At 41.5% G+C, this 72,089-nt stretch overlaps 1 protein-coding gene and 1 long non-coding RNA gene across 2 annotated transcripts; one reads left to right on the forward strand and one right to left on the reverse strand.

The window, feature by feature from the left end:
* Positions 1–1,662: 1,662 nt before the first annotated feature.
* On the reverse strand, positions 1,663–16,325 carry LOC122230977. Its single transcript, XR_006208041.1, has 4 exons — positions 16,240–16,325; positions 10,022–10,090; positions 9,738–9,917; positions 1,663–1,869 (listed from the first exon to the last, which is right to left on the reverse strand). It is a non-coding gene; the product is annotated as an uncharacterized LOC122230977 (long non-coding RNA).
* A 206-nt stretch (positions 16,326–16,531) lies between these two features.
* On the forward strand, positions 16,532–52,490 carry FDX1 (ferredoxin 1). The gene is made up of 4 exons (XM_042957541.1): positions 16,532–16,849; positions 21,066–21,190; positions 47,367–47,496; positions 52,346–52,490. The coding sequence occupies exons 1-4, from the start codon at positions 16,641–16,643 to the stop codon at positions 52,458–52,460; spliced, it is 579 nt and encodes a 192-aa protein (XP_042813475.1). The 5' UTR covers positions 16,532–16,640; the 3' UTR covers positions 52,461–52,490.
* The last annotated feature ends 19,599 nt before the right edge of the window (positions 52,491–72,089 follow it).

Here is a 72,089-nt window from a genome sequence, read left to right on the forward strand (position 1 = left end):
TTGTTCAACGATATGGTGACCTTCTTTGTACGTGTATCAAAATACCTAGATTGAGGGGTGCCTGGATGTCTCAGTTGGTAGAACATGTGATTACTGATCTTGGGGTTGTGAGTTCCAGCCCCATGTTAGGTGAAGAGATTATTTAAAAACATATATTTACAATCCCAGAAAGGAAATTGTTGAGGCTTTTGATTTCTTATCCAACTCTAACTTTCCCCGCTTCACTCCCTGCCTTTTGCCAACACAGTGATATCAAAATCTCTAGTTTAGTCAAAAGTCAGTGTTTATATAAAACTCAAATATTATTCATGCTGAACCAAGCAGTATATATACTTGTATCTTCTTCTTGCATAACTTCCCGCTTCCTGTCATTAGTAATTGCGAACCCCCATAGCCCTGGCCAAACTGCTTCCTTTTCTACAGATTATCACCCTTCTTCCCCACAAACGATCCAACAGACTTAGAAAACTCTCAGTAATAATATCCCCCTACATTCTCAACACCTGAAATAACCTGTCAGTTCTAAATTCCTCTCCTTAGATGTCTCCCTTTGGCACTTAACACAGGCCCCTGTTCTCCGGAGGTGTGATAAATACCCATCATCCTAGGATTTCCCCTCTGCCACTCTCCTGGGTACATCCTCTAGTTTTTCTGGATCCCATGTTGCCTCTCTTGTTCACTCCACATTACGATGGAACTGTACCCTTTGGGAGCTTCCACCTAGATGATACATGGTTGGCAAATAATTTGAGACTTTGCATGTCTGAAAATACCCTTATTTTCCCCTTACACTTGTTAGAAGTTTGGTTGGATACAAACTTTTTCAGTGATATTTTATCTCAGAGTTTTGAGGTGTTGCTCTATCATCTTCCAGTATTTTGAACTATTGTTGAAAAGTCTGATGCCAGTCAGATTGCTGATCCTTAGCATCTTATGTGGCCTGGTTTTTCATTCTGGAAGCCCTGGTCTTCTCTTTATTCCCAGTTTACCGAAATTTTACAATGATGTGCCTTGGAGAGTGTGGTAGTCACCAGAAAGCTTGTCTTCTTTCCACGGGGAAGAGCGGACAAGGAGAAGACCGTGCCCAGCCCTGCACAGCCATCTCCTACCCCCTCGCATCCAGGAAGCAACAGTTCTCTCCAACACAAGGAACGGGAACAGAACATCCGCGTCAGCTTATGTGATGGTGGATCAAGGGACTGGACTGGGGTGAGGGAGGTGAGAAACAGGGATATACCTGGCTCCTGGCAACCAGTATCAGAGAAGGGAGTGGGGCAAGGGAACCAAGGCTCGTGTTCCTACTTCCACTGTCTCTAATGTCCTGCTCCTCACCCCTGTGCCTGCTTGGTGCTTGCAGACCCTGAGTCTGACCTCTCTGGGAGAAGTGTCTTCTGCCTTGATCACATCTTCCTTTCCAGGGGGTTCAGCCTGCATTGTTCCCAACTCTGACAGTCTCTCTCAATCATTCATTGATTCACTCGTTCACTCGTTCATTCTTTTCCATCTTCCAAACACTTACTGAAGTCCTTTTCTGCCATTCTCCTTATCTTTATGAGCTGTATCATTTTCTCACCTGTAGCTTATTCTAGTGGAGTTTGGATGGATCTAGAAGTATGCTAATTTCCTGGGGCTGCTATGACAAATTACCACAAACTTGGTGGCTTAAAACCAAAGAAATTTATTCTCTCACATTTCCGGAGGCCAGAAATCTGCAATCACTTTCCCTGGGCTGAAATGAAGACATCGGCAGGGCCATACTCCCGTAGAGACATAGGCTCTACGAGAAAATCTTTTCCTGGCCTCCTCCAGCTTCCTTGTCTTGTGGCCACGTCCCTCCAATCTCTGCCTCTGTGATCACATCTCTTCCCTCTGTTTCTCCAAAAAGATACTAGTTGTTACTTTTAGGGCCCCCTCAGATAATCCAGGATAATGTCCATATTTCAAGGGGCTTAACTTAATCACATCTGCAAAGTCTCTGTCCAATCAGGTAACATTCATAGGTTCTGGGGATTACGATGTGGACAGACCCTGGGAGCCATTATGTTGCCCACCACAAGGAGAGAAGATAAAGGCATATGGTCAATGTACCATGTTTCATGGGAGTCCTTTCTATGTTTTCTTCTAGTACCTTTAGATTTCCTTTTACACATTTAAATCTTTGATCCAGTTGGAATTTTTAGTAATGGAGCTTCCCCATTCTCTGAAACACTAGTTGTTACATATCTGTATTTCCCCCATACAGAAGAAACAAAGGTGACTTCCTCTTAAGAGAAAAAAAATTAGAACACGTTTTATTGTCCTGTGGCAAATACAAAACTATTTTTAAAAAGAAGTAAATAGGGGCGCCTGGGTGGCTCAGTCTGTTGGGCGGCCGACTTTGGCTCAGGTCATGATCTCATGGTCTGTGAGTTCAAGCCCCATGTCGGGCTCTGTGCTGACAGCTCAGAGCCTGGAGCCTGTTTCAGATTCTGTGTCTCCCTCTCTCTCTCTGCCCCTCCCCCGCTCATTCTCAGTCTCTCCCTCTCTCTCTCTCAAAACAGGAATAACCTTTAAAAAATTTTCTTAAAAAAGATTTGCTTCTGGGGCACCTGGTGGCTCAGTCGGTTAAACGGCCGACTTCAGCTCAGGTCATGATCTTGCGGTCCGTGGGTTCAAGCCCCGCGTCGGGCTCTGTGCTGACAGCTCAGAGCCTGGAGCCTGTTTCAGATTCTGTGTCTCCCTCTCTCTGACCCTCCCCCGTTCATGCTCTGTCTCTCTCTGTCTCAAAAATAAATAAACGTTAACATTTTTTTTTTTTTTAAAGAAATAGATTTAATCTCAAAGAAACCACCTTTGCTCACTTTGGATTCTGGAGAGTATGCATGGAGAACAGAAAGGCCCTTCCCTAGAATCACTTCTCGTCTGATGAGAACACCCCAGCCTCGGGCAGCGGGATGGAATTGTCTAGGCACTGGCATTACCTGACAGACACGTAGCAGTGGGACAGGTGCGTGTAAGGAAGGACACCCTCACCTTCCCTCTCACCTCCCAGCCTGCAGGGAACAACACACTTTGGGGCCTGCGAACCTGTCCCTGCAGTGCGTGCGGTGAGGAGTAGAAGACCAAGCAGGCTAGGTCTCCGGTCATACTTCCCAGGGGCCGCAGGTCTGGCTGGTCCTCAACCTGAACATGAACAAGTACAAGATGTCCACATTTATACCCCATTTCTGATACGCCCTGAGGCAGTTTGCCAATGGCCTTCCTGGGGCTTCGGTGCAGGCTGTGAATAGAATTTTCCGTCGCAACCTTCTTTTCACTTAATGAAAATTTAGAGTACGCCAGGGAGATTGTTTCAGGTGAAAGCATTGCAATTTAGCTCCTTTCTGGACCTTGTGGGTTTGAGTCATGTTTTGCAGGAGCGCTAGGGGATGTAGAGAGGATATTTTTTCTGAAAACTTGGGATTTCAAGCTGGGTCTTTTATTTGTATTCCCTCGTTTCTTTTAGTCTTAATTGTGACATTTCTATTATGAAAAGAGAATGACAGAATTTGAGTCACATTTCCCTCCAAGCACTAATCTAATGTAATGTGCTGCTTCTCGATTTCACACGTGGGTCCTGATTGCTTGGTCTTGCTCCCTTCCACTCCTGAATGCCCTGTCTCCCATTCACATACACGTTCATGTCTGGATCCTAGATCTGTCTTTACGGGCCCTCTCGATGCTTGTGTGTTCTCTTTTGTTACCTTTCAAACCTTCTAAGCGTCCCTCTTTGTCTCAGTAGGATTGTCTTACACTTGCCCGGCACCAGATCTGCCTTCTTGCAGTGACACAGTAACACGGTCTAATGTTTTGCCTTTGAGTGTGCCCAGAGAGTGACAGTCGGAAGGACGCATGAGCGGTGGACAAAGGAAGAGGAGGAGGTGTGAAGAGATCTTGGGTCTTCTCCTTTGAAATCTGAATCCAGGACCAGAAAGCATATTTAATTTTGAACTATACAGAATGGCTGGCACAGGAGCAAATGTTGGGAGCAGTGACAAAACTGAGTGCCACAGCCAATTTTCTGGCATCTCCTACTTTTTCCCCTTGGCTTTCTTGTGAAAACTTTACCCTAATACACTACCACTTGCTTGTTTATGAAAGTTCTGTGAGCTGACAGCAGAGATTTTAGAATCCGAAAGACTTGGTTTTAATTCTCAGCTTTGCTATGTGACCTTGGACAAATTATACAACCTCTTTAAGCTTCAGCTTTTCCACAGTCAATGTTTATCTCATGAGAGATAGAGAAAAATGCATGTAAAAGCCTTGGTATAGTGCCCAGCAATTCAAACAATCCAGAATGCCAATTCATACATTCAACAAATATTTACTGAACATTCGCTGCGCTCCGAACTGAACTGTCTGCTGGGTGCTGAGCATGCTGTGGGCAATGTGCCTTTATGGAGCTTACATTCTGGGGCGGGGGAGGGGGGAGCAGATAATTAACATATACACAAAATGCAATTACAAATGCTGATTAGCCCCTGAGTAACTAAATAGGATGTGGGGCCGGGAAGAGCAGGGAGGATCTCTCTGCTAGCAAAGCGGAGGAAGGCTTCACTGCAGCCTGAGGAAGAGAATGAGCCAAGCGGAGCCAAGAGCAGTTTAAGGCAGAGGCAATTAGATCACCGGCTTAGCGAGAGCCCCCCTCACCCCAACCCCCCACCCGCAACTGACTGGCAACTGGCGAAAGCCCTGGGTGGGTTGGGTAGACGCCTAATGGACTCTTAGGGGCTGGAATCCACAGTGGATTCCCAGTTTTGAATCCCTCTTTGTGCAGTTTCACAATCTGCCAGACTGTTTCTTTTCTACTCTGGCTCCATCTATTGAATGAAAATGACCAGTGCTACCTAAATTTCTCCATAATGGCTTTGTTTGCAATCTTCAAATTAAGTGGAGACTGAATACACTTTCCCTTAACTTTAGACTTAATTTTCACTCTGCCAAGCTCTATGTCTGGATAGAAGGAGTTTAAAGGGATTTTGATCATTCCTTCTGAGCACATTTTCTTTCTTGCAGGAAAGTTTCAGTGTCTCATAATAGTAATTAATTACTTTGGCTACTGTGGGCTTACAGAAGCCAGAGCCTTCCATTTGTTTTGTTTAAATGAAAAACCACCGTCTAAAGTGGAGTCACTCTGGGGCGCCTGGATGGCTCGATTGGTAGAGCATGTGACTCTTGATCTCAGGGTCATGAGTTCAAGCCCCACACTGGGTGTAGAGATTACTTAAAAATAAAATCTTAAAAAATACAGAGTCACTTATGCCAAGAGTTCCATGCGAGTAAGCCAAGACTTATTTTGCCTAACCTGCCTGCACTTTCAACCCCCAGGCGTGTAGCTTGGGACTGGTCAACGTGAATTTCCTGGTTAGTACTAGGAAATTTACCGATAGACCCTCCTGCTCTCCTTAGGAGGGCGACCTTGCCTGAAACAATGCCTTCTTTGGTAATAATTTCCTCTTTTTTGCTCCCTTTCTGATTTAAAAACCTTTCCTTTTCTGCAGCTGAAAGGAGCGCCTTTCAATTTGCTACATGGGCTGCTGCCCCTTTCATGAATAGTTTGATAAAGCCAATTTTATCTTTCAACCTACTAAGTTGAATTTTTGTTGTTTAAGGATTTTCACTGGTCCTCAATTAACTATTTTCAGTTTGCAAAAGTCGCCTTTCTGGAAGACCTTCCACTGATACTGTTACCACTATGAGAGTCCCAGGGGCTGACCTGGTCTAACACAAGGCTTATGCAGCTTTCCGGTCCTTTTGGCCTCTTTATCCTAGAGAAACCTGGCCCACCAGGTTGTCCACATATTTCGAACACTTGGAATTGCTTTTCTGACCGTTTCACTTCATTTCTACTCTCAAGCTCAGGGGTAGTTTCAGTTCATTAACTCTTTAATGTTTAATAAATGCTTACTATGGGGCAAAACATTTATTTATTTTTATTTTATTTTTTTAAAAGACACAGCTGCTCTTAATTTTTTCTAATTTTTTTTTTTTTTGGAGAGAGAGAGAGAGAGAGAGAGAGAGAGAGAGAGAGAGAGAGACTGAGTCAGAGAGAGAGGGAGACACAGAATTCGAAGCAGGCTCCAGCACAGAGCATGATGCGGGGCTCGAACTCGTGAACCTCAAGATCATGACCTGAGTTAAGTCGGACGCTTAACCGACTGAGCCACCCAGGTGCCCCAACACTGATTTATCTAACTAAGAGGATTTACTATACTCTTATCGGGAGTACATTAAAGTTGTTACCCTCCTGAAGAGTGTATGCCAGGAGGTGGGGGAAGGGTGGATATGGAGAGAGACAATAAATAAATAAGTATAAAGTGTGTGAGACGGCTGACAAATGCTGCACAACATAGGAAGCATGGAAGAGGGGGTAGGCAGTTGCTATTTTACGATTTGCAAAGGCCTCACTAAAAAAAGTGACATTTGAAAAGACATGTAAAGAAAGTGAGGGAGTGAGGCACGTAGCTTTCTGGGGGGAAAAGCATTTCAGGCAGAGGGAACGGCAGAGGAAAGATGCTGAGGCACAGGGCCCGTGCAGCCAGCGTAGTAACGGGGTATGACTAATGAACAGAGACATATAGACACAATATAGTCACAAATACAGACACAAACATGGAGATTGTTTATTAGGGGTCCTGGGAATCTCGTCCTGATTTCTCCACAAATAAGCTGAGTGATGGTGGCAAGCCACTTAACATGTGGGGCCTACGTTTTCTCAATGTATACAAAGGTTTCAGTATCATTTAGGTCTTTTTGTGTAGACAGTTATGCTGTTTTGCCATTTTATGCTCTCCTGGATCCAGCTTTCTCTCATATGCTGACTCTAAGTTTTTTTCTCACAGGAGACTGTGCTGCGTTTTCCTCTCTTGTTCTGGCTTCTCAATGCCTTGAGTTCCCGTACAAGATTATCAAAAAGTATAACATGCTCAAAAAAAAAAAAAAAAAACAAACCCAAAAACCTATAAACCGTGGAAAGAGGAATATTGTTTCTTTCCAAAGCTTTGCTTACTTTGTTTTGTTTTGAATAGGTAACGCATCTGCACTGTCCAAAAGTTAAAGCCCTATCACGACGTACACACTGGGGAGCCTCGCTCCCTGCCCTGCACCTGTCTACCCTACCCTACTGTTCTATTTCTTTTTCATTTATCCTTTCAGGGCTTACTACACAAGTTCAAGCCATATGATTATAAATACTTATTTTCTCCTCTTTCTTACACCAAAGATGATACATTATATTCACTTCAATTTTTCACTTAATATATCTTATAAGTCACCATGTGTCGGTACACAAAGAACCTTTTACTTTATTTTTCAGCTGCGCATTATTCCATTGCAGGGTAGTACCAGAGTTCATTTAACCTCCAGATGAAGGACACTTTGAGGGCATTTAAAAGTTTTTTTTTTTTTTTTAATGTTTATTTATTTTTGAGAGGAGACAGAGCACGAGTAGGGAGCAGCAGAGAGAGAGGGAGACACAGAACCCAAATCAGACTCCAGAATCTGAGCTGTCAGCATGAGCCTGACAGGGGGCTCAAACCCACAAACTATGAGATCATGACCTGAGTTGAATCGGGTGCTCAACGGGCCGAGCCACCCAGGCGCCCCTGAAGCACATTATCAATATTTTGCTAATACAGACAGTGATGCAAATAAATAACACCATACACATATCAGTTCATATTATATAGCTGTACACACAGGGCTGGCAGCGTGGAGCCTGCTTGGGAGTCTTTGTCTCCCTCTCCCTCTGCTCCTCCCCTGCTTATGCCTGCGCTCTCTCTCTCTCTCAAAATAAATAAACATTAAAAAAAAAAAGAATCAAAAAGAGTTGGGAAGTTGAAACGCTGGTCAAAATTAAGGTAAGTTTTGATAAAACTGGATTCTTCAAAGCAGACCTCAAATCTGAGGCTATGCAACAGAATAGTATTCAGAAACTCCTGTAAGTAACAACATTAGAACAGAAAAACATTTTTTGTAACCCAAAGCTTGGTGTCAACTAAGTCCAAGGAAATTTGGCAACTGCTCTCTAGTTACTCATTCTTAATCCAAAGAAACCAACTGCCACCCTCCTGGAGACTGGTCTTAAGCTATCGCACAACACCATTAACTCGAGTTTTTTTTTACTGTTGTTTTTCATGCTGGTCTGGCCTGGGTAGGAACCAAGGGCAGCTCACGCCAAAATGTGCCATTCTGACATCCAGATTATCTCAAGCCTTCTTCCCAAAAAGACTCAGGAAGAAACTGTGACCTTCCCTCTTACTGCCTCAAAGAATTTAGACACAGGACCTGCTCCAGGAGGAGAGTCAGCACCAGATACCTACATCACACTAGGAAGTAGGTATAGTAGACGGGGAGAAGCCCAGCAAGGCCTCCTTGATCAAAATCCCACTGTTTCTGAAGGGTGCAGAAAAACATGTTCACCAAATATTTAGTCTTTTTCATCTTCCTGTGAATTGCTTTCGTTACCTTTGAAGTTCTAGACCCCCTACCCTCTTTAGGATGACATATACACCTCATTTTGACTGTCTTTGAAATCTTATGTCTTTGTGGATTTTGATAATGATAGCGCGAATCAAGAGCTATTAATGTATGCTACCGCAGTATGGTCCTGAAAGCAAAATATGCCAACACTGAAATATCAGAATTCTAAAAACATCTCCAGGGGGTAGTTAACATAAACATAAATCCGTTTAGAAAGCTTCAATTTACCTTGTGAAGTACTTAAATTTTAGAACAAAGTAACTAATCCTTATTTTTATTTTCAATTACAAGGTGTTCTCTGTAAAAAATTGTTAAGATTTACTGATACTTTATCACTCAGTACACTGTCAATTTTTATCAGTGTTCCCTCTGTACTTAATTGGAAATTTAGATTATTCAACTAAGTACAGGTTACTACACCTGTCAAATTTACTAGTCTTACTGAATGTTTGATGCATTAATTTCCAAAAGTATGCTAACAATCTCCCAATGTGATTGCATATTTGCCCATTTTCCCATGAAATTGTTTTATATATAATATATAACATACATATATGCTATGTTCTTAGATACTTGTAAGTTTAGAGTTGCTAGATATTCCAAATTAATTTAATGCTTAACACTTTTTTAGTGACCCTGTTTATCCTTTAAAATGCATTTTTTTCCTGGCCCATTTAACTGGATTTAAATAAAGTCCCCTTAATTGGACAGCAATACACCAAGGTACTTACCTTGTATTTTTCTATCCTTTTATACCTTTTACAATTTTGATATACCTCATCTAAATGTGGTAGAGTCAGAATTTTTGCATTTTAAATGGGGCGCCTCGGTGGCTCAGTCGGTTAAGCGTCCGACTTCAGCTCAGGCCAAGATCTTGCAGTTTGTGAGTTCGAGCCCCGCACTGGGCTCTGTGCTGACAGCTCAGAGCCTAGAGTCTACTTCCGATTCTGTGGCTTCCTCTCTCTCTGCCCCTTCCCCACTCGTGTTCTGTCTCTTTTTCTCTCAAAAATAAACAAACGTTAAAAAAAATTTTTAGAAAACAAAGTCTGCCTTTTCATTGGTATATTTAATCCATTTACTTTTGATATATTGGGACTTATTTTCAAGATTTCACTTTATTCTTTTAAAATATGTGCTTTTAAATGTTTTTTTCCCTTCTTTTATTCTTTTGGAGCTTAAATTATATATTTGTCAAGACAGAGGCTAAGCTGTGGTAACAAAGTCTTTAAAATACATACCTTAAGTAGCATAAATGTTAACTTGTTCCTCATGGAACACTGCAGCCGTGGGCTGGGGACACTGCTAGGTGGCTCTGCTACGTGATGTCATACAGGCTCTGACAGTCTGTCATCTTCAATCTTTACCTTCCATTTTTGCATCTCCCGTGACCACCCTGGTTGTTGCCATTTTCTAGGAAACTGGGAAAGGAAAATAGAAAGGAAAACAAATAGCTTCCTTTAAAAAGGGTTATCTGGTTGCACTTGCGTGGCTTTGGCAAGAGCTGTTACAGGGACATGCTCACCTGCAAAAGAAGCTGGGAAATGTGGTCTCTAGCTGGAAAGCCATGTGCTCCGCTAAAGTTCAAGATACTCTGTTACCAAAAAGAAGAAAGGGAGAGGATCTTCTCAATAACACTTTCACCCTGATTACTAATTTCCTGTTTTATATGATATATCGGCTCAGTCATGGAATTCTCTTTTGCTTTTATTTTTATCTTCTCACGAGATCATAGTTGTTATTACTGTTTTACAATCAGTTTTTATTTAGATTTACCCATATGGTTGCTAATATTTTGCTGTATCATTTCTTTTTGCCTCTTACCCCTTCCTTTTGGGTTCAATTTCACTATTCTTGAAGAACATTATATTGGCTATCTATCACTGCCTAACAAATGGTTCCGAAGCATAATGAACTGAAACAACATTTATTATCTGTTTCTCGACGTAGTGTGGCATCACTGGGCCCGCTGCTTCAGGGTCTCTCCTGGGCCACAGTCATGGGTCAGCTGGAGATGTGGTCGTCCTCCCAGGCTCGACTAAGGAAGTCTCTGCTTCCCAGCTCACTGAGATGGTTGTCGACAGGATTGTTACTCGCGAGTGGATAACTGGACTAACGTCTCAGTTCCTTGCTGGCTGTTCTTGGTTCTTTGCGATTCGAGCCTCTCTGACCTGGCAGATTCTTCATCACAGAATGTAAGCCAGGAGGGCAACAGAGGAAGAAAGCCAGCAAGACAGAGTTCGCAGTCTTTTATAACGTAATGCAGAAGTGACACCCCATCGCCCTTTTTCTGTTTTCAATTTTTAGGAACAAATCACTAGGTCCAGCCCGCCCTCAGGAGGAGGAGATTACACTTAGGTGTGAATCCAGCAGGCGGGGATCACTGGGAGCCATGTCAGAAGCTGCCTACTGTAGACACAGTCTTTGTAAGTTCTTTCAGTGAATCTGAGAGCAACAGGTCTATTACTTTTTGTTGGTTTAAAAATGACTTCATTTCAGTCTCATTTTCCTTCCTTCTGCAACTCCAAATAGCAGTATGTTAGACCATGTGATATTGTTCATAGGCCAATGATGCTATGTTCTTACATTTCTCTAGACTTCTTTCACTGTGGATGTCACTCTGGAAACTTTCTATTGCTGTGTTTACAGGTTCACTGACCTTTGCTTCTGCAATGTTACTAACTTCTAACCTTTGAATATTTAAACATTTAAGACACTTCCAAATGGCTCACCATCAGAGGATAAACAGAGTGGAAATCTGATAATATTTAAACTGAACAATACAGGGGCACCTGGATGACTCAGTTGGTTAAGTGTCTGACTCTTGATTTCGGCTCAGGTCATGATCTCACAGTTTGTGGGCTCAAGCTCTGCATCGCTCTGGACTCTCTGCTGATGGCACAGAGCCTGCTTGGGATTCTGTCTCCCACTCTCTCTCTCTCTGCCCCTCCCCTGCTTGCTCTCTGTCTCTCTCAAAAATAAAGAGACATTAAAAATTAACTGAACAATACAGAAAATACCACATTTCAGACTCGTGACACAGCTAAACACACTACTTAGAGGAAATTTAAGTACTTCGAGAAATTAAATACTTATTTTAAAAACGAGACTGAAAACTAATGAACTAAGTATCTACATCAAGAAGTTAGAAAAAGAACAAAGTAATAAATCCCAAGAACCCAGAAAGAAAGAAAGAACTTATAAAGGTAAATGAGTAAGATTAGAAAACAAAGATAAAGCACAGAAGATCACTGTCCAAAGCTGTTATCTGAAAAGACCAATAAAACAAACTTTTGCCAAGGTTATTCAAAGAAAAAAGAAAGGAGATCCAGAAAATAATATGAGAAATATGAAATGCAATATTAGTTATAGATCTAGCAGAGATTTTTTTTTAAAAGATAAGTAAATACTGGGAAAAAACTTATGCCAATAGATTTGGAAAATTTAGGTGAAATGTACTATTTGTTAGAAAATTATAACTTTTCAGAGTAGCTTTTGAATAAAGAGAGAACGTGAATAAAGCTGCAACTGTAGCAGATAAACTATCAAGCATTTATCCTGCCTTTTCCATACCGGTTCTCTTTGGGGAGATCTGAACAGAAGTTGAGGACAAGTCTGACTTTTTTTCTTTTAAATATTTACTTATTTTGAGCGAGAGAGAGAAAGAGAGAAAGAGAGAAAGAGAGAGAGAGAGGGAGAGAGAGGGAGGGAGGGAGGGAGAGAGAGAGAGAGAGAGAGAGAGAGAGAGGGAGAGAGAATCCCAAGCAGGCTCCGCACTATCAGTGCAGAGTCCGACACAGGGCTCAATCCCATGACTGTGAGATCGTGACCTGAGCTGAAATCAAGAGTCGGATGCTTAACTGACTGAGCCCCCCAGACACCCCAAGTCTGCCTTTATAGAAGTAGTCTAGATGATCAATGAAGAAGGAATGATAAAATTAGAACACCCGCATTTTGCAACCCCAAGCAAATCGTTCATCAGGGGTGACTAACACGACAAAAAAAGACAACGAGCTGTTAACATTTGGGGGGCATATTAAAAGTTTAAAAGAACATAAAAAGTAATCTTAACAAGAACTGGGACCTGAAACTGCAAGTTACTTGATCCAAGCTCTCATTTGCATATAACGAGTTAAGTGTCAGCTGTGGCAGAAGGGTTTACCGTGTGCACGGTTCCCAAGTTGCCTGGGTCAAAGTGCGGTTCCCCCAAGGACTGAAAGGAGTGCCGGAGGCCGGCTAGAAGTGAGCCAGCAGCAGGCGGCCAACATACCCTGCAGAGGAGAAAGACACGATGCAGGACTGATGGGCAGGGGAGGGCAGAGCTTGAGGGCTATTGTGCGTCCAGCTGAACGGTTTGTTTTATTCTATTAATAAATGATGATGAAATGTCATTCAAGGATTTTTCCATCACGTATTTTAATAGGATCAGCCTACTGGCAGTATGGAGGATGTCTCAGAGCAATTCTGATAAGACCACAGGCAGGAAGACCAATTAAGACAAAACCATTAATTTAGGGGCGCCTGGCTGGCTCAGTCGGAAGAGTGTGTGACTCTTGATCTCAGGGTTGTGAGTTTGAGCTCCATGTTGAATGCAGAGATTACTCAAATAAATAAACTTAAAAAAAAAAAAAAAGAGACAGAGACGGCAACTTCCTTAAATATCAATTATACCTTAAAATTTAGGAAACACACCAATATTAGCCATATTAATAAATCACCTGGGTGGGGGGGGGGGCACCTGGGAGGCTCAGTAGGTTAAGTGTCTGACTCTGGATCTCAGCTCAGGTCTTGACCTCAGGGTTGTGAGTTCAAGCCCCGTTTTGGGCTCTACACTGGGCGTGAAGCCTAGTTAAAAAAGATTACACTTAAAATTAAAAAATAAATCAGGTCGGGGTGGAGTGAGTAATTTCTTGAGATGAAACATACTTAGGTCTAATTTTGTACTCCTTTTAAAATACTTAATTTCTAAAAACAAACAAACAAAAAACCCAAACAAAATTTAGATAATTTCTGACCTTATCCCTAAATTACACAGGCTGTGTAGAATCTTTAGCATTTATTACTGAATGCAGAGTTGGAAAACATGACATATAAAATACGCATTAATAATATAAAAAGCTATTTGGCACCGAAAAAATACATAAAAAGTTTACATGGATGACATATGTGAATATATAATAAAATATAATAAAAATAATAAGAATATCGTTTCTTATGTTCATACCCTGGACTTGGGACCAGGAAGACCCAGATTTACAGTCTGGATCTATAGCTCACCAGCAGTGTGAGTCTAAGGAAGGCACAACCATCCTACACCTCACCTTCCTCACGTGCAAAGTAAGCGGGCAGGGGCTGTTTTGCTCACTGCTGTCTCTCTAGCACCAGCATGGTGATTTACATACTGCTTATGTCAATAAATATTTATGGATTAAAGACATTTATGGATTAAAGACAGAGTTGCTGTGATAATGAAATGAGATAAAAATTGTGGAAGCTCCTAACACAATTTTTTATTTATTTGAGAGAGAGGGAGCACGCAGGGGAGGGGCAGAGAGAGAAGGAGAGAGAATCCCAAGCAGGCTGCACATTGCCAGCACGGAGCCCCATGTGGGGCTCGAACCCATAAACCCTGAGATCATGATCTGAGCTGAAACCAAGGGTCGGAAGCTTAACCAACTGAGCCCCCCCAGGCGCCCCTGATACAATTCTTAAGAGACGTTATAAAATGGCTGCATCGTGCCAGGCCCTATGCCAGGTGCTGGGAACATGAAGACGAGTAAGACTGCATCCTTATCTTGGAAGCTTCCATCTACAAAAGCTATGTAAAGTATGTGTGATGGAACCCACAGTACCATGAAGCTCAAGAGTAGGTGCTCAAGAAACACTAAATCTGAATTTTTATGACACTTTTCAGTTTACAAAGCATTCTTGTGAACAGTATTCTATTTGAAGAGGTACAAGTTTTACGAGAAAGGACAAAGGTGTCAGGCATTCAGCAGTGGGAGGGATGATCTGTTGGGGTAAGTAGGCACCACTTTATTTTTTTTTTTCAACGTTTTTTTAATTTATTTTTGGGACAGAGAGAGACAGAGCATGAACGGGGGAGGGGCAGAGAGAGAGGGAGACACAGAATCAGAAACAGGCTCCAGGCTCCGAGCCATCAGCCCAGAGCCCGACACGGGGCTCGAACTCACGGACCACGAGATCGTGACCTGGCTGAAGTCGGACGCTTAACCGACTGTGCCACCCAGGCGCCCCAGTAGGCACCACTTTAAGGGAAAGAATTTGAAAAGAGCTCCCAAATATGGATGGATTTCAACAGAAGTGAAGGATGGAGGGGTGGGAGCTTTAGAAGAAAAGAAATACATAAGCAAAAGCTCTTCCTAATTCTGTATTACTTTGTACATGTATTAGGGCCCACATGTTTATAAATCCCATATGGAATACTGCTGAATTGATATTTGTAACCTTTGCAATCAACTCTGATCCATCTTTGAAGATCTGGAAAACATGTTTTTTCCATCTTTCATTTTCACCTACAGGCTTCATGAACTGTCATGGTTACTAAAGGAAGTTACAGGACAACATTAACTTATTCACGACTATTTACTCAACACTTGATGTGCTCAAAGCCCTAGAGCTGCTAGTATGGGGTCTACTAAGATGAACAACTACCCCACAAAGCAGAAAGCTGGAAGGGCTAAAACCCAGTTGAAGCTAGATTTGCTGAGAGGGAATGTGTGCACTCCCAGGCCATCCCTGTTTCCTTCCTACAATTAAAATTAATCGCACTTTGAAGATTTGAGCTTATAAAAAAAGAAAATTAACTTTTTTTTTTTTTTTTTACAACCTTCTCTTTCCGATTGTCAGGGCTTGTCGTGTCCTTTACAGCCTAGAAGTCTAGAAGTCTTTTTTACGGGAAAATTTAAGCAATTTGGGAGCCACACGACTGCTGTCTCCCTGCCTCCGGGTTTAATACCCCCCAAAGGTTGTCTCGAGAAACTCTGGTCAGGTCTAGCCTTTCTTGTTCTGAATATTCCTTAAAATATCTTTTATCGCATTTAACACAGCTACAATATCCACCTTTTTTGAAATATTGACCTTTTTTGAAAGGTGGCCTTAGGGAAGGGGGTCAAAGCTTGTGACGCACTGTACCGCTGTGCGTATTTTTCTGTAACCCTCAGAATGGCCCTGGACAGCGGAACATCTTATCAGTGTTAAAGTGTTACACTCTGATCCTTGGGGAGGATAATTTATCCAAGGTCTCAGAGAGTTCAAGAGTGGCAAACCTTGGATTTGAACATTGCTATTTATGACCTCAAAGCCCCATGCTCTTTCCACGGCAACGTATTCATCTTGAGAACGTGTATTTTTTAACTTATCTGTCTTCATTTTCGTAGAAGTCTTTAGTAAAATCTCAGTTCATCCAAAAGTTTCCAAACTCTTGGATTTCACGTACTGGACGCGCATTTGCTTGCAGTGGATTATTACACATGCTTTCCCCAGTAGCCCCTAGTTTCTTGATCGCTGCGATTATTTATAACGTCATAATCAAAGTTGTTCCTCTGTGTATCACGGTGGTTGGCACTGTGAAATCTCCTACTGCCCTTGTCTGACAATGCCCAGAATTCCCTTTCAGCCTATTTGGAACTCCAGGATGACAATCTCCCCGCGTTGCTTTTTATTTTAACAGGGAGGAGGAGGAGAAAGGAAGTGCGGAACAGGAGAAAGCGGTTTCGTTACCTGGGGGTGTTTTACCGCATCTTTCCGTCGAACGTTCAGCTATTCTTTAAAATTCCCGGTCCTGACACCGGGGACCGAGCAGCCAGGTGAAGACAAAGGCGGTCCTCGGGTGCAGACCCAGCGCCCGGCCCCGCCCCCTAAAGGCCACACCCGCCCGGGAGGAGTGGGAACGGGCGGGAGTGGGGGGACGGGCCGCACTTGGGGAGCCGCAGGGTTTATAGGTCACCCGGAAGGAGCGCAGCCCACGGCCGCAGCTCGGAGCAGGCCCTCGCCCGGACCGCAGTCGCCGTGCTCCTCCCCGCGGCCCCCCGGCGTCTAGGCTCGCCCGCGCTCGCCGAGCCTCTCGCGGCCGCTGCCGTGCGGCCTCAGCGTCGCTTCCGGTAGTTACCCGACCGCCGGCCATGGCCGCCGCGGGGGGCGCCCGGCTCCTGCGCGCCGCCTCCGTGGCCCTGGGCGGCGCGGCCTATCGTTGGCTGCTCCACGCCGGACCCCGCGCGGGAGCCGGCTGCCTCGCGGGGCTCGGGGGGCCCGGGGGGCCGGGGGGGCCGGGCCGGGGCGGCGGCGCGGTGGCGCCCCGGACGCTGAGCGTGTCGGCGCCGGCGCGGAGCAGGTGAGACGCGGGCCGGCGTGCGCATGCGGGCGGGGGTCCCCGGCGCCGCGCGGATGCTGGTTTCCCTGCCCCTTCTTGGACGCTTGCGGCCAGGCCGCTGTCCGGGGTCGCTCGCCTCTTGCCCCGCCTGGGCCGTGGCGCTCCTCGGGGCCCTGTCTGCTTCCATTCACGCCGCGGTTTCCTTTCCCAGCCCGGACGCCTGCGGGGAACGGGGACCCGGGACCCCCTGGACCCCGCTCTCCCTTCCGCCCGGGGCCCTCCGGAAGCCGCGCGCTCTGCCACCGTCGATTCTGCAGTGCTTTGGCTCGGCGCTGACCTTTGCTTTGCCCGGAGCCTGCACTGACCTTCATAAAACGCTCTCCGTTAATGTCCCGGCCAGCACTTTGGTTCTGGGGCCTTTCCCCTGCTCTTTTAGGACGTTCCGGCTCCAGTTCTGTGGCTGGGAATGTCTGTTTAGGATACACACACATACATACCCTTATTGCCTGTATGCTCTCTTGTAGCCGATGCGGGGCTAAAACTCCTTGCCTCGCACTGGCAAGGCCGTGTTTTAAACTAGGCTTGGGCACTTAATGCCTCACTTCCTCCATCAGTATAAACCTCAGTTTCCCCATTCATAAATGGAGCATAAGTCAAGTATAGGCCTCATAGGGTTATTTGAAAAATACGATAGTACAGATAATAGAGGTGGTCTTGTGTCTGGCAAATGGTGAGGGCTCAGTAGGTGCCACCTGTTGGCAGCAGCTGCTAAGGCCCACAGTGTTGTGTTTTGTATTAAATGTTGAAAGTGATGTAAAAAAATTTTTCCCCAAAATATTTTGAAGATTTGTATTCTTGGGTATATTTGTTTTTCAAAGACACGATCCCTTTAGATATAATGGGAATAAAATTTGCTCATAATTTCAGAGTGCGGTGGAGCCTTAGGTAATGCAGATCTCTGGACAGTTCTCTGACTCCTTGCTGTCATGTAGTGGGAAGCAAGACCTGGAGGGAGACAGTTTTGGATTTGTATGCTGCCTTTTCTAGTTTCTTCTTGATAAGGTCCCTGAGAATGGGGTCTAAGACTTAATTATCTTTTCCCCATTAATACTATTATGTAGCGCATGCTCAATAAATTTTTGTTGCATGAAGTGTGAGGGAGATAAAGGAGAAGGCAAGCTGGATTTATTTGTCCCTGTTTCTTTGACACTCCCTGCCTCTACCCCTCTACATGGATGTTTCTGTACAATGGATGCTTTCTGGGAAAAAAACAAAACAAAACTGTGTATACATTGGGACAACATATATTGAACTTATTCACGAACCTAGTATTTCAAGGCAACGTGAATGCTTTTGTAAATGGCAGTTATCTCCCCTGCATTTATCCAGCCTGAACTTGGATATATCAGGTTGTCTTAAAAGGAAGCACATCTGTTCTATTCCCTCCTAATCCTGCTTTCCTCCTCATTGGCACAGTTTCAGTTGATGGCCTTGTGTTTTGTATCACACACGTTGGAACTAACAACTAGATCTTTCACCTCTTGCTCTCTCAGACTTGTGTTTTCCACTATGGTTACAACCAACCACATTGTGGCTGTTTAAGTTTAAGATAACATCAGTTAAATACATTTAAAAGAGTCGGTATCCCAGTTGTGCTGGCTGCATTTCAAGTACTCAACAGCCACGTGTGGCCAGTGGCTACTCTATTGGACATTGCAGGTGTAGAACATCTCTTAGTGCACAGAGTTGCACGGGACAGAACAGCCTAGAAACTGTATGGCTAAGTTATCAGTAATTGAGAGTTGGGGGGCGAGAAAAAAGGCTTTTGCTCCAAAATACTCCAACATAATACTTCCTATTTTTGTAGTGATTTAGGCTTCAAAGGGCTTTCACAACAATTGCTGCACTTCACGCTTAAGAAAATCCTGGGAGGTAGGTGAGGTGGGAAATAAAAATATATTAAGTAGCTGGCAAACTAGGAACAGAAGTCAAGCAGTTTTAGTTTGTTTCCTTGAGCACCATGAGGGTTGACAGTTCTTTAGGCCACAGGGTCATTAGGAAGAGTTAAGGAGGCTATGGAAGTAGGGAGCGCCAGAATGGGCCAGACCCTTTTCTTGGACCAACAGCCTCAGGCCACCCTCCCTATATGGTGAAAAGGTAGGCATCAGCAGCTATAATAACTTCCCTCCCTATGAGAAGTCTGTTAGGAACTGTACCACCGCAACCCCAGACAGCTTTGTTAAAATACCTGCTGTGGTTGAGCAGAAGAAATGGCAGTAGTAAAAGGTAACAAGTGAAGAAAATAGTTGGTTGCGCTGATGAATTGATGTTGGTAGAAGATTTAGAAGGATTGTGTTTATTTCTCAGTGCATGAAATCTTATCCTTGGGAACAGCTAAAAGCTTGTTGCTAGTTCCTGGAATTGGGGGGGAAACCTAAAACCCACCAATACCAATTATTAATAGCAAATGGATAAAGTTATTTGGGTAAAGTACATGCATATAATGCTGTAAGAAACAAAGTGTTTCCACTAATGTACCTTTGATTCTCCTTCACCAGCTTGGTGAAGTCACAGTCCCCATCTTACCCATAAGGCAGTGGCTTCCCCTGGTCATCTAATGTGTGTATGTCAGACCCAGAGCTAGAATGTACATCTTCTGATTCTCACATTCCATACGCTTTCAGCTGCAGGATTACCTTTCCTCTCTCATTTCTGCTTCCTCTCCGCTCCTTTGACAAACCTATTATTTCTCTTACTGTGCAGTATTTTTTTCTGGGACTGTACACCTCTAATTCATAGCAGTTGCTTCTTAGCAACAAAAGGACTGAAGCTGGGGCGCCTGGGTGGGTGGGTAAGTTGGTTAAGCATCGGCTTCCGCTTAGCTTGGTGGGTTCAAGCCCCATGTCAGGCAGGCTCTGTCTCTCTTTCTCTTTCTCAAAAATAAATAAACATTAAAAAAAATTTAAAAATGACTGAAGTTTTAAATAAAAGTTATTAATCGGTGTTTGTTGAGCTCTAGGTATTTTGCGTACATAATCAAAACTAGAACATAAATGTTATCCTGATTTTATGGAAGAGTTTGATGTAAAAGACATTTCAGTGCTGTGAGCTTCTAAAGTTTTTTTTTGGTTTTTGTTTTTTTGTTTTTGTTTTTTGCTTTGAAAAGAAGTTGGAGAGCACAGGCCCTTCTGGAGAGCCGTTCTCTCTCTCTCTCTCTCTCTCTCACACACACACACACACACACAAGCGATACTTTTTAATTCATAGAATTCTCCTTTTTTCAGCATTGAATTATCAAGGAGGCCATTATCTGAAAGGGGCTTTAGTTGCCTCATTTCTAAAATAATTCGACCTGATAATTTGCAATATATTTACAGCTCTGAAATTATATAATTCTAGTTTTACCTACATTAAAGTTTTCTTTGATGGATTATTACCCTCTATTGGCAGTAGTGAAAATTGCAAGTAATTAATTTAAGCTAAAGTACATCTTTTCAAATGTGAGGTCAAAATTAAAATGACCAATGGTGGATGACAGGCATCTCGTTGCTAATATCATTTCTTTTCCCAGATTTTGGAGTGATGTTTATGAGAAGGGAAAGGAATTTAAGTCCGCTGACTCTCTTGGGTAATATAATATCCTATAATAAAACACGCAAGGAGGCATCATATTTATCTTCCCATTGATTCAAACAAACAAAAACCTATCGTAGCCTCTTTGAGTTTTGAGTACATGATGTGGACCAAAATGAGATGTGTAAATGCTCCGAAAACAGACTGCTGCCTCTCAGACACCCGCACAGCTGTTACCCTACCGATAGCAGAATGATCTCACGGTGTCGTCTTCTAGGGAAGCTACATACAGATGACGTTTTTCAGGGAGCCGTGTAAGAGTAAAATGGACTTCATGACTAAGGATGGTTGCTACGTGTTGTCACAGGACTCAATCGATGGCTGTAACCCCTGGGGGGACACAATGGGTGGCCTTGACAGTAATGTAGTTGCCCTTTCCTATAGGGCTGTAGAGCTTCCTTTCTGGTAAATGGGTAGATAGACATGCCTCTGATTTGTGATGCCTTCTCTAAACTGTAGAAAGGAAAGAATACTATAAAAAGCATATTTGCATGCATGCTTACACACACCCCCTATGTTTTTGACCTTACAAGTTCCTAAAACAATTCCTTTAAAGTATCTTTTAAAATTACTAAAAATAATAAAGGACTACTTCCTTTTCCAGCTCAGAAGATAAAATAACAGTCCACTTTGTAAACCGTGATGGGGAGACGTTGACAGCCAAAGGGAAAGTCGGTGACTCTCTACTAGATGTTGTGGTTGAGAATAACCTAGATATTGATGGCTTTGGTGAGTATGAAACATTCGTTAAAATTTGTAAATGAAACCATTCAATAGGTTTCAAATTTTTTTTTTTTGCAGAATTTTAATGTCTAGCATACTAAGATAAATCTTAAAATTCAGGATGTGTTAGTGTTACATTCTCTTTTATAAAGAATGAGTGACACCGTGTTTCTTTCCTTTGTACATTTAATTAACCCTTTACCCCAAACTTTCTTGCCTCATTACCTTACTGATGACCTGTGTGACGCAAAGCTGGGAGTAGCAAGTGGAGTTGAAAGGTACCAGGTTACAGATGTTAAATGTCCTATCACAGAGGAGTAGTTAGTTTTGACTTAGTTTTTTTTTTTTTTTTAACTTTGTATTTGCACATACCTTAGATGTACAGAAAGGTTGCAAAAACGGTACAGAACTTTCCGATACAATCTTCACTCACCTTCTTCTACTGTTAACAGTTTACAGAACTATGGTGTAATAATCAAAACCCAGAAAGTAATGTCGGTGCAATAACTAAAAAACTATAGACTTCATGAAATTTTCCTAGTTTTCCCATGAATGTCTTTCTGTTTTGGGATTCAATCCAGGAGACTTCATTGCATATAGTTATCATACGTCCGTAAACTCTTTCAGTCTGTGACATTTCCTTACTCTTCTTTTTTGTTTTTCACAGCCTTGACACTTTTGACAAGTAGTGGTATGTTGTTTTATAAAATTTCCCTCAATTTGGGTTTGACTGGTGTTTTCTTGTATCGATTGAGCTTATGCATCTTTTAAGTGAGTTTTATTTTACGTACTCTTCTATTTTGTTTTATTGAGCTATAATTGCCATTTAACATATTGCTTTTAGGTGTACAACATATTGATTTGATATTTGTATATATTGACAGATGGCCACCGCCACATGTCCACTTAACCTCCGTCACCACACAGAGTCTCGAATGTCCGTTCCCCTTCCTCGGATGTGCAGTTTATCTCCCTCTTGTTAGAGAAGGAAGTGTTTTATTTAGAAAGTTTTTATTTCTAGATTTCTGACCATATTCTCTAACCACTCACACGAAGCCTGTGTCCCAGAAACTGCCATCTTCTAGGTCAGGGATACCCGTTCTGTCAGCTGTTACTTTTGCTCAAGTACTCTCTCTGTCTGGAGTGGTGGTTCTCAGTGTTAGCATCCGTGTCACTTGGGAGATGCAGATCCTCAAACCCCACTCCAGATCTGCTGAATCAGAGTGTTTGCGGTAGCACCCAGCAGTGTGTGTTTTCACAAGTCCTCGTGTGACTTTGCTGTATGTTAGAGAACCCCTGGTTTGCACCAAGGCAGACTGTGATTGTGCCTGTCTGACTCTGATTCGTTCTAGGCACGGTTCACATTACACTTTTAGGGGCCTTTTCCAGCACAGAACTATTTCTCTTCCACCGTTTTCCCATCATATAATAAATATATCTGTGTCAATGCTCATCCCAGTTTGCCTTTTTAGGGAGAATGCCCCTCTCCCGTACTCGTGTGTTAGATTGTGAGCTCTTACTCAGGGACCTCACAGAGTTGGTTTTGTCCCGAGCTGATAGTGAAAAACATTTGCTGAATTTCTAAATCTAAGTCAGGGTTAATCATGACAACGACCGTTTGCACGCATAGTACATTCCAGCCTTTGTTACCTGTTCTTGTAGACTTGTTTTTTAAACTTCCATTTTATAGATGAAGAAACTAAGGTTCAGAGAAGTTAATTTTCCCTGGGTCATACAAGGAGCGAGTGAGAGGTCCAGCACTCAAACTCAAGTCTCTTAACTCCCAAAGGTCTGCTTTTTCCTTTATGCCATTTCCCCTAAGAAGCATCTTTCCTGTGTGAACACCTGTCACAGAAATTAGGTGGTGAAATAGTTGATACGGTTCTAATTTTAAGGAGTTTTTGAGTCTCGTGCAGTGATTCTTGGCTGGGATTGAGTTTCAGAATCTCTACAGAACTTTTAAAAGTGCAGACATCTGCGTTCCATCATAAATAGTACAGGGAGAGAGGGGAGTTGTGTAGGTATATTTTTACAAAGTTCCACATGGTTCACATCCACACCATAGTTAAGAATGACTAATTTAGGGAAAGAATTCATTTAAAAGAAATGAAAATACTTAAAAGAAAATTTAAGTATAATACATATTCTATAAAATTTATCTGTAATTGATCTTCCTCATGCATTCATATTCAGCTACACTTAAAAAAAATTTTTTTTTGATAGAGATAGAGCACAAGTGGGGGAGGGGCAGAGAGAGAAGGAGATGGAATCCGAAGCAGGCTCCAGGCTCTGAGCCGTCAGAGCCTCACGCGAGGGTCTAACTCACAAATTGCGAGATCATGACCTGAGCCCAAGTTGGATGCTCAACCAACTGAGCCACCCAGGCGCTCCTTAAATTTTTTTTTTTTAATGTTTATTTAGAGAGAGAGAGAAAGCACAAGCAGGGGAGGGGGAGAGAGAGAGGGAGACACAGAATCTGAAGCAGGCTCCAGGCTCTGAGCTGTCAGCACAGAGCCCGACGCGGGGCTCGAACTCACGGACCACAAGATCATGACCTGAGCCGAAGTCGGATGCCCAACCGACTGAGCCACCCAGGCACCCCCTTTTGTTTTGTTTTGTTTTTTTTCCAGCTACACTTTTAACTAAACCTAGTTTCTCTGGATTATTCTCTCACAGATGAAAAGTAGTACAAGCACAGTCATTGAGAATAAGACTCTGGAATCAGACCGATTATGGTTCCTATCTCTTACTAGCTGTGAGACCGGGAGCAAGCCACTTGAAAGTCTGCATGCCTCAGTTTCCTCTTCTATAAACTAGGATTATAATAGTTCTAACCTCATCGGGTTGTTAGAGGTGAAACGGGATATTGGAAATGAAGTGCTTAGCACAGTACTGACCCTGGTAAGCATGGCAGGACTCGTGGCATTTAAACTTGGCCTTCTCTCATCCTCTCATCCCCAGTTCTGCAGTAGCCTTAACACTTGGCAGCTTCAGAACTACGGTAGCTGTGAAACCCAGCGGGCTTGCGGCCACTGGAGGGACACGTGGGGCTTGAATCCCTCAGAACGTCCAATCTCCAGACCTCGGTCACTTGTCTCACAGCTTTCCAGGAAAGCTCCGGCCCAGGGAGCTCCCTGACCTGCCTCAGAGATTGCTCCGTGGAAAAAGATCTACCCCTAGGACTTCAGTCTAAAACAGTCACGTGCGGTTGTTTAACACAACTGCTGAGGCTGTGATACCAGTTGGGCAAACTGGAGCCTGGCCAAAAATTTAAAAGGAAGATCTGGGGAATGAGATGTCTGTAGTGGGCTTTGAACTGCTCTGGGGATCTAGACGGCCATGCCCGACGTGCGACCCTGCAGGAAAGATGTGTCAGGGCCCTGGCCTCTCATCCCTGGCTAACCTGGAGTCCCGTGCGGGGACTGACCGTTGAAGGGGCACTGAATCACACACGAAGCTCGTCAGCAAAAGGTGGAAGAGTTAGTGATTCAATGCATTGAAGGAAACCCTGTCCAGTCATCTGGCTGACCGCTGAGCTAACCGAGCAGAGACTTCAGAGGCCACACACGACGGGGGAAACAGACTTTGGAGCATTAGAACAGGAAAGTCACTGGAGAAACAAATAACAACAGGCACAGGGTTGGAATCCTGATTTCCCCGGTCGCCACATTTTATTAGGCACAGTGTCCACCTGCAATGAAAAAAAATTCAAGACATCCAGAGAAATGGGAAAGTGTGGCTCGTACTCAGGAACAAAAACAGTCTATAGAAACTGCCCCGAGGAGGCTCAGGTATTGGACTCAGAAGGCAAAGACGTTGCATCAGCTAGTATACAAGTTCACAGTGCCGAAGGAAACTTACGTGACAGAACTGTGTCTTTGTCATCTTTATGGCCGACTGTGGAGGCCATTACCGGTCTAAGCGAGGATACTTAGATGAAGTAACGAACACTGTTCGTGCCCTTGAGAAAGTTGATCTTTTGAGTTCTGAGAAAGCTGACGTGGAGGCTGCGACCCATGCATCTATTTTTCTACATGTCTCCACAGAGGCAGTTGTATATACGAGGCATGTGTATTGGGCTCTTCACTGCAGAGATACTCGTAACAGCAAAAAGTCTGAAACAACCGAATGCCCATCAGTGGAGGGCTGGTGTGTAGTTACACAGTGGGATATTATATGGCCGTGTTAGCAAAACTCTCTGGAAGGAGTCTTAAAAACAAAGATCAGTGGTTACCTGTTGGTAGGAGGGAGATTTTCATTATAACACTTTTTATACTTTCTGAGTTTTGGATGGTGTGAATGCGTTACCTATTTTATTTTTATTTAATCAATTCGTTTTTAAAGGAGATACAAGTTTATTGAATACAGGATAAGGGAAGCAGCCGGCAGGACAGCACAGAAGAGGCTGTTGGCTCGTCACCTATTTGAAAAATGTATCTAAGAAAAAAATTAGAGGAGACAACCTAAATGTCTCATAATGGGAATTGTTTAAGTCCAGGATGGCATTTCTAAATTACAGTATGTGTCCATTACAAATAACATTCACAATGTATTTATAATAACACAGGTAGATGTTTATAAGTGAAAAAGACAAATGTATTTAGTTGCTTTTGATTTTTCAGAATGTACTGAAAACAGTCTTAGAAGGCGTTCAGTGCTGGTTGTCTCTTCTTGATCTGATTGTGAGTTTTTCATTTTCATTCCACTTTTCCCTGTATTGTAACTTTTCCTGTAGCGACTTACTTCCCTGTGCCTCACTTTCATTATCTGTCAAGTGGGGATAATAATAATACTCACTTCATAGGACTTTTATAATGGTTAAGTTAATATGTGTCTTCATCTCAAAAGGCAAGGGAATTAAAAGCAAAAATGAACTACTGGGACCTTATGAAGATAAAAAGCTTCTGCACTGCAAAGGAAACAACCAACAAAACTAAAAGGCAACCAACGGAATGGGAAAGATATTTGCAAATGACATGTCGGACAAAGGGCTAGTATCCAAAATCTATAAAAAGCTCACCAAACTCCACACCCAACAAACAAATAACCCAGGGAAGAAATGGGCAGAAAACATGAATAGACACTTCTCTAAAGAAGACATCCGAATGGCCAACAGGCACATGAAAAGATGCTCAACGTCGCTCCTCATCAGGGAACTACAAATCAAAACCACACTCAGATATCACCTCACGCCAGTCAGAGTGGCCACAATGAACACATCAGGAGACTATAGATGCTGGAGAGGATGTGGAGAAACGGGAACCCTCTTGCACTGTTGGTGGGAATGCAAACTGGTGCAGCCACTCTGCAAAACAGTGTGGAGGTTCCTCAAAAAATTAAAAATAGACCTACCCTATGACCCAGTAATAGCACTCTTAGGTATTTACCCAAGAGATACAGGAGTACTGATGCATAGGGGCACTTGTACCCGAATGTTTATAGCAGCACTCTCAACAATAGCCAAATTATGGAAAGAGCCTAAATGTCCATCAACTGACGAATGGATAAAGAAATTGTGGTTTAATATACACAATGGAGTACTACGTGGCAATGAGAAAGAATGAAATATGGCCCTTTGTAGCAACGTGGATGGAACTGGAGAGTGTGGTGCTAAGTGAAATAAGCCATACAGAGAAAGACAGATACCATATGTTTTCACCATATGTTTCAGTGGCATGAGCACTGGGTGTTGTATGGAAACCAATTTGACAATAAATTTCATATATTGAAAGAAAAGTTAATGTGTGTCTTCGGAATAATATCTGACATGAAAAAAGTGTTAGGAATGTTTGCATTAGTCTATTTTATTGTATAAAAACCCGTATACATGTTGAGACACTGGTTCACATCCACGAGGATGACTGTTGTCAGAAAAATGAGAGAATGACAAGTGTTGACAGGGATGAGGAGAAATTGGAGGCCAGATGCATGGCTGGGGGGAATGTACCATGGTGCAGCCGCCGTGGAGAACAGTTTGGCAGGGCCGCTAATAGTTAAACACAGAATTACCATGTGGTCCCGCAGTTGCATTCCTAGGTAGAGCCTCAAAAGAACTGAAAGCAGAGACTCAGACATGTTGTACCCCATTGCTCGTAGCAGCATCATTCCCAGTACCCCAGAGGTAGAAATCTACTCAACTGTCCATCAACAGATGCATGGAGGAACAAGATGAGGTATATACATAGAATGGAGTATTATTTAAAAGAAATGAGATTCTGACACATGTTGCAGTGTAGAGGAACCTGGAAAACATTGTGTAAGTGAAATAAGCCAGACACAGAAGGACAAATACTCTCTGATTCTTCGCACGTGAGGTACCTAGAACAGGGATATTCATAGAGACAAAGTAGACCAGAGGTTCCCGGAGACTAACGGAAGGGAAGAACCTGTTTGGGATGTTGAGTGTCTTCTGGAAATAGACAGTGGTGGATGGTTGTACAACATAATGATTGTACTTAATGCCACTGAATCGTATACTTAAAAGTGGCTAGTGATGGTAGATTTTATGGTATGTATTTTTTACTACAAGTAAAAAATTGGGGTAAAAATAAAATCTGTATAAATACAGAAAGTAATATTTTTCCTGATTAAAAACATCAGTGCATGTTATTCATCGTAGAAAACTTTGGAAATTTTAATAAGCATGTAAAATAAAATTCATCCATTATTTTACTCTCCATAACCACTAATAACTTTCCATGCTTTTTTCTTTTTAGTTTAGTTTGTTTATTTGGGGGGGGGAGGAGCAGAGAGAGAGGGAGAAAGAAGCCCATGTGGGGCTCAAACTCATGAACTGTGAGATCATGACCTGAGCCAAAATAGAGTCGTAAGCCTACCGGACTGAGCCACCCAGGTGCCCACATTTCTGTGCTTTTTAAAACCCATCTTGTGGTGACATTTTATGCAAACATGAATGACATGAAATAAGGGTGATAGGAAAATATTAAAGTTGCATATTCTGTATCATGTTTGAAATTGTGTGAATCTATCCACATTTGTTGTTGTTGTTGTTGTTAAGTTTATTTATTTTGAGAGGGACCGAGAGAGCGCCAGCAAGGGAGGGGCAGAGAGAGAGGTGCAATCTCAAGTAGGCTTGGTCAGCATAGAGCCTGATGCGGGGCTCAAATTCCCAAAAACTGAGATGGTGACCTGAGCTAAAATCAAGAGTCAGACCCTTAACCGACTGACCTACCCAGGTGCCCACATTTTTAAAATGTGAAGAGATTCACTTAATTTTGAAGCTGACAGTCATGGTGAATTGTAGACTATGTTCGTGCTAATGCCATTATGGGGGAGCTACATTAGCAGATAGATAGATAGATAGAAATGTTTCCTGGGGCCCTGGGCGGCTCAGTCGCTTAAGCCCGTGACTCTTGATTTCAGCTCAAGCGTTGATCTCAGGGTCTTGGGTTCAAGCCTCACATTGGGCTCCATGCTGGGCGCCAAGCCTACTTAAAAAAGTGTTGCCTAATCTCTGACCAGAGCAGGTGGACCATGCGCTGACTCATCAGGTGATGGTGTAGTGCTGAAATAACCGCCCTTCCCCAAACCAGTAACTTTGGGATGGAAGTTAAATGTGACCTGATGCCCTGAGGGTTGAACGATCCCCCTGACAATGTGTGCTGTTAATTTAGGAGTGGATACGCTATAGGTGCTTAGAAAATAGGATTTTAAAAGCAAAAATATTTTTAAGCTCACAAAAATCTCCGGGAAGTCCAGACTGGTGCTGGAGAAGCAGGTGGGTGCCATGTGTCCTGGACCTCAGCAGGCAGGCCCGCTTCCTGTCTAGGCGGGTGGGGCCGGAAATGCGGAGGTGGCCCGCGCTCCCGCCCCGCCCCTTTCTGCCTTTATTCCCTTGACAAAATTAGTCTAGACTTGGGTTTTGAATTACGTGAGAATTTTGGGACTAGTGTCCCTGGGATAAAAAAAAAAAAAAAAGATCGTTGGTTTTAAGTGCGTTTTGTCCCCCCCATTGAACATACCAGGAGACAATATCGGACATTAAATATACTTTTGTAAACATCATTTAAAATGTCTGTATAGTTTTCTTTCATATAGATATACCATGATTTATTTAGTCCATTTCTTTGGACATTTAGGTGGCTTCCAGTTATCAATTATTCTAAATAACTTAAAGGCGAACATCCTCAGAAATACTTTTTTATGTATGTGGTTTATAATCTCCTTGCAATAAATTACCAGGGATAGAATTACCTGGTAAAGTTTGTTTTATAAGTTGTTTGCTCAAATTATTTGCCTGTTTTTCTGATGAGGTATTGTTTATTTTCTTGGTTAGCAAAATCTCTCTAAATGTGCTATTTGACCAAAAAAAAATCATAAAAATGAAAACTAATTTTAAACATTTAGTTAAATGACTTTCAGCCTCTTACTTGAAGCCACGTTTTTCTGAAAGCATTGTGAATACTCTATTTGCTGTCGATGATTTTCATGAGTTGCTTTCCACTAATTCTTTCTAAATTAAAGCCTAAGTATTATGGTCTTACTGCACATACTTATTGTGATCAAAGTATCTTTTGAAAATTTTTAAAATATTTCATCATTAATGACTATGTATTGTACTAAAGTGTTTTTCAAACTGCAGATTCCAACCGTTAGTGGATTGTGAAACCAATTGGGTAGCTCCCAGCAAGATTTTCAGGAAATCAGAAAGAACAGAATATATAAAAGCACACCATCTTTTGCACGGGTATTATTTCATGAACTATTTGTTTAGCTTTTTTATAAAGTATATGTGCCCTGGGTCATGGTGTAGAATAGAATTCATACTGTGAGTCACAATTTTAAAAAGGGTTTTTTTGGAAAGGCTTTAGTTAGAATGGTTAAGAATGGAGTCTTCCTGTGAAGGTTTGAGTCTCAGATCTACCACTTTTCCAGCTTCGTGACCTTGGGTTAGGTACCTCACCTCCTTCACACCCTGTCTTTTTGAGGGTAAAATGGGAATAATGTGTCTACCTTATGAAGCTGCTGTGACGATGAAATGAATTAATCTAAGCAACTGCTTAAAGTAAACATCAGCTATTATTGTTAACATAGTGATTAATACAGGCTCATTTTTCATCATAGAAAAATTTTAAATACATTAAAAACTGTTTCCCATAATCTCATCCCACCAAGATAATCACTAGAAGAATCTTTTTTCTCCTTAATACCCTAGGAATATAAAAATTTAATGCCCACACAAGTGTTAGTCATTTGATGAGAATTATGCGTCCACTTATGCAGTCTCGGAAGAGAAGCTTTAAAGATTAACGATCTAACATGTCCAGAAATTTTGGCATGTAAATATAACCTACCTAAACTAGGTTCACAAAAGATAAGAGTTAAGCCTAAGCCACTTTGTAGAATAAAGATGAAAGCAATGAGGTCAAGAAGTCTGAAATGTTAGGACACCTGGGCTGCTGAGTCATTTGGGCCAATTCTTGATTTCAGCTCAGGTCATGATCTCACGGTTTGTGGGTTCAAGCTCTGGGGTGGGCTCCTTGCTGACAGTGTGGAGCCTGCTTGGAATTCTCTCTCCCTCTCTCTCTGCCCCTACCCCCCACTTACTCTCTCTCTCTCTCTCTCTCTCTCTCTCTCTCTCTCTCTCTCTCTCTCAAAAATAAATAAATAAACTTAAAAACCTTAAACTTAAATAAAATAAACTGAAAAAATGTTATTTTTATAAAGAAGAACTCATTATAACAGCTTTATGTGGGCAGCTATTTCATTAACTCCTAAAGTTAAGACCCTTTAAATATAGCTCTTATTATAAGTCCTACTCAAATGAGCCTGACCAAGTAGACACATTTCTTAACAACTTCTCCCAAGGTGATCTCATCCCTTCTGTGACTTTAAATCCCATGTAGATGCCCATAAATTGTTACATTTCCATTTTTAACTCACTTCTCCTCTGAGCCCTGGACTTAAACATCCAACTTTCTGCTTCATGTCCCTTCTTGGAAATTGCACAGATGTTTTAAAGTCAACATAACTGAACAGCTTTTGATTTTCTTCCCCCCACTGAAACTTGTTCTTCCTAGGGCCTTTCCTGTTGTCAGTGAGCATCGCCCAGCTGTTCAAGCCTGAAGCCGGAGAGTGTCTTTTATTCTGCCTTCTCCCCCAGTCCCTAACTCCAGTCCCATCAGGAGCTCCTGTCACGTTTGCCTCCAAAATATGTCTCCAGTGTGTCCTGTTCCCCACGTCCCTGCAGGCACTGCTTGGGGCTGGCCAGCCACGGTGTACTAGGAACTGTGCTTACCTGCCTCTGCTCTTGAGCCCGGAACTTGGGGTGATTTGTCCTAATGCACGTCAGCCATGTGCCCGGATTAAAACCATGAATAACTTCCCATTTCACTTAGGACAAAATCCACCTTCCTTACCCTGAGCCTAAAAGGCCCCAATGCCCTTCTTCTTCTCCAGAATTTCTCATCATCCTCTCTCTCATTTTGACCACACTGGCCTTCTCTCAAGAGTGGAACTCACCCAGAATTTTTACTTTGAGACTCCATACACACTTTACATTTTTCTCTGCCTGGGACACCTCCCTCTCTCCTTTTTCCTGTACACGGGATTTTCATCCATCTAGTCTCAGTTTCTATGTTACTTCCTCAGTGAGGCTTTGCCCAACCACCCAGTAGGATTCCTCCTGCTGCCCCGAACCCATCATTCTCCATCACGGCACCCTATTGTCCTATTTGTTTCTTTCATAGCATGCATCATGATTCATTCATTATATATTTCTTTATAACAACTTCCTCCTGTTTTATTCCTCATTAAATATGAAGTAATGAGTGAATAACTGAGTAAAAAGGAAAATGGGTAAATTTTGGAAGGAGCACATTTATTTATAAGCTTGCTTATTTCCAACGTTTATAAGATCTAGATCTTTCAGAGGATCTTTTAAGTTTTCAGAGTGCATTGTAATATTTCATCACTAGGGGGCAGTTCTACCTCTCTGATCAAGTTTACCTAGTTTATTACCTCAGACCTTGGTTTTTTTCTGCTGTATCATCTACTTCCTTCATATGTCTCTTTTGAGGAAAAGTATTCAAATTGGGAGATCCTGATCATGTTCACATAAATCTATATGTATTCCTGTCATGTGTATTGGTTCTTTGTTGGTATACTGTATTACAGGCTATGCTACATCAGAAACTTCAGAAAATTAAATTTTATATTTATATATAGTTTCACATTTTTAATATATAATATTTTAATACCGTTATCCTCTGGATTTTGGGGGGAAAGGCATTAGGTCAGGGTGGGCAATCTGTCTTGTCAGCATCATAATATCTCTACAAAATGATTTTTTTAAGTTAACTTGTTTATTTTGAGAGAGAGGGTGAGAGAGAATCACAAGTGCAGGCAGCACGGAGCCTGACACGGGGCTGGAACCTGTGAACCCTGAGATCATGGCCTGACCTGAAATCAAGAATCAGATGCCTAACCGACAGAGCCACCCAGGCGCCCCAACAAAATCTTAATATAAGATACAGGCGCACAGGTGTGCAAAATGATCTTTTTCCTGTTGGCAAACACTCAAATTACATGAAAGGAAAGGAGCAACAGTCTGTAGATCTCTATCCTTTCCTGGGAATTTATGGCAAGGATTTCTGAGCATTTCCCCCGAACTTAATATCATTAGCCTTGTTTAAAAAACAAACAAACAAACAAACAAAAAAACCCCAAAAACTCAGCCTGGAGATGTTTTATTTATTACCAGCCTTGAGATTAGCCAATAACCATACTTACTCTTAAGGTAATTTTTCAGTTCTGAAAATTTGAAATGCTTTACTCTAGCAAAATCAGAAGTATGTGGTCAAGAAACATTGGTCAAGAATCCCATAGTTACAAGCTGACAGGCTGTATAAACCGTCAACTTTACATTTGTTACATCGGCTAAAGCGATGTCACGTTAAGTGGCAAACAGACACGTGCCATCCTTTGTCACCATCATGTCAACTGCTATTTACAGACATCTGAATGTCTGTATGATTTTGTTGATTATAGTGCTGATATTTTCAACCCTGGTTATAATTTACTATTTTTAAAGCCCGTAACAGTTTCCAGCCAAGCATTCATTAAGTGCTAATGCCGAAAAATGCGTCTGAAAATCAGTTATTTGGGAATAGAGGTTAGAAGTGACAAAAAGCTATGAAGAAAGCAAAAATCTGTTGTGATACATATTACTTTTAATTTAGGAGAATTCTTAATTGTTAGAGAGCTGACAAAATAAAAGCAGCACTAAAGCATACATACCTTTAACTTCAGGAAAATTATTGCATAACCAGGCAAGAACGATGGATATGGTGTGGCTGTAATGTGTCTCTAAGTCCAATTATTGTCTCCACTAAGTACTTTTGATTATTTGAAAGGTGGACATAGGAATGTAAAAAAATCTTATTTCAAATGTTTGTTCTACCTAAGTATATTTTAACACAAAAATGTGATAAGAATATTATAGATTTATGAACAATTAGAACCCATCTCCCTATTTTACCTTTTGGTTCATCAGGAAAATAACTCTTGAATTATGAGACCAACAATTTCCAAAACCTTTGAGAATATGTCCCTCATAAAGTGTGATCATTTTATGCTTACATGTATATGTGTGTATATATCTATATCTATATCTATATCTATATCTATATCTATATCTATATCTATATAAGAGTATAGATGGGGTACCTGGGTGGCCCTGTTGGTTGAGCGTCTGACTCTTAATTTTGGCTTAGGTCATGATCCCAGGGTTATGAGATTGAGCCCCGCGTTGGGCTCCATGCTGAGCATTCATTCTCTCTTGAGATTCATTCCCTCTCTCTCTCTGTCTCTCTCTCTGTCTCCCTCCCTCCCTCCCTCCCTCTCTCACTCTCTCTCCCTCTCTCCCCTGCATTTTCTCTCTAAAAGAAAAAAAGAAAAAATACAGATAACATATATATACATATTTATATGCACACACACACACACACACACACATTTCCTCCATTAATTTATATAACCAACCACTTATAAAGACACTAAAAGCTGACAGCCATTGATATTACTGTGGGGTTGTATATGAGCGTGTCACATAACTTTTGCCCTTTCAGTCCCATCTCTTTCCATGTGTCATTATATTAGTGCACCCATATTCTCATCAGCTATCACTTTTAGATTGAAGGTGCTGTAGTTGTTGTTACTTTTGTATCCTTTATCCTTTTATAGGTTGCCTTCCAGCCTTTGTTTTGTAGACTTGGTCCCCGTGTGTGTGATAAGATTAAAACGTGATAGTTGTTCCCCATTTTATGAATAGTGTTTTGTTCCCCAGATCCATTTTCAGGTTAACTGCTTCGCATTTAGGATCTGTTTTTCCATGAAAATAATATACATGGTGGCTCAATTTCCAAGCCAACCCACAGAACCTGTTTCTTCATAACTAACTTAATCACCATTTACAGCCTGGTTTCTATGAGAAAATTATGCATTGCAATTTCTAACTCTGGATCAAGAAAACATACTTAACTCCCTGGATCTATCTACTACACACACACACACACACACACACACACACACACACACACACACACACCATACCACACACATTCACTTTAGAGACTCCTTTCTCCACTTTGTACCCCATTCTGGTAGTGGGAACACACGCACAGCTGATTTTCAATACAGATGATTTCATGGAGGAATGGAGCCTGGGAATGCCATGATGCTTAAAGAGGAGTTAGAAGATGAGGCCCAATAGGATTGTCATCTACTTTGTTCCTGCCCATAGCCTTTGGCAGTTTGGGTTGTGACTCTAGTGGAGTTGGGAGCTACGGGAATCTTCATTAAGGATGTGAGTAGCTTCCATGTTTTAACTGAAAACAAGTAGGCTCTGGTTGTGCAAAATCAGGTGCTGATAAAGGGCATCGACAAAAAACCTACAACTAACATCCTGTGTAATGGTGAAAGATGGAATGCCTGTCCCCTAAGATCAGGAAAAAGGCAAAGGTGACTAGCCTCACCATTCCTGTTTAATGTCATGCCGGAAGTCTTAGCCTGTGTATTAAGGTGGAAAAAAAAAAAAAAAGAAAAGTTAAAAAGGCATATGGATTGAAAAGGAAGAAATAAAACTGTCTGGTTTTGACAATGATTGTTGTTTACATTAAAAAAATCACAAGGAATGTACAAAAAAGTCTTAGAACTAATAAGTGAGTTTATTTGGCAAAGTCCCTGGATACAAGATGAACACACAAAAATCCATTGTATTTCTATATAGTAGCAATGAACACCTGGAAACTGAAAATTTTTTTAAAGAACATTTACAATAGGTCCCCAAATTGACATTTTTAAAATTTTATTTTTTATTTTTTAAAATTTATATCCAAATTAGCATATAGTGAAACAATGATTTCAGTAGTAGATTCCTTAATGCCTCTTACCCATTTAGCCCATCTCCCCTCCCACAGCCCCTCCAGTAGCCCTCAGTTCGTTCTCCATATTTATGAGTCTCTTCTGTTTTGTCCCTCTCCCTGTTTTTATATTATTTTTGTTTCCCTTCCCTTATGTTCATCTGTTTTGTCTCTTAAAGTCCTCATATGAGTGAATTCATATGATATTTGTCTTTCTCTGAGTTATTTCACTTAGCATAATACCCTCCAGTTCCATCCACGTAGTTGCAAATGGCAAGATTTCATTCTTTTTGATTGCCGAGTAATACTCCATTGTATATATGTACCACATCTTCTTTACCCATTCATCCATCGATGGACATTTGGGCTCTTTCCATACTTTGGCTCTTGTTGATAGTGCTGCTATAAACATGAGAGGGGCCCACGTGTCCCTTCGAAACCGCACACCTGTATCCCATGGATAAATGCCTAATAGTGCAATTGCTGGGTTGTAGGGGAGTTCTATTTTTAGTTTTTTGAGGAACCTCCATCCTGTTTTCCAGAGCGGCTGCACCAGCTTGCATTCCCACCCAAATTGTCATTTTGAGGTTTAAATCTAACAAAATATGTATAGGATCTATCTTTTGAAAATTATAATACTCTGAGGAAAGAAAGACCAAAGTAGTGGAGAAGCTTACTTTGTTTGTGGATTGGAAGACTTAACGTAGTAAAGATGTCAGTTCTTCTCATTGATTTATTATCTTGTTCCTGATACTAGAGGAAAAGCTTTCAACGTTTAACAATTAGTTGTGGGCTTGTCATATGTAGCCTTTACTATGTTGAGGTATGTTCCTCTATATTGTAAACTTGTTGAGAGTTTTTATCAGAAATGGGTGTTGAATTTTGTCATTCTTTTTCTGCATCTGTTGTGTTGATCATATGATTTTTAACTTTCTCTCTATTAGTGTGGTGTATCACATTGGTTTATTTGCATATGTTGAACCATCCTTACATCCCAGGAATAAATTCCACTTCATCATGGTGTATGATCCTTTTAATGTGCTGTTGAATATTTTGCTAATATTTTCTTGAGAATTTTTACATCTATTTTCATCAAAGATATTGGCTTGTTGTTAACTTCTCTGGTAGTGTCCTTATCTGGCTTTGGTATCAGGTTAATTTTGGCCTCATAAAATAAGTTTGGGAATATTCCTTTCTCTTTAGTTTTTCAGAAGAGTTTGAGAAGAATTGGCATTAATTCTTTTTTAAATGTTTGGTAGAATTTACCAAACCATTTGGTCCTGGACTTTTCTTTGTTGGGAGGTTTTGATTTCTCATTTAATCGTTTTACTCATATTGGTCTGCTCAGATTTTCTCTTTCTTCATGATTCAGTCTTGGTAGGTTGTATGTTTCTAGGAATTTGTCCATTTATCTTAGGTTGTCCAATTTGTTGGTATATAATTGTTTCATAGTAGTCTCTTATGATCCTTTGTACTTGAGTGGTGGCTGTTGTAATATCTCTTCTTTAATCTGATATGTATATTTTTGAGTCTTCTTTATTAGTCTAGCAGAAGGTTTTTGTTAGTTTTATGTTTTCAAAAAAAACAACTCTTAGTTTCATTCATCTTTTCTATTATTTTCTGGTCTCTTTCATTTATGTTCTGTTCATTGTTACTTCCTTCCTTTTGCTAACCTTGGGCTTAGTTTTTTCTTCTTTTTCTAGTTTCTTGAGGTTTAAAGTTTGAGATCTCTCTTTTTTCTTAATGTAGCCATTTATCATTATACACTTCCTTCTTAGAACTGCTTTTGTTGTAGTCCATAAATTTTGAGTTGTCGTGTTTCCATTTTTGTTTGTTTCATGATTATTATTACTATTTTTATCTTTTGATTTCTTCTTTGGACAATTGGTTGTTCAGGAGTGTATTATTAGTTTCCACATATTTGTGAACTTTATAGTTTCTCTCCTGTTATTGGTTTCTAGTTTCATATTGTTGTGGTTGGAAGAGATACTTGGTATGATTTCAGTCTTCTTGAATTTTTAAGACTTGTTTTATGACCTAACATAGGACCTATCTTGGAGAATATTTTGTGTGCATTTGAGAAGATTATATATTCTGGTGCTGTTGGGTGGAATGTCTATTAGGTCCATTTGATCCAAAGCATAGTTAAAGCCTAATATTTCCCAGTTGGTTTTCTGCCTGGATGATCTATCCACTGTTGAAATTGGGGTATTGAAGTCCCCTACTATTGTTGTTTTTCCCTTTAGATTTGTTAGTCTTTACCTAATATATTTGGGTGTTCCCATGTTGGGTGAATATATTTTTAAATTCGTTACATCTTCCTGATGAGTTGACTCCTTTATCATTATCATAAGTGCCTTCTTTTTCTCTTATTACAGCTTTTGAATTAAGTCTGATATGAATTAAGTCTGATATCGAACTCTGTTTTGGTTTCCACTTGCATGTGGTATCTTTTTCTAACCTTTCACTTTGAGCTTTTGTGTCCTTGAAGCTGCAGTGAGTCTCTTGTAGGTGGCATATAGTTGGGTCTTGTTTTTTATCCATTCAGCCACTCTATTCCTTTTGAATGGAGAATATAATCTATTTACATTTAGTGTAATTATGATAGGTAAGGACTTACCAGTGCCATCTTATTCATTATTTTCTGGCTGTTTTGTAGCTCCCATATTCTTGTATTCCTTTCTTGCTGTATTCCTCTGTAAATTGATGATTTTATATAGTGGTATCTTTGATTCCCTTAATCCTTTGTGTATCTGCTGAGGTTTTTGCTTTGTGGCTACCATGAAACTTATATAAAACATCTATAGATAATTACTGTCTGTTTTATTCTGATAACAACTTAACTTTGATCACATGCCACAAAACTACCTTTTTACTTCCCCCTTTCAGTTTTTGATTAATCACTTTATATTATATATTTATTAACAAATTGTTGTAGCTATAGTTATTTTTATACTTTTGTCCTTTAATCTTTATACTGGAGTTAAGTGGTGAATACCCCACCATATTACAGTATTAGAATATTCTAAATGTGACTGCATTCTTACTTTTACCAGTGTGTTGTACATTTCCATGTTACTAATTAACATCCATTCATTTTATTTTATTTTATTTTATTTTATTTTATTTTATTTTATTTTATTTTATTTAGTACTCTCTACACCCCATTGTGGGGCTTGAACTCATGACCCTGATATCAAGAGTCACATGCTCTTCTTACTGAGCCAGCCAGGTGTCCCACTTCTTTTCATTTTAACTTCAAGGATCCTTTTTATCACTTCTTATAAAGCAGGTCTAGTGGTGAATAACTTCCTCACCTTTCATTTGTCTGGGAAAGTCTTTGTGTCTCTTTCATTTCTGAAGGACAGCTTTGTCAGAGTTTTTTTTGTTGGTGTTTTTCCTGTCAGCATGTTTTGTACGTAATTTCAGTGTCTCCTGGCCTCTAAGGTTTCTGCTGAGAAATGCAGTGATAGCTTTATGGGGATTCCCTTGTAAATTACAAGCTGCTTTTTTCTTGCTGCTTTTAAGATTCCTTCTCTGTCTTTGATCTTTGGCAGTTTTATTGTAATGTGTCTCGAAGAACATCTTTTCAAGTTGAGTTTGTTTGGGGACCTATGAACTTCATGAATTTGCATGTCTAAATCTCTCCCAGATTTTGGAAATTCTCAGCCTTTCTTATTTCTTTCTTTTTTTTTTTTTAAATGTTTATTTATTTTTGAGACAGAGACAGAGCATGAACAGGGGAGGGCCAGAGAGAGAGGGAGACACAGAATCTGAAACAGGCTCCAGGCTCTGAGCAGTCAGCAGAGAGCCCGACGCGGGGCTTGAACTCACGGACTGTGAGATCATGACCTGAGCCGAAGTCGGACGCTCAACCGACTGAGCCACCCAGGCGCCCCTTTCTTATTTCTTTAAATAAGCTTTTTGGTGTCTTCTCCCTCTCTTCTCTGTCTGGCACTCCAGTAATTCATGGATTGTTTGTTTTGATCGTCAAAACACCAGTAGATCACATAGGCTTTCTTACTCTTTTCCATTCTTTTTTCTTTTTCTCTGACTGAATAGTTTCAAAGATCCTATCTTCTGATTCACAGATTCTTTCTTCTGCCTGGTCCATTCTGTTGTTGATGGTCTTGCTTACATTTTCCATTTCATTCATTGCATTATTCAGCTCCAAAAGTTCTATTTGGTTCTCTTTTATGATTTCAAAACTCTTTGTTAAACTTACCATTTTGTTCATGCATTTTTCCTCCTGATTTCGTTGAATTATCTTTCTGTGTTTTTTTTTTTCTTTTTTTCTTTTTTTGGAGCTCATTGAGTTTCCTTAAAAGCCCTATTTGGAATTCTTTATCAGGTAAACAGCAGATCTTCATGTCTTTGGTGTCGGTTACTGGAAGATTATTGTGTTCTCTCAGTGGTGTCATGTTTCCTTCATTTTTCATGTGCCTTGAAGTCTCATGATGCTGTTTTCACATTTGTAGTAGCAGTCATCTCCTCCAGTCTCCACTGACTGATTTGGGGAGGGAAATACTTTTTGTCAGCCCTGCTAGGGATTCTGAGGCTTTCTCTGGCCTTCAGTGGATTCACCTGTTGTACTCTTGCTTCCTCTTGTGGCAGGTTCTGAAGCTTATGTGTCTTCTCTGTATTCTGCAGAGCCAGGTTGTGTACTGATAACCTTCCTTTTACTTTTCCAAGGGCAGTCTCTCCCAGGCCCATAGGTTGGTGCACATTCTTACTAGTCATCTACATAAGCTCAGCATTGCTTCCCTTGGGAGTGTGCATGGGGAGTTGGCCACCGGCTCAGAAGGGGGATGTATGGGTGAGATGTGTGGAGTGCTTGGAGTATCTTTGGGCTGGCTGGCTGAATCTGTGGGTGAGGCATTCCCAGTGCTCATGGGAGGGCCTTCTACTAGAGCACATGACATGGTTAGTAAGACTCACGTCTCTTTGATACATTGTGAGCCCTGGCTGCTGTCTACTAGCCACTCACTGACACCTATTTGTTCAGCTCAAACTCAGTACTCTGGATGAGGCAAGAGGGAAGTAGGCCTGTTTGGCAGCATTTTCTCAAAATGGCTCTCCTCATTCTTGGGCCACACCAAAGTTTCAGCCTCCTGCCTGTATCCCACAGCTCTCACCACGTTGTGGGTGGGTGCCAAGTTATCGCTGTGAAGCTGGGATATGATAGGGACACGTCTTTATTGTCCATCTTGCTGATGTCACTCCCTCACCACAGTTAATTTTAAAACACTTTCATTACTCCAAATGGAAATTCTATACCGTTTAGCTATCACTCCCCAACCCCACATTTCCCTCCCCCTATACAATTACGTATTTACTTTTTATATCTGTAGATTTGCCTATTCTGGATACTACATGTAAATGGAATCATATTATAAGTCGTCTTTTGTAACTGACTTCTTCCGTTTAGTATATTAAACAAATTTTAATGTTTATTTATTTTTGAGAGAGAAAGTGCACGTGCAAGCCAGGGAAGGACAGAGAGAGAGGGAGACACAGAATCCAAAGCAGGCTCCAGGCTCCGAGTTGTCAGCACAGAGCCCAACATGTGTCTTGAACCAGCAGACCACGAGATCAAGACCGGAGCCAAAGTCGGACGTTCAACTGAGTGCACCACCCAGGTGCCCCCCATTTAGTATATTTTTAAGGTCAATCTATGTTGTAGCATATATCAGTACTTCATTTTTATGGCCAAATAATATTCCATTTTATGGATATACTACATTTTGTTTACAGTTTCGTCCCTTCGTGGATATTTGGATTATTTTAACTTCTTGGTTATAGCCAAGGTACAAAGGCAACTAATGAAGGAAGGATACTTACTCTTTTCAACAAAGGGTATAATGTTGGAACAATTGGACATCCATATGGAAAATAAAAAGGAATCTTGACCTAAACTGCACACTTTATACAAAAATCAACTTAAAATTGATTGAGATCTAAATGTAAAAGTTAAACTATGACACTCCTAAAAGAAAGCATCAGAGAAAATCTTTGGGTCCTAGAGTAGGCAAAGAGTTCTTACATAGGATGCTAAAAGCACAATCTAAAGAAAAAAATATATGAATTGGAATTCATCAAAATTAAAAACTCTTACTCTGCCAATGACACAGTCAAGAGAATGAAAAGACAAACTAGAGTATGAGAAAATACTTGCAAATCACATGTCCAGTTAAGGTCTAGTATCGCTAATATGTAGGGAACTCTCAAAACTCAACACTAAAGAGCAAACAACCCAATTAAAAAATGGTAACAGATAGGAACAGGCACTTCACCAAAGAGAATATAGAGATGACAAATAAGCACATAAAAATATATTCATGGGCATCTGGACTTGAACTTGCACATACATACAACTCTGGGCCGTTTGAAGCTTTCTCTTAGTGGTATAAGAGACAAAATGATGCCATTCTCCCACATGGCTTTGGAAAAAGTGATGGAAATCCACCCCATCACCCCCAAACAAACCCCCAGATATCCAACATCTTCAATTTTTGGAGAAAATGCAACTGAAAACCACAATGCAATACCACAACATACCTGCTGGAAACAAACTACTTCATCCACACAGTGGAATATTTGTCCGCAGTTAATAGGAATGAATTGTGGACATCTGCACATGACAACTTGGATGAATCTTGTAGGCATTCTGCTGAGTGAAAGAAGCCCGTTTCAAAAGGTTGCGTATGGTATGGTTATATTTATGTGACGTTCTTAAATGACTACACTATAGGATGGAGACCAGATCCATGGTTGCTGGGGGTTAGGGATGGGGGAGGGTGTGACTCCAAAGAAACAGCCCAAGGGAATTTTGGGGGTGATGAAACTGTTCTGTATTGATTGTGGTGGTGGTCGCACAAACGTATACAGGTGTTAAAATACACAGAACTACATCCAGTCAGGTGCTTGCTAATTGGGGGGCAATCTTGAACTATAAGACCAGGAGGAAATAGCCATCATGAAATAATGTTTTATGAGATGAAAAACGAAAAAAAAGGAGTAACTTTTTTTCTGAAATAGCCTCTTGTTCTTCTCACAGTTTTAGGCTCTTTGAAAAAATGTATTTTTTCCTCCTAAGTACTTTTTTCAGAGAGCTGTCTTCACTATTTTCTAAAAGCCTTCCTGATTTTTTTTTTTTAGAAAAAATTTTTAGAAAAATTTTAGGTTAAATCTCAAAAAAAAAGTACCACTCAAATTGTCTTATTATCTTGGGGGGTTTGTAAGACAGTTTCTTCTAATAAGTGTGATTCATGAGGTCTTAGAAATCTTTGTTGCAGATTTTTTTCTAAAGTGACACTGGTACCAAAATATGACTATTATGTTTTTCTGGTATAATGTTAGCCATCTTACACAGGCTGAATTGATCTCATTCTGAGACATTCTATTGTATTTGAATTCTTCCTATTACAAAGAATAAGAAAAGCATACCTTTTGACATCTTATGGCAGACAAAGTTTGAAAGGGACCATAAAATAAAGGGTGATCCTGAATGTAGTACATCCGTTTCCAGAGTAAATACGGGACTAGAATGTATAATAGGAGCTTAACTTGTACGGACCAAAAGTTAACCTTCTGTATATTATACTTGACGTTTGTCAAATCCCTATTAGAATCCTCTTCATCTCTGAGCTTGGCAACGTAAGCAAGATGTGGAAACAGTTGGCAGGTTTCCTGAGAAGACAATGGAAATTAGAGTAGAGAATGAAAATAAAACCTTCAAGAGAAGGTTAAAAGACTTGAGGTTTCCTAGGGAAGGGAGGTGAAAGCACATGGAGAGCTGGAACATGGATGGTAACTCTTCATTTCATCTGACCAGGGGGTGCAAAAAAGACTGTCCTAAATTTTTCCAGAGGGATTTATTGGGCATGTGACGACCTTTTGTCTCCATTCCAAGATGATTGAGACCATGTTGTACGCACCGTCGTCTTCCCTGGGCTTTTCTCATATTGCACTTTTCTGGTTCGCTCTCTACCATTGGGGACATTCTTATTTTGACTGTCTTTCTCGGAGGGGGTCTCTCCTTGGCTGTCTCTGCTTCCTTCCATCATTTTACCCTTCCCCCTGGACAAATCTCATGGTTTTTGCTTCTGTCTTACTCATCTCGAATCCATCCTCTCCACACAACCACCAGTGAGATCTGTCCAAGGTAAAACATGCCATATCACGTCCTGCTCAAAATCCTTCAGCTGCTTCCTGTAGCCTACAGCAGAGGCCTGGGACCACCACCTCTGCAGGGGCTGGATCTGGGAAAGGAGAGGAGGAGTGATGGGTGTCCGTACCCCCTCAGCCACTCCCATCACTGTGGCAGCCCAACCTGAGAGATGGTTGTTTGCCTGCGTGTGTGAGTTACCCACCCAGCATGTCTGGAAACAAGGTAGAAAATAATGGGCCTATGGAACAAGTTCTGCTCCTGAGAAGAGCATGGGAGACCCTCCAGGCTTGGTCCCCTGCTTGTGCAGCCCCCGCACACCCCATCCTGCCTGGAAGCGAGGGTTCTCTTCCTCGCGTCTTCTGTCACACACGGCCCACAGTTCTCAGGATTCGGTTTTCTCAATAGCAAAACTCTGAAGGCAAGTATAAGCTCTTTAAATTAAGAGAGTTGTTTGAAATACTTTGTAAGGATTGTTTGACGTACATTTTAAAGACCCAGGGAGGCCGGCTTTCCCGATTTTTGTCCTACAGTATCTCTGGAGGGATGTGCCATTTTAGTTTCGAGTTTGGATGGGGTATTGATGAGATGAAAATAGGGATCAAGATTTAGTGTATGTTTATTGGATACTAGTGAACAAGCCCATTAAGAATTATAATTCTTCTCGGGGCGCCTGGGTGGCTCAGTCGGTTAAGCGTCCGACTTCGGCTCGGGTCAGGATCTCGCGGTCCGTGAGCTCGAGCCCCGCGTCGGGCTCTGGGCTGGTGGCTCAGAGCCTGGAGCCTGCTTCCGATTCTGTGTCTCCCTCTCTCTCTGCCCTCTCCCCGGTTCATGCTCTGTCTCTCTCTGTCCCAAAAATAAATAAACGTTAAAAAAATTAAAAAAAAAAAAAAAAAGAATTATAATTCTTCTCGGGGCAGCTGGGTGGCTCGGTTGGTTAAGCGTCCGACTTTGACCCAGGCCATGATCTCACAGTTTGTGGGTTCAAGCCCCGCATCGGGCTCTGTGCTGACAGCTCAGAGCCTGGAGCCTGCTACAGATTCTGTGTGTCCCTCTCTCTCTGCTCCTCTTCTGCTCATGCTCTGTCTGTCTCCTTCAAAAATAACTTTAAAAAACATGAAAAAAAAAATAAAAAAAAAAAGAATTGTAATTCTTCTCTGTGGAGTCATAAAATATTGGAGGCACAAGGCCCTTAGAGATCATCTACCTCAATCATTATACAGATGAGAAAAAAACTGAGGCCCTTGTGAGACTTGCCTGGGACACAGGAGACAGTGTGCTTAAGTCTTCAGGGTCCCATTACAGCAATTTTCCTTTTAACACAGGACTTTTTGAACTTGAGATGTATATATGAAGCCCCCCTCCCTTTTAAGTAAAATATATCCATTTACTTTTTTGTGTGAAATGTTTCAAATTTACACAAAAATAGAATAGGAAGCTATTGTTCAAATAACTGATTGCTGTGTGTATATACTTGTGTGTGTGTGTGTATGTATATATATATTTATATATATATATATATATATACATACACATTTGTATATAAATATATTTATGTATATTTAATATTTAGGTAAGGTGACTTAAATTATGGAGTGGTAGGAACTAGTTATCTTCGACATTGGGAAACTCAGCTGAAGCCGTTGACTCTCTCTTAACTAGCAATATGACCTCTAGGCTATTGATTTAATTTCTTGGGTTTATTTCCTGTTGTATTTAAAAAGAAAGTAGAATTACTTTACGATTTTTTGTAACTTCCAAATAAGAGTATTAATACATAATAATGTTAATATGTGGATAATAACAACAACAACAATAATGCAATTGTATCGGGCTTACTACCTACCAGTCATGGTTACAAATACACATGTTAAGTAAACACTCATGTAATTCTTGCAACTACCGAGTGAGGTTGGTATAGTTACTGCTGAGGAAACTGAGGCACGGAGGCTGTTAAAGTAGCTCAAGGTGATGCCATTAGTACAAAGTGTAGGTAGGATTGAAGCCTGACAGTCTGGCTCCAGAACTCACCTGTAACTCCTATGCTCCACTGAATGCTCTCTCTTCTTTTTTTTAATATGAAATTTATTGTCACATTGGTTTCCATACAACACCCAGTGCTCATCCCAACAGGTGCCGTCCTCAGTGCCCATCACCCACTTTTCCCTCCCTCCCACCTCCCATCAACCCTCAGTTTATTCTCACTTTTTAAGTCTCTTATGGTTTGCCTCCCTCCCTCTCTTTTTTTTCCCTCTTCCCCTCCCCCTCCCCCATGGTCTTCTGTTAAGTTTCTCAGGATCCACATAACAGGGAAAACATATGGTATCTGTCTTTCTCTGCCTGACTTAATTCATTTAGCATAATACCTTCCAGTTCCATCCATGTTGCTGCAAATGGCCAGATTTCATTCTTTCTCATTGCCAAGTAGTATTCCATTGTATATATAAACCACAACTTATCCATTCATCAGCTGATGGACATTTAGGCTCTTTCCATAATTTGTGCTCTCTCTTCTCTTAATCCCGTTACTGCTTTGAATTAGATTTAGTAAAAATGAACACTTAAGGAAGTTTCTCATTCCTCTGTTAAATTTTTTAGATAATAAAGTGTGATTAACAAATGTTTAAATTATAAGGGAATAACTCTTATTAAAATGATTAATTCATTCAAGGAAAATTAAGAAGGTTACTAGTTATTGGTAATAGTTCTGTATTAATGTACTGTTTATTGACCAAAACCAAATCTAAATCCAAGTAAGTTACTCCTAGGACTCTATAATCTTTAAAGTTGTGTAAAGGCTTTAAAAATTATTTTAAAAAGGGGCGCCTGGGTGGCTCAGTTGGTTGGACGTCAGACTTTGGCTCAGGTCATGATCTCGTGGTTTGTGGGTTCAAGCCCCGTGTTGGGCTCTGTGCTGACAGCTCAGAGCCTGGAGCCTGCTTCAGATTCTGTGTCTCCCTCTCTCTCTGCCCCTCCCCCACATGTGCTCTGTCTCTGCCTCTCAAAAATAAACATTAAAAAAACAAAAAAAAATTAAAAGAAATGGAACAAGAGAAATATTCTTATCTTATTATTTAAAAACGAATGGCTCTTAAAATGACTTGTTTGATTCTCTCTCAATTACGGGGAGAGATAGAGAAGAGTATTTAATTTGATATAGGCATATGTTTGGTTGCTTTCTAAATCTTCTCATATACCACAAGGCATCATAAATTGTGTTGAGCTCTCCAGAATAAAGGTAAATAACTTACATAGCTATCATAAAAATTATTACCATGTAAGTTTAAAAATGCATATTGGTATATGCATGCATGTCTGAGTTTATTAACTTGTAAGCTCTTTGATATCAGGATCATGTATTTTTGTGTTTCTCTTCACGGCATGTAACCCAGAACCTTTTTGAAACAATATGTGAAAGTGATTTTATATTGGGGGGGAAGAGAGAGGGGGATAAGGGGGATTGGGAGGTAGAGGGGTTGGGGAGGGTAGTCCCTAATCCTCATTATTATTCAGAAACAAAGTCTGTATACTAATGTTGATTCTAAAATTTAGAAATAATTAACTTTAATTAAAACTAGATTTGAATTCTGTGTAATGGAGGGGAGAGTGTCTTCAATGTCTGTTGCCTTTATAGGTGCATGTGAAGGAACCTTGGCCTGCTCTACGTGTCACCTCATCTTTGAAGACCACATATTTGAGAAGTTAGATGCTGTCACCGATGAGGAGAATGACATGCTCGATCTGGCATACGGGCTAACGGATAGGTAAGATTTTAGGATGACTTCAACTGTACTGATAATCTGGGAAGATAAAGGTTTTAGTAGTTCATATCTACCTAAGACCAGCCTCATGCACGTAATAGTGATCTCCTGGCATAGATGACAGACACGAACTTTGAATATCAAATATGTGACATTTCTTTTTGTTTTCACTATTCTACAGTTTTCACCCTTGTGAAACTTTCCATTTTGCTAAAATAAAAAAAATTAAAAAAAAAAAAACAATTGAAGGTATTGGAGATACAAGTTCTAGATTCTGATAAATCTACTTTAGTCTGTTTTTTATTCCAGGGATTAATATTTTTCACAATTTAATGAGTTGGGATTCAATTTAATGCTTTTTACGTGTTCTTGAAGGACAGATTTGAAAATTGGGTGAAATTATTATGGGAAGTTTTACCTACTTCAAATAACAGAATTTTAAAAGAAACTTAATGTATAATAACAACTATATTAAAATGAATAGTCCTGTTTCTAAGTGTACCTGATAGTAGTTTATTCAGAGCTTATTCTTGTTAATTAATTAACGGGTGGAATTCCTCTCAAAGGTAGTCAGATTTATAGTAACAGGTGATACCAAGTGATATTTTTAAAAAATATCTATTTAAAAAAATTACCTCGTCTTTTGGTTGGAGTTAGAGGAGGTAGCTAGTTGAGTTACTGTTTCAAAGGACAACATAATGAGGGCTGGCTTAATTCAGGTTGGCTTTGGTGTCTAACCATAACTTGGCGACCCTAATGAAAAACAGTTGTTTAAAAAATTAGAAGTAATAGTAATCATAATAGCTTGATTTGTGTATTATATAACCATAATTGTGTTAATTCCTTAACGTAGATCATCTTACTTAATACTCACAAAATTGCTTAGCTCGTTAGTATTTATTTAGAGGTGAAGAATCACCTTATTCCATTTGTGGTTCATTTCTCCCGTGGTGGCAGTGAGACGGATACCCGGCGGGAGAAGCCGGGAAAGCAGTATCTCTGTAGACTTCACAGCAGAGCGGGCTGTGGCTGCCATCGTCCTGTCCCCCTTCACACCTTCAGGCACCATATTCTCTGTCAACACCTTTTTTCTCCCCCACGAAGAGTGACACATAGAGTACACTCAACGACTGTTGTGGGGAGAGAGTATGATGCTTCTCACAGGTAGCAGTGATAAAACACTTGGACACATCTGGAACGAAAATAATTTTGTTCAAACCTAGTACCATAGACAGAAACTGTTTCTAGGGTACCATATACAAAGGATTCCAAAACAGAGGAACAAGGAAATTCAGCCTTTTGGTTCATACATGTATTTTAAAGTTAAGTGCTCTGTAAATGTCTTAAATTTTTAAGCTAAAACACCACTGTTTTAATGTTTATTGTAGGGTGTCCTTACCCACGATTATTGACCCACTGGTGACACATGGGCTCATCTGGCCCTTACCGTAGTGGTTACCTGTCTCTCTTTTCGTGTGAGAGCTGGTGCCGTGTCTGTTTCTTCACTGTGTCTCCAGTGTCCGATTCACAATAGGGCCTCACCAGCTCTTTGTGGAATTAGTGGTCGATAGAAGGAGAAATTCAGGAATTATCTGTGAATCTGTATTTGATGATAGTCATTGCTCGCTGCCACCAATTTCCAGGGATAATTTGCCTAGTGGCCTCAGTTTCTGTAATTGTGAGATGGGGATAATATTAGTACCTACCTGGTAGGGTTGTTTGTGAACTTTTCAGAACAGGGTCTGGGGGGAAAGCATTCATTAAATAGCTTTTAGCACTGTAATGATAACAATACCAATTTATATGCCAGATACTTACTATAATGCCTCGGTACTTTACAGAGGCGATTTCTAACCTTCAGGGTTAGACAGTATCGTCACCATTTCATAGGGGAAAACAAGGTTTAATTAATTATCAGAGATTTTCTCAAGGCCCCGCAGCTAGAGAATAACACAGCCTTGATTTGAATCCGTTATGTTGGGCCCCAAAGCCCTTGATCTTGCACCGTTTCAAGCTGCTTCTCTGAATTGAAAACCAAACCTTAGGAGGAAAGTAAATACAATACCCCAGTGTATTTGCACTGTCAGGTAAAAATGGCAAAGGTGTCTGGAGAAAATACCTTCAGGGTTGGCACAGTGTCAGAATTTTATGCAACTAATAGTGAAATCAAGGCTGCCTCGCTATCTGTCCTTGTCTGCAGGTACCAGACACTTTCTAGGCTGGGGAGACCTAGAACAAGGGGGTAGAGAAAGGAGGGAGTGAGAAAACAGCCACAGGCCCCCACTGCCCGGTCTTCCAGGGCCAACCCTCTCTGGGTTCCCGTAACACACACTTCCTGTTCCTGCACTTCCACGGCACTTACTGTATTCTGCCCCTTTTCACTGACCGCTCTTTCCATCTCTGTTTCTCTTACTAAATTAAAAGTGCCTCCGGAGACTGACATTAGCTTCTCTTTATATGAACAGCGGGAAATCACCAGCAGTCTCTCTAGGTAGGACTCTCCACAGCCCTGAGGAATTGGTCTAAGATGGCTTGCCACGTTTTCTCTCTTGCAGACAGAGCTAAATGCATAATTGAGTACCGCGAAGGCTGTCTGCAGTCAACAAATAGGAATTATTGGTAGAAGGGGATTTTTTTTTTCTATCAGAAATCAAGATTTCCTGTGGTTATATTTACTCCCTTACTCAAAAACTTCCCAGTGGTCCCTCATTGCTCACTGGTTAAAACCTAAGCTCTTCTGTTGGTGTTCAGAGCTGTCTGTGGCCTAGTGGCCGTTCCAACCCATCTCCCTCCTTGCATAGCAGCCGAGCCAAGCTAAGAACCCGTATCACTTCAGATGTGCCTTGAATCCTGGTTACCTTTGCCTCAAATGCCTTTCTCCTTTATCTTTTATTAAACGTTACCTCCTCCCCATCCTTAAAGCCTGTTCTAAACACCGTCTCCCCTGGCCAGAAGTAAGTGCTTCCTTCTCAGAATTTTTGGCTTTCTCTCTCTGTGGTATTGGTCACAATCTCCCATGTTCATGATCTGCAAATGCGTCTCCTCTCTTCTATTTGATTGAGAGTACATTCCTCAATACTGGTATTGGTAAATCATTTCCACACCAGCCCTGTGAGGAGCTCATTTATTATTCATCTTTAGGGTTAGGCTAGGAAATTAATGTCTGGCAGGGTTAAGAAAGTTGCCTGTGAACATGCCACGTTCAGTGCTGGATCCTGGACCACTGGTTGGTTGGCTCTAACCCCACTGCTGCCTCTGTACTGCGGCCCTGGTACCTAGGACGTAAAAGTGTCCAACACAGATTGAAGTGAGTTGCTATTCTGTGCTTACTCACTGACATTTAGTGCTGTGCCTTCAGATGCTCACTAAGTGCTCGATGGCTGCGTTAACCAAACAAAGACCTGCATGCCACATTCCACCAAATTGTAGACAATCTGACTGCAAGACTAATATTTTTATGTGCCTCTAAGAAAGCAAAAAGCACTGCCGATTAAAATACGGTACACAGTTATCACTCAGCATTTTGTGCATCTCAAAAGAGCTAGACATAGATTTGTCTAAGCATAGGTTTGTACATCACTGTTAAAAAAGTAAGATGTAAATAAAATAAAATTGGTAGTAATCCTGAAAAAAAATGGAATTATCGGGGGCGCCTGGGTGGCTCAGTCGGTTAAGTGGCCGACTTCGGCTCAGATCATGATCTCACGGTCCGTGAGTTCAAGACCCACGTCGGGCTCTGTGCTGACAGCTCAGAGCCTGGAGCCTGTTTCATATTCTGTGTCTCCCTCTCTCTGACCCTCACCGGTTCATGCTCTGTCTCTCTCTGTCTCAAAAATAAATAAACGTTAAAAAAAAAAATTAAAAAAAAATAGAATTACCGTTCTTCTTCTGATGACACATATTTGCTTTACTAATATCAAATTTATGTCCTGCTGTGTATGTTTCTGTATTCTTAACTTTTATAATCCATTTGAACTCATTTTGAGTGGTAATTAAATTCACACATGTAGTATTACCATCTTTCCCACAACTCAGTTGAAGAGACACCTATAAAACATCGTCGCTGAGTTCATAGCTGTGATGTGACACAGCTCCTGGCACGGCTATGATGGCAAGATGCATCTCAATTTCAGGGATGTCAAAAATGTGGCAAAAAATATGCATCTCATAATTGATGACTTAAGTCTACGCATTATCTCAAATTTCTTGTTTTAAAAAGTATAGCTTTGGGGTGCCTGTGTGGCTCAGTCGTTTAAGCGTCTGACTTCTGCTCAGGTCATGATCTCAACGGTTCGTGGGTTCGAGCCCCGCAGCAGTCTCTGTGCTGACAGCTCAGAGCCTTGAGCCTCCTTTGGATTCTGTGTCCCCCGGCTCTCTCTGCCCCTCCCCCGCTCATGCTCTATCTCTCTCTCTTTCTCTCTCTCTCAAACATAACTAAACATTAAAAAAAAGTGTAGATTTCTTTTATAGTCTATATGGTTTTAACTGTCGGGGGATTGATCAGTCGTTCTCTTGGTGTTGCTGAAACTTCTATTCTTTCCTCCAATGTTGTGCCTTCTGATCATTTCACTGCTTGCCAGCCCTCTCAGCATAAACCAGTGGTTGTAGTAGATGACAGAAACTGAAGATTAAAGTGCTTTGGCAACACCTCGCTTTTCATTTCTCATGTCTGTGTTCTACCCTCTATACCCTCTAGCTTTGAAAGGGTTGGGTATGTCTTTATGATGCAATGGGAATTTAAGAGGTAAGTGAATCTCTAACTGCTTTGGGTAAGAAAATATCCAACCAGCTGCACTGCCTTGTGAATAATCTATACTTGACCCTAAACCACATCTCTCCCTCTCTTACACAGATCTCGGTTGGGCTGCCAAATCTGTTTGACAAAGTCTATGGACAATATGACCGTTCGAGTACCTGACGTGGTGGCCGATGCCAGGCAATCCATTGATGTGGGCAAGAACTCCTAAGCTAGAATAAATTGGAATATTTTCACAAAATTCTACCTATTTTTATAGTTATTATTTCTTAATGTAATGAAATGAGAACATGGGTGAAGGGGTTTATTATGATGATTAGCTTTACTACTTTAATTGACCTTACATAACTACTGCATTTTGTAGTTCTAAAGGTATGCAATCCTTATTTTGGTTAAATTATAAAAAGCAAATCAAATATTAGAAAAGTAGTTAATATTATAAAACCTTACATATTTTACCTTAGGTTTGTTTAGCAACTTTAGCAACATGTTTTCACATAAATTTTATCCTTAATTACCTGTAAGTTAGGTTAAAAAAAGATATTTTCCCTGTTAGATGTGGGTAAAGACAGAGCCCCTAGATGGCTTATCTAGGGCCATGTACCAAATTAGAACGTATGTACTAGAACCCACATCTTCTTACCCAACATATATGTTCAGATTGAAACTAGAGAAGTTATGAATATCTTGTTTATATCAGTAATTAAGTGGACAAAACTAAGCACTCCGTAAACTGCTTCATTTCAAAGATAACTAGTTATTGCCTTCTAAATAATATTTCAGAATTCTGATTCATTGAAAAGTATCTGGACTTCCTCACAGCACGGTGCTGGTTTCTGAGAGCCTGCGCTGTAAGAGTGAGCTCCTGTGCCAGGTAGATGCTGTATCCTTTCAGTGACCCAGTTATGGAAGTCACACAGCATCATTTCTGCCTGTTCTCTTCATTAGAAATGAGGCACTAAGTCAGGCCCATCACTTGAAGAGAGGGGTGTCAGAGAATTTGCAGACATGCCTTAAAGCCACTACAATAACCATTATTTTCAGGTTAGCTTACTGGCAGGGACATTATTGCCTATGAAAATTGTCTCTTTAACCAACAGTGTTCTAAACTTTTTTGAGAAGGGCTGGATTCGTTCTTATATTGCATTTTGAAAGATTCTTGTGTCTTCTTTTTTATGATGGTTCATTCGTTTTATTCTATAACTCCCAGTTTTCTTCTTGACATTCGGTTAAAATCAGAGGGAATAATGGTGGGTTCTTTTTCAATGTTGTATAATTTTAGTTTACATTTTTCTGCATTTTTCCATCAAGAAAGGCAGCTTCCTTTGGTATAATAGTCTATGTAATTGTTGGTTACATGCTAATACTTAATATTGTATTTGCTTTTCACAAATAAAACCAACCTATAATTATGTAAGTAACTCAAAACTGCTGAATTAGTTTTTCAAGTGACCGATTCTAAGAATTTTGAGAACCTTTTGCCTAACTTTCATTGTGAAAATATTGTCTAATTTTTGTCTTAAAGGACAGTTTTCTTATTTTCCTTATAATATTTAAGTAACACATGGTGACCCGTGTGGTTTCTATCATAGTCATTTAGCATTAGAGCAATTACGTTTTGCTTGAAAAAAATGTTTTCTAAGGGGAACTTAGATTCATTATTTATTTTCCCATCTTTTTCTTCTTCTTCTTTTTTTTTTTTTTTTTACAACTCTGGTAATTGCTTTTCCTGCCCTTAAACTCCCTGAAATTTTGTGTTAAACCATATTATGGATCAGAATTTATTAGATGGATTTCTTATTTATAGGATAACTTATCACCCTATAAATTAAAAAATAGAAATAATGTGTTGTATGTATATTTCTAAAAATAGTATATGAAACTTTATTCTAAGTGTAAACTATCCAAAGGTATTCAAACATTACACACATACTTTGTTTCCCGTTAGAGAAATATTTAAGAATAGAAAGATGGTCTTGGTTAAGCAACAACAGGATTCCTTTTATGTGTCAACACATCACATGATATCAAGTTGTTTTTATCAGATTTTCTTTTGTTTATGAGTTTCTAGAAACTTAACAATTAGAAAACCAGCTGGCAAGGGGAAGACATGACCACTTGCAGACACAAAGTTCCTATTTCAGAACAGAAACAAGGAGTTATAAGATAATTGAAATCTACTGGAGGCCATCGAGGAGAGAAGTGGACGGAAAACATGTCTGTAGTGAGAGGTGTTACTTCTGCAGAAACTGGCAGTAATACATTCTCTAACCAATGCCTTTATTCCTCTTTCCTTATGACTCCCATTTGCTTGTTGTCTTACTACCTGGATATATTAGTTGCCTTAATTTTTAGACTTGATTTGATGTTATAAAATTAATCATAGCCTCTGTGACTTTCTGGTCCACTTCGTCTGCTAGCCGTTAACAAAATCGTGACTGCTCAGCTTGATTTACCCAGTAGTCTCCATCCCTCCCTCATCTGCCCAAGTACTTTGCCCCGGACCGCCCTTTATAGCATTTATATAGTGCTTATCACATGGAGCACTGACTACATTTCTTCCCTAACAGACTATGCTTTTTAAGAATCAGTACTGGGTTGTGTTCAACTTTGTAAGTGCAGTGTCTATCATGGTATTTACCCACAATAAGTATACAATAAAACCTGAGTTAATCAAAACCTGGTCGTATAAGAAATATGCTTCTAGCATCTTGCTCTGTGGTAGTCTGTTACAGATGAGACTGCATGAGCCCAGGATAAGCCCATGTATTGAGCCTACCTCCTAACTCCAACTTAACAGAAATCAGGACACACAGGACTGTTTTCCTAAGATATCCGATAATTTCCACTCTATTAAAGAGGACCGTGTTCAACTTGTCATCTTTTTTAAACATACCTTGAATGAAACAGCTTTTGAATGAGCCGAAGTTAGGTCCCTCTGCCGGTCTTTGTTCTTCAAATACATAGTGCTGAGGTCCTGAAGGTGATAGATGGTCTCTGGCCCCGTGAGTCACATGACACTGTCATGACCAAGCCTCCAAATGGGTGCTCCTCCATCTTGGAAGTGTCGGCCATCATGTATTTCTGCAGGTTTCAGTGATTTTTCATCAGCGTTAGACTTCTGACTGGTCCTAAGGAGAATTCCTCAGGGCAGTGAAACGAAGCAAACCAAAAGACTGAGAAGGATTAGTAATTTTGTTTTAATGTCCTTTCTTTAGTAGCGTCTTTTGTTTCTTAACTGAACTCCAAAGACTGAGTAAGCCTCAGAGAGATAGCAAGATAGTGAGGGAAAAGCATGGGACTTAGTGTTCGAAGACCTGGGTACTGTTTTAAAAATTATCTAAAACTTGGAAATAAAGCAAAAAGATTCCTGCAGGTCACTTTGAGGTGGTACTTAGAGGACTGTCTACCTGGGCACCCAAGGATCACCTGATGTTCTAAGATAGAGGCATTAGCAAACTATGTCCTATGGGTCAGATCAAGCCCGCCACCTGTTTTATGTCAATAAGCCTGATTGGAATTGCAGCCATGCCCACCTCAAGCTTATTGCTTATGGTTGCTTTCATTTGACAACAGCAGAGTTGAGTAGTTGTGACGGAGACCAAATGGCTCATAATGCCTAACATATCTGCTGTCTCGCCTTATACAGAAAAAGTTTGCTGACCCATGCTCTAGGGGAGGTAACTTTGACTTGGTACTTATTATTGACCTGGACCCAGTCCTTCTAAAGTTAGATGTTAAGTAACTTCGAAAAGCTTGTTAAGTTGCAGAGGTTTTCTTTGCGGTAGGAAAGGTAACTCTGAGAGTTATGGTTTCTTGCCTTGTAGGGCATTATCCTGTTTGATGTTTATCTCTGCAGTCTTCCTACAGCATTCTTTTTTCCACTGTGTGTGTGTGTGTGTGTGTGTGTGTGTGTGTGTGTGTGTTAGTGTGTGTGTGTTAGTTCCTCATGTCTTTCTCTGAACCAACTTTGTCCTTCTGCTGGTCCCCGCATTCATGAGTTAAGTAAATCTTTGCCACAGGCTCACTATGTATTTGTACGAGAATCCTTTATAACTCATTGAAAATTACATAGTGGCCTCTTGAGGCCCCTCTGTGCCTTCTCACAAATGTTTTATCTTGAGGTAGTCAAGCCTCTGGTTACATATCTGTTAAGTAAGATAATTAGACCCAGTACCTCAGCCAAACTACTGTCTCATCCATGTAATCATATCCACTGGACAATGTTTTATAGTTTTTTCAATTATAAGGTGGTGTGTGTAAACATTTTTAACTGTAGAGCATTATGTCATTATTGATTGTTGCTTCTTGACGAAATCTAGACGTTAGGTAATAAAGTACAGGTAGAATATTTGTTATGTAAGAATTGCAGACTGAGACTCGATTCTTTGACTTTCCTATTTAGAATAGTTATTTTTAAAAAGCAGATGTGTATAGGGCTTAATCTTAAGCCTAACTACCTAGCTGATGAATGCACTAAAAGTAAATGTGCTTTATCTTTTATGTGAGAGAAATGGTCTGTTGATAACCACTTCTGTTAAATCCTCCAGAAGTAGCAATGAGTTGGATATTTCTAGACTGTCCTAACTACAAAAGGAAGCAAATAATAATACAGCTTTGAACATGGGCTGGAAATAATTCAGTGCCTTTTTATTGAAAGAAAAAAATAAGGAGCAATTCTGATAAAAGCAAAGAAGGGAAATACCTGTGGCTGAAAATGGAAATACACACTGTTTCCTTTTTCAAGGATGTCTGTCTTTCCACACAGCACAGTTCCTTGTGATACTCCAGAACACACTGCCCTTTGCAAATCTGTTTTGAAGGGATAATAGCACTCCCCTCTCCGAGTTTAAATATATTTTGTTAATCAAGCTCAAAAAGAAAAATTTTTTTACGTATTTTTTGACAGCCCAACCTGATTTTTTTCAAGTGATCACTCGATAGATCTTGCATGATAGATATGCCTTTTTGGAGGCACAAGTTGAAACACTTTGGAGGAAGTTTTAATAATCCCATTAAAGGTCCATTTAACATAGTTCTGCTCTGGGGAAGTAGCATGCTCTGGGTGCTCAGTGGTGAGCTGTGTGCTGTACAACCAAGTGAAATTGCTAGAAAGATTCCTGTGTATATAGTAATTTCAGGTGATGTGGTGTACCTACGATCAGATTTGAATTACAAAATCAAAAGTGACAGTTCCTGTGGTCTTTTATTAAAATCCAATCTCTTTCATTCATGTCATCTTCCAAATGCCTTGAGAAGTATCTGACACACAGTAGGTGGTCAGTCAGTAATAGCTGAAATTTTTAAATAAATCTACTGGCCTGCCCACCACAGTCTCCCGATTGTGGGATAAAATAGCAGGGGCTTGTGAGAGGAGAAAATCTCGGGTTAGAGCTTTGGATTAATAAGCATAGTTATGTGAAATGAGTTGCTAAACTAAATAAAGAAAATCAAAGGTTTTTATACCATCAACAGCTTCCAAGGTTAAAGTCTTGGGTTATAGCTCTTATCAGGGTGATGAGGAGTCAAATTTCAAGTGTCTGTAAGTCACTGTTACTTTTGCCAGACAGCTGAACTCTTGAGAGGACAAAATGATTATTTCTTTTGAGAATGCTGCTAGATTTCATAAAACTGAAAACAAAGCGCTCATGTACCCAGCAGTGGGGTGGGCATACATTGACCTGGCACTCACCTCTACCAGCTTCTGCTTGTGTGTCCTTGAGGGCAGTGCTTGGTGATCAGACCTTTAGAGGAGGGAGGTTTCTTTTATTGTAAAGGGCAAAGCGAGAGTAGCCCTAGAAAGCAGATTTTTCTGGCCTTTTTGTACTCCACCAGAAACTAAAATGTTCGTCTAACTGTTCTATCAGCTTTTGGCCAACCAGCTGGTTACATTTGTGCAGGAATCATGCACAGCCTTGGGGCTCTGCCAGAGCCCCAGTGAAACCCCATCCTAGCGGAGTGAGAGCCTCATCTTGATGTGGTTAATGTGCACACCTCAAAATATCCATTATCAAGCTCAGAATTCGTGCCAAGCAGCAGGGTAACAGAACTTACCACAAGGCCTTAGATTATGAAGCCACCTGTTGGCACTCATGTGTCTCCATTATTACAGAACTTTTTTATGCCACAAGTCCAATTTTGTGAACTGACTAGTCTTCCAAACCAAAAGTTGTTTGGAGAGAGAGCAAAGGAAAAACTAAACAGGAAATAAGTAAGCCAACAGTCATCACCTAATGCAACTGCACAGAAAAGTTCACAAATATTTTAAGTGTTTTCAAAATGTTTGTAGATATCAAAGAGCCAAACCATCTGGGTGAAGCATTCCATTAGCCCTAATTTTTTTTGTAGGGGCATTAGTTTTGAGCTAGAAAAAGCTCACCCCTGCCCAAGGTAGCATACTTTGCACTTAACACCTCATTCAATACTTCCAAGCATGTGACATTCTAATTAGCAATAAAACTTAGAAGTGCATGGCTATTAATGTTTTTCTTTTAAACATTTATCCATGAGCCTTGAAAAGGAGAGGAATCTCTCCTTACCCCTCTCACAGGTCCTGCCAAGATGTTCATTCCATTCTAGCTCCTCCCCTCTGTCCTGCCCCTCCCCCTTTCATGTCTTTCCCTTTTCATACTTACCCAGCTCCTTCAAGCCTTGAAGCCTTGCAGCCTTGAAAGAACTGGGTAAGTATTAAAAAGAATTCTGATTCTCAGGAGTGCTCTGTCTCCCCCCACTCCTCACCTGACACTGCCCTGTTCTCTGTCTTCCCCTTTGTGTGGTACCTGTTGTGTCCCTCTTTTCCAAGATACCTTCCACACCGAACCAAACACTAGCACGGAGTAATTAGCAGGAGAGAGTTTGTTGGTGGAACTCATTTGTCTTCAAAGAATGTGCTCACTTGGTCACCTGGTAAACCCAGACTGGAGAGGAGGGGCTGTGGTTTTAAACAAGGAGGACACATTCAGAAATGTTGAGGGTCAGCTTCTGAAGACTTGGGGGTCACCTGTAAAGTCCCATGTAGGGCCTGGCATTTTCAGTATTTTCAGACTTTTTTTTTTTCCTGAGAGAAGCTGGGACCCAAGTGTTTGTGTGAAATCTCCTGATTGTTCTATGTTTGCAAGGATTTTAAGTTTAGTTTGTTTTTAATATTATAGGGGATGGATAAAAGAGCCATGAGCAGGTACAGTGGGCTGCCATCTTGGATCCTCTGGTTTAGAGGACCCAAGAAGTGGGTTAGTTGAGTCCTAGATTATTAGGACTTTCATGTATACTTAGAAGGCTCTGAAATGTCCACTTGGGTCTCATTCAGTGACTTTGACTTTCAAGGTACCTCAAAATTCATTCACCTGCTAAAGGGCTCTCTGGTCTCAGGAGGCTGGCCAGACCTGGGGTGAGCCTGTTGACTGACCATGGACTGGAGTAGATCATCCAGCCTCTCCAGGGTATCTCCTGATTTTCAGATAGCCTCTAGGCTGCAAGGCTTTCTGAAGGGTCTGTATCCTCTCCTGTCACCACGTGGAAAGGGTCTGGTGTGTCGTCCAAGATCTTGCCAAGTCTTGCTTTAATAGACAGAAGAAACCTTTAAGCCTGGATTAAAGCCATCCTCCATTAGGATGACCTATTTGAAAACAAATTGGATCACTTCGCATTCCACAAGTGAAGTCCAAGCCTCAAGAGATCCTGAACCTCATGTCTTATGATGTAGTAACACAAAAAGCCTTGCAGTTCCCTGAATACATCGTACAGTTTCATAACTCTGTGTTTGCTTAACCCGATCCTTGGAGCATGCTCCTGCCCCTTCCCTGCTTGGCTAACTCTTGATCCTCTTTTAGGCTTCTCTGGGAAATGTTCTCTGAAGTCCCATCTGGGGTGAAATGCCCCCTTTCTGGACCCCCCAGAATATAGTTCCCTCTTAGCATTTACCATATTAGAGTGTAGTGAGGTTGGCTGTTGGCTTTTGTGTCCACCACTGAGCTATACACACATCCTGTGTATTATCCTGCCCAGAGCCTGGTGCTCAACACACCCTAGTCAGTCAAGAGATACTTGTACTAGAATGTTGGAGAGCAGGTGTCTTCATGCTCACGGGACAATACATGGGAACACACACACACACACACACACACACACAGCGAACATAAACTCCTAGACATCCCAAACTCAGGAAGGAGTTAAAGCGTGGATAACCTTACTTGTAACATTACTTGTCCCTAGTTTGGATATGTTTTTTGTCCTGGAGCCCTTTAAATGTGCTTCTAGTTCCTTACAGTTAAGTTTTTGTTTGTTTGTTTTTCTACTGTTTTTCATACTTTGGAAGGGCAGAGGCTTCTGATCTAATAAAGTGTGCGACCTTGGAAGAGGAAGGAGAGGGGGAAGGTAATATCCATTTATTTATTTAGCAAATATTTATTGAGCACCTACTGGGTGCTGGCGGTTCTGCAAAGACAAAACAAAACAATTACATCACTGTCCTTACAGTTTACTTTCTCGTGGGGCAAACACGAGATGGTTTCGATGGTAAGTGCTTTGGAGAGCCATCACCCAGAGAGGAGGGATAAAGGTGCTGAACGGGGGGGAGGGAGGAGTAAGGACCCGATTTTAAATTAGGTGGTTTCTGAGGTGTAACACGTGCCAGGGGCCACAGGGCCTAGGGAGCAGGCAGAGACCAGGGGAGGTCTAGGGAGGTGGCCAGAAAGGTCAGCAAGTAGAGAAGGGGAGTTTCCAGGTGGTGAAGGCCACGTAGGGCCATGGTAAGGTCTCGGCTCTCCTCCCGTGGAATGGAAGGTTTTGAGATCAGCAATTTTACCTAGCAAATGCCCAGCACTGTACTAGGTGTTCACATAAGCTACCTCACTTAATCTCGGAAAGTACCCCACAAGGTGGGCTACTATCATCACTTTGTCGGTGCAAACTTACACAACCTTATTTACCCAGACTTACATGACCTTCTCCAAGATCAAATAAGCATTCAGTTGGGGAGCCAGGAAGACTTAAACCTCTGTAAGCCCTGGCTTCATTTTTTTTTTTAAACAGGGATGATACCTATAAACCCGATGCAATTATTGTGAAAATCAGATGCTAATGTATGTGAAATTCAATAAATGTTAATTTCCTGATTTGTCCCGAGGTCACACACACAATTACGAACGAAGGCAACAGTAGATAGAAGGTGACCACCCAGCAGCACGTCCATGTACTTAATAGATTTTAGTTTCTTCTCTCCTTTTCTGCCTCCTGTCTCTGGGTTCAGTTTCCTTATCTTTTTTTTTTTTTTTTTTTTTTAATTTTTTTTTTCAACGTTTTTTATTTATTTTTGGGACAGAGAGAGACAGAGCATGAACGGGGGAGGGGCAGAGAGAGAGGGAGACACAGAATCAGAAACAGGCTCCAGGCTCCGAGCCATCAGCCCAGAGCCTGACGCGGGGCTCGAACTCACGGACCGCGAGATCGTGACCTGGCTGAAGTCGGACGCTTAACCGACTGCGCCACCCAGGCGCCCCTCAGTTTCCTTATCTTTATGTTGAGCTCTTGGACTGCCCTCTAAGGCAATTTCCAGCTAGAAATTTCCTTATTGGTTCTACTTTGTCTTACACGTTTGTTACACCCTCTGGACGACCTATGGAAGGTTGTGCACATGGCGGGTGGGTGTGGGGGTTTCATCAATGCCGGATGGATAATTTCAGAGGTTAAATGCCACTGTCACATTCAAGTTTGATTGGGTCAGCGGTCTTGCCAAAGGGGCTTGCCAAAGTGCGCCAAGGAAGACCTTGGAGTTTCTGAAAATGAATGTAAAATATAAAACGTCACCACTTCCCCAGCGATGCTGGAGTGATCCGGCCACAAGTATGTCGTCCATATTGCTTTATAATTACCTTCCGACCTTTACTGACTCTGACAGTTGTGAATCTTTTAAAAAAGGATTCGAGAATATTACCATTATGCAGTTGCCTAGAAACAGGGCCTAAAATACATCTGGCTTTAATAGAAGAGCTAAAATGAGTTTTCATTTTTTGGCATTGTCTCTCCCCACTCCTCCCCCACACCCTCTCTTTTTTTTTTTTTTTTTTTTTTTTGTATCAACCCTGAATTGTGGTCGAATTTCCCTCTAATCCTTTCTGAACTGTCCAAAACCAAGATACTTAACATAGGGAGCGTTTTTCCATCCCGGGAAGCTTTAGCAGCCCTGACTTGGCATTATGAAGCCTAATCCTTAGCCCACTTACACACCGCATGTGTGGAATCCGCGTTGTCAAATCACTCACCACTCTCCCTGAGTGAGAGCCTCTGCCAGCACTCCTGAGAATGCATGGAGACGGTATCCGTCTCTTCATCAAGGCATGTTCTAGTGCCGCTTGCCAGATGGCTGCAAACATAATTTTTCTGACCCATAAAAATTTCTGTTCCCCACTCCCACCCTCCAGGACGCATCCTCTGTTTTCCTTCCACCCCACTTACTGTCGCGGCATTCGGTCTACAGCTAGGGCGCACTGCAAACACAAGCCCCCGTAACCTGATAAAAAGAGAGGGAAATGTGTGAAAAAGAAGGAGAAGCAATATATTCCATTGTCCAACATCACCTCGAGCCTGTCTTCCCAAATTTGCCTGATCCCGAGAACCACCTGAGGGCTTGTTAAAAATGGCTCATTCGAAGCCTCTCCTCCCAAGACTGGGATGCAGTAGGCCTGATTTTGAACTTGGAAAGCAGCTTCTAACGATCGCCGTGCGTGATTTTTGTCAGGAGAGTGTAGGAAACGCACAGGCCAACACGGTAGGGCCTCGGCACCTTAGGACTGCAGACGACGGTTCTGTGACCTTGCTTCGGATGCCACCATTTCTTGCTCACACTTTTGGTTGTACCACCCACATGCACCCACCGTGGTGCCTGCCTCCGGGCCTTGCCTATGGCTCTGCACACCACCCTCCAGGCCGCACATCCCTCTTCACCGGGCTTCCCGTGCATTAAGACTCCGTTCAGGTGTCCCTGCGTTGTGTTTCTGAAGACCCTGCCCCGGCTTCTAACGCAGGAACGGCACCCGCCAAGATTTGTTACAGTTACTGGCTTACCTGCCACCATCCCGCGTTCTGCTTCGTCCAGTTCACCTCCACCTTGGAGTCCTCATTTGAATGCAAGGGATCTTGCAGGCTCTTCATCTGTGGACGCCCATCCGAGACTTCTGCCAGAAAGCCTGGCGTGTGGCGGGTGCTCCCGGATCCTTTACTGATCAGCCTCTGTCCACAACTGTGAGCTCCTTGAGATCTGGGTCTTTCTCCTCAGCCACCCTAGCACCGCATTCTATGGCTGTCAGTTGAATAAGTTATTGAGAAATTTGACTTTATAACCAGGGTTGGGTCCACTCAGGGCTCTCGGGAGAGCGGGGGATTAAGCACATGCAACTCCGCAAGGGAAAACAGGAGCCAAGTAGGGGTAAACCACAGAAAACTGTAAAAGGGGAGAGGAAAAAAAGGTAGGGTAGAAAGAAGAAGAGAGGCTGAGAGCACAGGTTTTGGGATGGGATAGGTGCGATTCAGAGACAGAGCTCGACGGCTTCCTAGAGATGGGACCTCAGGCAAGTGACTTTCATTCTCTGAGAGTCACGTCCTCAAGTATAAAGTGGGGGTAAAGGTGACTGTTGAGCACTGTGCATCCATAGCTTGTTTGCGCTAGACGGCCGTCCTCTGAGAATACTACCCCATATACCCACCACCCACTTGCAACAAATACCAGCTCCTAGCGATCCCTGCTTCTTCTCTGACCTCAACCCCTGCCACCCCCTAATCCCGTGCCCACCCCACACCCTGCTTCTTTTCAAGCAAGCCCCAGATACAATTTCATGTCATCTGTCAATATATAACGTTTTGGCAGCTTCATCTGCTGTTGTTTTAATAGGTAAGCAAACTTGGTTCTGGACACACAGTGGAACACATTGCCTGTTGTTGCCATCCTGTCTTTCAGCTTCTGACCCACCTTTCCCAGCCCCCTGATGAGCTGAAACCATGGGCTGCAAGTGACACTGGGGTTGGAGGAAGAGCAAGGCTAGGTACCCTGTTCGCCACCTGAGAAGGCCGGGCCAATGGGCAGCGTAATAGGAAATTCTTTAGCCTCGGCCTTGTGCGGACTGACTGGATCTGGATGCCTGCGATGACTACTCCGGGCCAGGATCAAGCCTGGGGCTCTCCCGGGACATGCCTGCCTCCACACCTGAAACTGTCCCCATGCCACACTGCCACAGCTGCTTAGCAGAAACCAGCATGCTTTCCTGGGGACTGTTCCAAGACCACCAAGACCCCTCTAGAACTGGTCTCCTTTAACAGCAAAGAACCACAAAACATTCTTGACCAAAATATCACTTGATCCTGTCACATGAGGCTGTCATTTTGGCTCATTGTCAAAAGTTCTTTGTATCCTCAAACTGTAAGAATTCTAAAACACCTGAGCTCTAAAGTGAGCTGACAACTGTCCTGAGTATCTTTCCTTCTTTTATTTTTGTAATTTTTAATTTATTTTTAATTTTTATTTATTTTTGACACAGAGGGCAAGCAGATATGGGGCAGAGAGAAAGGGAGACACAGAATCCCAAGCAGGCTCCAGGCTCCGAGCTGTCAGCACAGAGCCCGATGCAAGGCTCGAACTCATGACCCGTGAGATCATGACTTGAGCCAAAGTCGGATGCTGAACTCTCTGAGCCACCCAGGTGCCCCTATCTTTCCTTCCTTTAGACATGGATGCTTTTGCCATTCTGAGACTATTGTGCTGTTTAAAAATTCCTTTTCTTTTTTCCCAGGGCTCACATTGCTACTAAAGCAATTAGCTCTAAATGGATTGGGTCACTGCTGCTCCAAAAAAGGGAGCAGTCCTGTAAAAAAGGAAATATGGTCAAGCTGCAACGTCAAGTTCTCTCTGTACATGAATATCTGTTCCTCTTAAAGAGGACTCCCACCCTGATGGAGTCTCCTACATCCTCCTTGTGGTCCCAGGAGGCAAATCTAGGTAAGCTTGGAGCCAGAGACAGCTTTCCTTCTTTATTCAGTTTTGGTGGTGTTGCTGATACTCCCATTTCACCGGAATTTCTGAGGGAGACAGTATGGGGTAACTGCTGCGCCAGATAAATACCACCTCCGGCCTTTCTGCGGAGGGAGGCTGCTCCTTCCTCCTCCGTGATGAGCTGGAGACTGTCCAGGGTGAGCAGGCAGGTACCACACTGCCTTCCCTTTGTTGCGGAGAGTTTTGATGTCACCCCTCGGTGTGAACGGAGACCCTTCCATAAGCCTGTGAGGCGAAGCGTCCTCATCTGGGCTCTGCCCGAGGACTAGCGGAGGTTTCTGACCTCCACGTCTGCGCCTCAAAGCACAGTAAACACGTAGGGGACAAAGTTCTCATTTAGAGGGACTGCTGAAGTTCCGGTTTCAAGACCTCAGTAGTAAATTCACGGGAAGGCTGCTTCCACTACCTTTTGGGGATAGTTGTCCGAGTGGTGTCTGTGAGCTCAGTTTCACTTTTTGGCCAGACAAACCCAAGGCGAAAAAGGTGGCCCCAGGGGCTCCCTGCATTTTAGTTAACAGCAGCTGACGGCTGACAGCCCTGCTCCCCCCGATTCCACTTCGCACCAAGAGACTGTTTTTCTCAACCACGTTAAGAAGTTGACCGCGTTCATTGGCAAAGTTAACAGTAGCTGCCCTAACAGACAAACCCTAACTAAACCTCAGTGACTTAACACACCAAGACTTCATTCTCATTTACATAAAACCCAGTGTGGGTCTGGCTGCCCCCCTCTGTCCTGTAGCAGGACCACCTGAAACAGGGAGACTCCCCAGGGAAGAGAAAGGACAGAGAAGGTGCCTGGCTCACAACCCATTGGCCAGAACCAGTCACATGACCCCAACCTAACTTCAAGGGAGGCTGGGAAACAAGAAATATTTGGGGAGCACTGGTTTCCTTCTGTCACAGTGACCATCTAATTCCATGATTTTCTGTTTTCCAGCAAGTCACTGACACAAATGTTGAGTAAGTTAAAGTCAGGATAAACGCCCTGAAGGTAACAGGAAGTACCTTCCTTCCTGTTTTTTGGTTCAGAAAGCACCAGTGTCCACACTGCAGGCTTCAGGTTAGGCTCTGGATCCTGGCAGGAGGACTTCCAGGGAGTGCGCGGGCCCTGTCCTAAAGGAGGTTCAGGGCAAGGTGAATGCTTTCTTTTGCAAGTAACCAAAACCATTCCTAGAAGGAAGGGGCGAGGAACATAGGCCAAGATAGTTCTTTTTTAGGGGGCTGTAGTTTACATGCTCATTTTGCTCCTCTGTTGAGGGAGCGTTCCAAGTCCTCGCTGGAGGATGCATTTTGTCATTCTGTGGCTTAGTTCCTAATGGACGCAGGGAAGGTAGTAGCTATAGAAAGTCCATCCCATGGCAAAGGAACTACTGAAAAATAAAACAGGATTCTTGTCCTATGAACGGCCTTTACCCCGGCTGACCTAGAGATTGTGCAATTGAGACTGGCCACATAAAAAAGTACAGACAGGGAAAAATTTTGCAACTGTCAGAAGTCAGCAGTCTTTTCCACGGCTTGAGAAGCAAGTAGAGACAGGTGAGCCTCGAACCTGGTGCAACTCTGTGTGAGTGATCACTAAGAGGCATGTGTCCTCCAAGGTTACACCAGAATCTTGGAGGGATGATGGGTAGGAGGATGCAGGATGTTTATATCAATCAATGTATCAGAAAGGGACTTACATTTAAAAAGAAGGAAAGAAAAACGGGAGGAGGAAGAAAGAGAAAGACTTCCCTAACTTCATAGCCGTCAACCTTTCAAACCTGGGTATGATTATAAGGTGGCGGAGTGCACACATATCATTAGTTGATAGGAAAATGAGGTGCAATCCTGTACTATAGGGCCTCATATCATGTGGAGTAGAGGTGAACAGATTTTCTGAAGTGCTAAGGCTAGATTTACACCACTTGTATCATTCCGGATCTGAGGTGACATGGTGAGGGGGCTTGCTTTCTCTTGGAAGGGGTTTTCCGTCTATGACCCCAATGTCACTAGAAGCACTGTCAGCCCTTGAGATCTAGGTAGTAACTTTCTAGAACATATTACCATAGTAATGTAACATAATAACATTAGTTTTACTGCCTGTGGAGGTCCACTGAAAAATTTCTACCAGTTCTTAGGGACTCACCCTCCTGTAGTCCTACACATATGGAAATGCAAAGGATCTAGAATAGCCAAAACAATCCGGAGAAGAACAAAGTTTGGGAACTTATACTACCTTAGTTCAAGATGTATTATACATCTACAGTAATCAAGAGGTTGTGATACTGGTATAAAGACAGCTGTACGGATCGATGAAACAGAATACAGAATTCAAAGACAGACTCACGCATATTGGTCAGTTGATTTTGACAGAAGCACAAAGGCGATCTGGTGGCAGAAGGATGATTTTCAACCGATGGTGCTGGAACAATTGGTGTCCATATGCAAAAATATGATCTGTGGTCCATACTTGCTCTGTGAACAAAAATGAACTTGAATTGGATTATAGATTTAAATGTAAAAGCTAGAAATATAAAATTTCTAGATGAAAGCATAGGAGAGTACCTTTGGGACCTTGAGTTAGGCAAAGATTTTTCAGCTTTGACACCAAAAGCACAACCCATAAAAGAAAACAATTGTACTGCCTCAAAATTAAGAACTTCTTTAAAAGATACAGTGAATAGAATGGAAAGTCAATCCACAGGCTGGAAGCAAGTATTTGCAAATCACATATCTGATAAAGGACTTATGTCCAAATTTATAAATAAATCCTAGACTCCATAAAACAACTCAATAAAAAAAACGGAAATACCATAACAGACACTTCATCAGGGAAAAAAGTAAGTGCATGAAGAGATGCTCAACATAATTTATTAGAAAAATGTCAATCAAAATCAATGAAGCACTACTACACATCTTTCAAATCTTAAAAATTTAAAAGACTGACCATACAAGTGTTGGTGAGGATGTGGAAGAATCAGAATTCTCATAATTTCTGGTCCAACCACTTTGGAAAACAATTTCTTAGAAAAGTTAATACAGGACCCAGCCATTCCAGTCTTAGGGAAATGAAAGCATATTTCATACTATGAATTTTCAGAGTACTTTTATGTGTAATAATCCCAAATTGGAAACAACCGGAATGTTCAACAGGCGAATGATAAAAATTTTTGATATATCGATGTAAAGGAATACTTCCCAGAAATAAAAAGGAGTAACTACTGATATGCACTAAAACATGAATGAATCTCAAAATAATTACACTGAGTGAAAGACACTAGACAAAAAAAAGAGAGAGAGGATCCCAAGCAGGGTGCATGCTGTCAGCACAGAGCCCCACAGGGGGCTCAATGTCATGAACCATGAGATCATGACCTGAGCTGAGATCGATTTTGTTTACATGATTTTGTTTACATGAAATTCTAGAAAATGCAAACTAATCTATAGTGATAGAAAAAAGATCTGTGGTTGTCTGGGTGGGTAGGGGATTATAGAATGGCATGATGAAACTTTGGGGGTGATAGATATGTTCATCTTGATTGTGGTGATGGTTTTAACTTATCAAATGGTATACTATAAGTATGTAGTTTACATCAATTATACCTCCCTCAATAAAGCTGTTGTTAAAAACCCATTGTAGACATTCCTGTTCTCCAAAGTCCTATTTTAAGCTTCCCCACAACTGAGGAGTTCTTCTCTTGGCCTTTCCCACATCATTCTTTGACTCTTTTCTCCTCTCCTCTGTTCTTTCTTTCCATCCACTTTCTTTTGCTTCAACCATAAATTTCTTTCCTTGTCTCGTACTGAGCACTCTGCCCTCATCTCTGAATTCTGAACCTACGATTCCGGCTCAGATGTGAGCCCTTGGCCTTACTACCCATCTCGTGGTGGTTCAGACCCCAGGTTCTGAAGCCAAAGTGCATGGATTCACAGGCTCTGCTCTCCCACTTTCTAGCTTGGAACTTCAGTAAGTTCCTCACTTTCTCTACACCCAAGTGTCTTTAAATGCAAAATGGCGGTGAAATCAACAGTACTCTTCTTAAAGATTTGCTATGAGGGTCAAATGAGTTAATAAATACGGAACACTTAGAATGATACTTGGCATCTAGTCACTATTCAATACATGTTAGCTGTTATTATTACTTCTTTCATTATTAGTATTATTCTGTTGTTGTTCTAAGTTGAGACAATTCTTCCCTTGAGAGGAATTACAATAAAGAAGAAGTTATATAAACTATTATCTATCCACCTAGTGGAATATTACACATACCTTTAAAAATGATCCTTCCTGGGGCGCCTGGGTGGCTCAGTCAGTTAAGCATCTGACTCTCGATCTCAGCTCAGGTCATGATCTCATGGTTCATGACATTGAGCCCCCTGTGGGGCTCCGTGCTGACAGCATGCTCCCTGCTTGGGATCCTCTCTCTCTAACTCTCCCATGCGTGGCACTCTCTCTCTCTCTCAAAATAAATAAATTAATTAAAAAAAATCCTTCCCATGAGTCTGTAACAATTTGGGGGAAATACTTGATAAACCAAAACAGAGTAGGCTTCATAATCATACATTGTCATCTCAATTACACTCAAGAGTCCAAATGAAAATTAGGCAGAAAATTATGAATGAAAAGACTTCTACTGAAATGTTAACAAGTGTCATTTTTCATAATGGAAAAAAATGCTTTCTTTCTTTTTTTTTTTTTTTTTAAGAGTCCTCTTGTTACTAGTGAAAACCTCTTCGGTGGGTGGGGGCTGTGCACACAGTATGCTTTTTGTAGTTAACTTCTTATCCAGCCACACCCTTCGCAGGAAACAGCGCACTGTGACTGTGGGAGGAAGACAGGGTTAGAGAGGGAGGGAGAAGAGAGAGAAGAGATAAGTGAAAGAGAAGGAGGACACTGTAGGGAAGACGGGAGATGCCAAGGACATGTCTGCTTTCCGGCTGCATCTGGAACCAGAGGCGTTCGCTGCCATGCCTCCCCCTCGTGTTGGCATGTCCAACCAGCCTACTGCTGAAACTCCCCCCGATGCCATCTTATGTGGAGACCCCTGACGTGGAGGCCCAGTTCTGCCATGGTGCCCACTGCCGTGTTTCGGCTTGAGGTCTGAGCCTGTAGGAAAGGGAACTGCTCATTCACGATGATAATCGCAGAGACCATGATTAAATTACTAATAAGCTGCACAAATCACTTCTTGATCTTCCATCCCAAGCAGAAATTCAACTTTCGTCACGCTGACAAAATGCTGCCCCTAGTTTATGCTTAGTTATCCATATTTAATTGCAGAGAGAAAACAACCTTCCCCTTTTCTCCTTTCCTCATTTTCTCTTCCTTTGTGCACAATTTCTGGGGTGAGTAATTTGTTTTCGTGATCACATGTAACTCATGAGATAAGGCAATGCCAGGAGTTATCTAAGTTCTTGGGTGCTGGGTTCTCTGCCATTTGGAGGGGTTGGTAATTTTAGCCGGATGCCTCTCTTCGTCATACTAATTAGACCCTCAGCACTGCGGGTGGAGCCACGGGTCATGAACTCACGTCCAAGAGTTCTGCCAGGGACTGCAAGTGTCAAACTGCTGTCTGCCTACAGTACCTGCAAGGTTAGGAAACTGGATTTGGCCCTAATGCCCGTGGCACCCTTTCACTTTCGCTCAAGAGATCAAGAAAATAGAGCTACCATTATATAGGCTGTAGGCTAGGAAATGTGGCCTCACGCTTTGAAGGAGCCAACTGGTAAAAAATATTTGGAGCATTCCCATGGGGCAGCCTGGCTAGAAACCATCCAAAACACTGCTGGCGGCCAGCCCAAGCTATGCCTGCCTCGTCTGCCTGAGGGCAGCTCAGGTCCAGCTGGAGTGAGAAGGTCCAGGCCGGGGAGAGGGTGTTCCTGGTCACCAGTCTGCCACCACACCAAAGAGAGGTCAACACTGAGGGCCATCTGAAACCGCACGTTTTTTAACAAAGTTACTTTAATTTTGCCTAATTGTTAAAGCATGAAGGCACATTGTTGAACTGGAAAATATAGAAAGAAAGAAGAAATCATAAAACAATATTCTGGAGTATTTTCTTTCAAGAATATGGATTGCCCTTTTTTACATAGTTGAGCACATATGATGTATCTGACTTTTACGTCCCACTTTTATTACTTTATATAACAGGAATATTCTTATATTGTGTTGAGAATACTTTGCACTCATCAGTTTTAACGGTTATTTACTATTTTCTCCTCCTGTAGTTTCTTTAGCCATTCCTCTATGGCTGGACATTTAGGTTATTTACTATTTCTCAGTATTATGAATACTACAGCAATGATTACCTTTAATGATAGAACTCTTTCATATTTCTGGCAATTTTTTTTTAGTATAGAATACCAAAAGAGAAAGCTAGGACCAAAGATAATAAAAATGGCTTCCACGTATTAAGTATGTACTATGTGCCAAGCAATTTATATTCATTAGATAACTTAATTCTTCTAACCCCGCAAGATTTGTATTATTATTTTTATTTCACAGATAAAGGAAGGCTTAGAGAATCACATACTCATTAAGTGGCAACACTGGGATTCAAATGCTGGTTGGTCTAATTCTAAGATGTATTTGTGATGGTTAATTTTATGTGTCAGCTTCGCTGGGCCACAGCACCCAGGTATTTGGTCAAATATTTTTCTGGATGATTCTGTTAAGGGTGTTCTTGCATAAGGTTTACATCTAAATTGGCGGACACTGAGTAAAGCCCACTTGTCCTTTATAATGTGGGTGGGTCACATCTAATCAGTTGAAGGCCTGAATAGGAAAAGAAAAAAAAAAAAAGACTGACTTCCCCAAATGAG

The sequence above is a fragment of the Panthera tigris genome, chromosome D1, assembly GCF_018350195.1.
Source record: "Panthera tigris isolate Pti1 chromosome D1, P.tigris_Pti1_mat1.1, whole genome shotgun sequence".
Classification (NCBI taxonomy): domain Eukaryota; kingdom Metazoa; phylum Chordata; class Mammalia; order Carnivora; family Felidae; genus Panthera; species Panthera tigris.

Coding starts and splice junctions, on each gene's coding strand:
- FDX1 (XM_042957541.1), top strand. CDS start 16,641: ATGGCCGCCGCGGGGGGCGCCCGGCTCCTGCGCGCCGCCTCCGTGGCC. Junction 21,191..47,366: donor CCTAGATATTGATGGCTTTG/GTGAGTATGAAA, acceptor TTGCCTTTATAG/GTGCATGTGAAGGAACCTTG. Junction 47,497..52,345: donor GCATACGGGCTAACGGATAG/GTAAGATTTTAG, acceptor TCTCTTACACAG/ATCTCGGTTGGGCTGCCAAA.